This window comes from Alligator mississippiensis, chromosome 5 (assembly GCF_030867095.1).
Source record: "Alligator mississippiensis isolate rAllMis1 chromosome 5, rAllMis1, whole genome shotgun sequence".
Taxonomy (NCBI): domain Eukaryota; kingdom Metazoa; phylum Chordata; order Crocodylia; family Alligatoridae; genus Alligator; species Alligator mississippiensis.
In genome coordinates this window covers 54,607,186-54,678,964 of record NC_081828.1, presented here as the reverse complement: position 1 = coordinate 54,678,964, position 71,779 = coordinate 54,607,186, and the positions used below count along the sequence as shown (strand labels likewise).

General features: G+C 44.2%; 2 protein-coding genes across 3 annotated transcripts; one reads left to right on the top strand and one right to left on the bottom strand.

The window, feature by feature from the left end:
- Positions 1-2,629: 2,629 nt before the first annotated feature.
- Positions 2,630-6,661, top strand: ARPC5 (actin related protein 2/3 complex subunit 5). Its single transcript, XM_059728387.1, has 4 exons — positions 2,630-2,917; positions 3,485-3,556; positions 4,595-4,771; positions 5,354-6,661. The coding sequence occupies exons 1-4, from the start codon at positions 2,774-2,776 to the stop codon at positions 5,414-5,416; spliced, it is 456 nt and encodes a 151-aa protein (XP_059584370.1). The 5' UTR covers positions 2,630-2,773; the 3' UTR covers positions 5,417-6,661.
- A 33,857-nt stretch (positions 6,662-40,518) lies between these two features.
- TSEN15 (tRNA splicing endonuclease subunit 15) lies at positions 40,519-57,484 on the bottom strand. 2 transcript variants are annotated; one of them, XM_019500308.2, is made up of 4 exons: positions 57,354-57,484; positions 54,180-54,261; positions 52,993-53,128; positions 40,519-41,287 (listed from the first exon to the last, which is right to left on the bottom strand). In XM_019500308.2, the coding sequence occupies exons 1-4, from the start codon at positions 57,450-57,452 to the stop codon at positions 41,083-41,085; spliced, it is 522 nt and encodes a 173-aa protein (XP_019355853.1). In that variant the 5' UTR covers positions 57,453-57,484; the 3' UTR covers positions 40,519-41,082. The 2 variants fall into 2 exon arrangements, with proteins under 2 accessions (XP_019355853.1, XP_059584369.1); XM_059728386.1 differs by lacking the exon at positions 57,354-57,484 and adding an exon at positions 57,175-57,297.
- Between the last annotated feature and the right edge of the window lie 14,295 nt (positions 57,485-71,779).

Here is a 71,779-nt window from a genome sequence, read left to right as displayed (position 1 = left end):
AACACTTCCCCAGTCCCACTTTCCCACTCTTGGCCAGTTGAGAACCTTTCCCCATCTTAGCATTTGTCTGATACTGCATACTCTTCAGTTACTTTTTAGGAGTCCCTCACTCCCAGATGGGTGGAAATCCTTATAATCCCTGTCTACTTCAACACTCTTCATTCCACTAGCTGGCTTCTGCCATGACAATGGCTTATGGAGCTAGCTGGCCCCTTCCTATTTCTCAAAATGAAGCAAGAGAGAAGAAAAACACAGGGCAGATGGGAGGGGTGGCAAACGTGAAAAGAAATCTCCACCTTTGTATTTTAAGCCAGAGAAACACAGAACAGAACAAACTCTGGAAAGAAGTAGTCAAGATTCTTATTCCCAGGCTTCTGAATAACTGGGTGGTGCTTTCCCCAATTTACCTCCAGGAGCCCCATGTGGCAATGATATATGAGGGAGGAGCTGGCTTAGCTGGCTGTGGAACACTAGAAGTCACCATTACTTGCATCAGAGATGAAGATCTCTTCAAAAAAGGGGGCAGCCTGCACTCCTAGACATGTTTAGACAAAGGCCTTGCATTTTACAGGCAAACTTGGACTGAAAAGAGCCCTTAAAAAGCATATTTATAGGGTAACCACCAGAAACTGTTCACTAATCAGAATGCTACACTGTCTGAGGGGTACTGCCACACCAGAAATTAGGCAAACATTCCCTTGTAGCTTTCATTAGTCATAACACCCCAAAGCAAAAATGATTGCAAATAAACAAAAATTTGACTTCCTTCTCTAAGCTGGGAGATGTGCAAAGAGTAAACACAATAAATGTATAAATTACATGAATTAGAAAAAATGCTCTAATTGTCATGAATCTCTTCTGCAAATAGATGTGGATTTTTGTTCTTTAAACTCAATAGCATCTCTTTAATCATATTGTAAATCACCATGAAGAAAATGTTGAAGACAGCTCACTTTCTGGCTGGAAAGTTTTGGAATATTTAAAGTCAGGGACAGAGCTCTGATAAGGGTTGGAGAAACGGAGCATGATTTCCCTGACACTCTCTGCAAATGAAGCACCGAGCTTCCTTGAACGTTGTATGTTCCTGCACAAATTCTTGGCTGGGCAATGAATGTACTGCAGGCTTCCCACCACTGGGTGGGTGGGGCTTGGCCCAGTGGCAGGGCATGGGCGACACTGGGCCACTCCCAGGGCAGGTGCTGGGCAGATCAGCTCATCCAGGGATGCGTGTGGGTGCTCCCATCACTAAAGCCCCCCCAGCACAGCCCTGGATGGGCCGACTGGCACAGCACTGCATGCATCCCACGGGCAGGGGACAAGGCGGGGGAAGAGAGGGGCACATTAGATGGCAGGGGCAGTGATATGCCTGTGCCCTGCCCCACCTGCTAGTACCTCTCGCTCTGGATCCGCAGCCCCTGCTGGTGCCCGCCCTGCACTTCAGACCACAGCCCCCTCCCACCCCAGCCCTGCTGGTGCCCCACACTCCCAACGCGCAGCCACCTCTGCCCTGCACATGATGAGTACCCCTGAAACTTTTATAGGTTTTTTTTATACTTTGGGAACAGCTGTATGTTTTGAAAAAGTATTTTATCTAACCAAGGGCATAGAGTAGGTTGTTTAGGCTGGGGGAGATCGCTTGTTGCCTAGTTGCTTAATTGCTGGCCTTGCTAGAGGGAAAGCCATATCAGCAAGGTCCCTGAGGGGTTGGAAAGGGGGGTTACTGGCTGAGCTTGCTGAATAACAGGTGCCACATCAGCAAATTACACTGTCACGAAGGCAAGTTCAAACTGACTAGGGAAGGGTCTGTAGCTAGGGTGAAGTGCGCATGGACTAAAAGGGGCAACCTATAGTAACTGCATAGCGTGTAAGGCTAGAAGAGGCTATATAAGGCTAATGCCCACTCGGGTGGGTGTGCTTGCTTTGCGAACGATTGCCAAGCACCACTTTCTGCGCAGAAATAAAGATTAAGTTGGATCCTTCACCCCTGTGTGTTTATTGGCACAAGTGCACCGGGCACGAACTCACTGTCCTTTGGGGACAACACACAGACTGGGGGGGGGGCACATGCCCCTGGGCCTCTGCTGGGGTGTGTGCAGCAGCAGGAGCCCCCACCACGCGCCATGATGAGTATCCCGGCTGCATCCCTCACATCACTCAGCCAGGCCAGGGCCCCCCTCACCCCTGCCCCACTCCCTCCCTCCATCAGCTCCCCACCCCTCCCCCATGAAGTGGCCTGCTGGGTGGGGGTATGGCAGGCAGATCCTGGGTTGCCCCTTTACTTCAAAAAGTGATCTTCACCCTAAAAAGGGTGTAGACCACTCACGTAGCGATGTAAAAGCGGCTGCTGAGACGCCCGCTAACCGGCGCCCCCCAGGTCTTCCCCACAGGGGACTCGGCTGACGACCTCCCGCTTTGCCAGAGCTCCCTCCTGCGCGCCCCGCACGGCGGCCAGAGCTCAGGGGGCGGGACGAGGCTAGACCCCACCCCATGGTTTCGCCTCAGGCGCGGGAGGGGCGGGGCGGGGCCGGGCCTGGCACCGCCCAACCGCCAACGGCCCTCGAACCCCGACGGTTCCGGGACAAGGCCTTCTCTTTGCGCACGCGCACCGAAGGAGCTGGAGGCAGAGGAGGGCGCATCGCTACAGCGCGTGCGCGGAAGTGCGAGGCGGAAGCGGCGGCAGGAAGTGGCGGCGCGGGACGCCGGCACCGCCCTGCAGGAACGGAGCGAGCGGCGCAGCCGCGACAGGGCTCGGGGCAGGGGCCAGGGCAGGGCGATGGCGAAGAACACGGTGTCGTCGGCGCGGTTCCGCCGCGTGGACGTGGACGAGTACGACGAGAACAAGTTCGTGGACGAGGAGGACGGCGGCGACGGCCAGGCCGGGCCGGACGAGGGCGAGGTGGACTCGTGCCTGCGACAATATCCTTCGGCGCCCGGCAAGGAGCCGCGGGCCTGGCGGGGGCAGGGAGGGGGCGCGCTTCGCGGGGGCGGGGTCGTGCGCGGTCCTCGCCTTTTATGGGGAAAACGGCTGCAAGGGGCGGGGCCGCGGCCCTCGGCTCCTCCCCCGTCTCCATGGCGATGGAGGTGGCGTGGCCCTGCCGGAAGTGGGGGTTTAGCCACAGAGCCGCCTCTGCCTCCCCTCCCCCCCTCCCTATGGCCCTGAGGGGAGCTGGTGCCAGTGTAGGGCGCAGAGGAACACACCAGCCTTGGTGCTCGCTGCCCTTTGGGCAGACGGCCCTACCGAGGCTCCTAGAAATTTCCAGATGCCCAAGTCTTGAGTGTAGCAGCAATGGGCCAGCCCCTCAGCTCCCAGAAGCTGTGTCCGCTGGCTGCCTCACCGGAAGCCCCCATAACCTCCCCTGCGCTTGATGCCGCCTCAGAGATCCTCCAGCGGAGGGTTGTGCGGGGAGCAGGTTATTCATGCCTTGGGGTCAACTGCTGCTTTCCAGGTGCTTGTTTCCCCTCTTTGCCTTAACCTGTGTTCACAGGGAACATGATGGCTGCACTGCAGGCTGCGCTGAAAAACCCGCCCATCAACACCAAGAGCCAGGCAGTGAAGGTGAAGCAGGAAACAGCCATTCACCCTCATGCTTGCTTGTGAATCCTCACCCTAATGCTCTAATACCTCCCCCACCGTCCATCTCCCTCCCTCCCTCCTCTCTCTCTGTGCATGTACAGCTTATTTACATGCTGCCCTCTTAGCTAAGCTATTTTCTGCAAGCCTAATCTTACCAAAGAGTAGTACAAATTGATCGGCCGCTGCATATAGTCAACAACTCTCCCTTCCAGTGTAGACTGCAAATGTCAGCACTCCCACATTGGACAGTGCTTTGAATATATCATATGCTCCTACTGTTTGGCTGCCAAAAGGCTCCCCAAAGCAAATTGAGTGGATAGTGATCCCTTGCAGATACCTAATGCAAAGGCGACAGATGTGCGGTAGGTATAGAAATCATTCAGATTATACCACTGCCCACTGCTCTGTTTAAAGTAGACGTCTACTCCTCTGTCATTTTAAATTGGAGTTCATTGGCTGTACCAGATTCCCCAATCAATTGAAAAGGAATTTTTTCCCCTCACAGTCAGCCATGTGAATTTATGAAAGACTTGAGAATACAGACATTACCACAAAGATGACCTCACAGGCAGTTTTGTAGCCTCAGCAAACAGAAGCAGAACTTGAAGAACAGACAGAAAACCCAGAAGAAGACAAACCTGTTGCTGTCTTCACTTGGTTTGTTTTGAGACTGGATCCATAATAACATTTTTGGCTTTCTTATAATCAACTGATAAGACCAAGTTTAAGTAACTTGAGTACTCTTAAAGCTAAATTTGTATTACTTATCTTTAGGTTCATTTAGAATTGTAGATATGTGGCAAAGCCAGCTGAGCTAATGTTCTTCTGTTGTATGTATCTGTTATATAGTATGATTCGCAGCTTTGTGTTTCAGCTGTCTTAAATGCGTTTTTCAGTAGTTGAAAATGGAATGTTGTACCTCCTGGTTTGAAGAGATCTTTAACATTTGGGCACATGCCATATGAGTATGGATGGGTTTGGCTCCCAGTAGTGACCTTTTTTTCCTTCACTTCTTTACAGGATCGGGCAGAAAGCATTGTCTTGAAGGTGCTCATCTCTTTCAAAGCCAACGATATTGAGAAGGCAGTACAGTCTCTAGACAAGAATGGAGTCGACCTGCTAATGAAATACATCTACAAGGGCTTTGAAAGCCCCTCTGACAACAGCAGTGCAGTGTTGTTGCAGTGGCATGAAAAGGTATGTTTATAGGAGAAGAGTCCTGGTGGTCTGGTAATTCACATTAGTGGACACCCTTGTATCTAGGACTTGGTCTTTTTGTTGAGGCCAATAACAACCACTGTTTCTTCCTCCTGAAATACTACTGTCTGTATGACATCAGGAAAGACAAGGTTCTACTTGGAAAAGTGTGAATCATACACAAACGTACTACATATCTTTGAATATAGCCTTTAGAGCTGATGTTTGATGGCATTCAATGAGACTATGAAGGTGATGAAGTAGTCAACCGTAAAGATTAAAGCAGAAGGTTTAAATGGGAATGGAATGCAGAAGTTTTGACGCCCCTCCTCCACCACTGGCTCTTAAAGAAATAAGAGCTTGCAAAAGCAAGCTCTCTTTTATCAGTGCAACTTCCCCATCTGTAAAATAAATGTAGTAATACTTCTATATTTCACAGTGCTGCTAGTTTAGTGTTCCTAAAAGCACTTGAAGATGCTGAGAGGAAATGCGCTGTGAAAGTTCCAAATACTTTTAGCAGTTAATTGTTCCAGTTTGAGTTTACCTTGGCTCTTATTTAGTGTTATTTCTCTATTTTTTCAGGCTCTTGCTGCTGGAGGTGTAGGGTCCATTGTCCGTGTCTTGACTGCCAGAAAAACGGTTTAAGTCCAGCAACAAGTGGCTGTCTGCTATTGGTGTGGGAAATGCTGGTACAAAGACCAAAAGAACCAAATGTTGTCGCTGCCCTGTGGGTAGCATCTGTCTCTCTCAGCTTGCCTTCTTGCTGCTGCTTTCATATCTGACAAAATACGCATATCTCATTTCCTTTTGTTAACCTTTGGATAGTATAGAGGTGCAATTTAATTTCTAATGGGAATATTTGGTACTTGGAAACATTTCAGTGGCATCACATACAGTATATACACATGGATAATTATACACAATTTTTGTGTATGATGGTTTGAATTCATGTAAATAATGGTGGCAGATTTTTTACCGGACTTTCCATGCAGAGGCGGAGGGACTCAAGGCAGTGTATTAATTCTCTAGCTAGCCCCACAGTGTTTTGATGTAATATAGATATATATTTGACAAGTTGACAGCTATTATTAAAGGTAACTGGATCATTCTCTTGGTCGACTTCTGAGCTCTACAGCAGTGAGTTGTGTAGAAGTAGGGAGGCTGTGTCTTCCCTCAGAACCTGATTATTCATTCAGTAAGTTGATTTTTTTTTTTTTTTTTTCCTTTCTCGTAAGAACTTCACATCTATGGGGTTTGTTTGGTTTTTTTGCTTTCTTTGTGATCAGCCAGGTGCTGATCAGAGAGAGCAAGTCATAACAGTTAAAGAATTGTCTAGATCATTGGAGATAAAGGTTCATTTTCACTGGGTCCTAATTTAGTAATCTTATTTTGGGAGCAGAGCAGATGTAGATACGGGCAAGTAATAAATGCCCTTGGCAACAAGCTGAAAGAGAAACAATTATGTAAAATGCAGCACAGTTGCTGCCTTTGGACACCAACGCACATTTCTCAAAATTGCCAGTGTGGCCCTTGTAAAATGTCTTGATCAGTATTTTTCCCCAGGTACCTGGGACCTAGAAAATACCAGTAGGTTCACATTCCATCATATAGCTTAGTACATTGTGTTAACTAACAGATAAACCAAGTGAAGTCCCAAGAGAGACAAGTTCTTTTTAATTAAAAATGTTCATAAAGTCTGGTGTATCCCAGACCGCAGATCACCCTGAATGTGTGTAACAAAAACTGAAATGCACCAGTGTTCTACATTCACATTTTACACCTGTTCAGTTGTGTAAAATTGTAAGGAACTTGTGAAGACCTTTGCTGTTTTTGATACTTGCTTTTTTTTGTAAAATGATAAAAGATCAGAAAATAAATTGTTGCTGTTGACATCTGAATTTTGTTTTCTGATTCCAGCATGGTACCTGTCAGGGTTTTCCCCCACAAGGTAGCTACTTGCATATACAATTAATAGGTTGACCCCTGGATTTTATCATAACAGCCTTAACTATTCTAACTATATCAAGATATTTAAACATAAAGAACATTCTAGACCAAGGAAATATATTTTTGAAAGGGAAGAACTTATATTATGATTTAAGTTTCTGTCTTAATGAGAGTGCTAAGAGGGGCTATTTAAATTCATTTCCTTCACACACATGCCACATTTAAAAAAAGAGAGTCAAAAATTGGCAATGGCTTAAATTCTTATTTTCTTTAGCCATCATAACATTTTCCTCTTCGTGCGCATAAGTTTTTAAAAAAGTACTGACAGTTCTTTTAGTTGTGATCTTACTAATGTTCCGTTTTCTTGCCATTCTATCACTGATAACTTTTAAATACCATCACACTTATCCCTCATTTGCTCAGTGGAGGGGAAGAAAAGGGTTTAAGTGATTAATGATGCCCACAGGAGCCTTTTTTCTGGAAAGAGAGAGGTACTTAGCATTTTGACCAGTGTAAATTGACTTCGAGGATTAGATACCAAAAAATCACTGCTTTGAAAAATCAGAACTATGATCATGAGTGTACATGGAATCATAGGGAAAGAGGCCATGAGAGGTCACCTAGTTCATCTCCCTGTCCTAGGGCAGAATCAGCTACTTCTACCATTTCTGACATGCTTGTTTGTGCACTTGTAAGCTTCCAATGATACTGTAATCTCTTTATAGCTCCTTACAGTGCTTAACTATTTATTGAGTTGGGTTTTTTTTCTGATGTCTATCCTAAATCCTCCATGTTGCAATTTAAGCCAATTATTTCCCCACAAACTAGGACAACAGTTTACAGCCTTCCTCTTTCACCTTTTACACACTTGAAGATTTGTATCAGTTTCTTTTCTCTGCAGTAAACTACACCCATTTCATTTACATTTTTTCTCAAAGTTAAGTTTAAGTTTTCTTGACTTCTGATGTTCCTCTCCTCTAAACTCTCCAGGTAGTACACATCTTTCTTGAAGTGCAGTAACTTGACCAAACTATTAGACACAGTATTGCAGCTTGGGCCTGACCAGTGCTATGTAAAATGGAAGGATTATTTCACATAGCTACCATAATACTTCTGTTTATACATTCCACTATAGTGTTGGAGTTTTTTCACAGCGGTATAACATTATAGACTAGTGTTCAGTTGACAATATACTTCGACACCTAGAACAGATTGCATTTTATTAGTAGATGTTAAGAATCACGAACCAAAAAGATGACAACGCCATAAGGGAAATACAGAGCACCCGAGCAAGGGACTAACATAAGAGGGATGGGGGTGAGGAAGGGAATGCAACTAGGTTACAGAAAATACAGTGTTGGTCAACTAGGTCCAGGGGCGGTAGAAGGAAAGGGAGAGGAGTTAATCAAGTTTGCTCCCACACACTGTAATTACAGTGTGTTGGAGCAGTCTCCGTGCTTGTGCACAGGCACCTTCTAATGTGAGGTACTAAATAAATATGCATTATGCTGCCCTAATGCACACTAGCGAAAGCTCGTGTGCTTTTTTAGTGATGTTTAATGTATGGTAGCCTAGTTTTACTGCATATTAGCAAGGATTTTGACGTGGTGCTCTAATGTGCAGTAAAATAAGCTACTGTACATTAAAGTGCATGTGTATATGTACATGGCCGCCAGGCAGGGCTGGAGCTGCTACCCAGCTGGACGATCTGTGCATATACACAGACCGACTGAAAAGGACTGTGACATAATCTTTTTTGTAGCTGCTGGTTGCTCCCCAGTGAATTCACAGTTGTTGAATAGCTACTCATTAATGCTTCACTGGCACTGAAAACAGTGTAGGGGCTATGGGAATATGGCATCTTTCCTCAGCAGCCAATTGAGAAATCCTTTATGGAGAGGGAGTGGCAATTAGGAATGGCATTTTTCTGCCTTATTCTTTCTAGAGTGTAGGGGCTTCCTAGCAAGACTGTTTTTAACATTTTAAGATCCTGTTTTGTAACATAATATAGAAACAGATATATTTGATTCAATGAGGTAAATGATGCCTTTATGCTGGATTACAATTTCAACTGAGTTTTTCTACTAATACTAAAGCAAATAATTAAGGTAAGTTTTTTCCAGTATTAAATGGCCCTGTATAGCCTAAGTATATATGAGGCAGTCTTTCCTGCAATGACCCTTCACTACAACGCATTGTCAATTTTAGATTGGGCATGTGGAAGAAGCATGTTCCTTTCTGCTTTTTCTTCTGTCTATAATTATTTCATAACTATCCATGACCCAATTCTTTTGTGTGCACCAACATTTCTTGGGTAGAAGCAAATGCCTGGAAGGGGACAGTGTTGTGTTATAGATCAGGTGTTCAGAATGATTATTTTCTTCAATCTCTGTCAAAAATGGTTTTTCAAAGCTGAAATATTACAAAACATTTTAAAAGATGGATGACTGAAGGGCTGGTTTAGTAAAGCAGGCTGTGCATTTTCAAAAGCAGAGCCAGTAGGAAATGAAACTGCTGCTACTTAAATTTTTAATCATGGGTGAGAATAGTTAACACAGCTGGGAGGTATGGAGCTAGTTGTTCTCTCTCTCCATCAATTATTCAGTGATGGCAAGCTTGGTGTAAACTGCCATATGGGGATGAACTGATAAATTTGGTCTTGAAATGCAAAAGCCCCTCTTTCAAACACAAAACTCTCATTATCCCATCTCTTTCTCTCTCACTTCCATTTTTTTCTGTCTTCTTGTGTTTCAGACACTTGTTGACAAGAAAACATGTTCAATATAAAGATAGGTAATACAATCACCGTAAACACAATTTAAGAATACTGTGGCTTTTAACCTTAATATAAATTGTTTAATCACCATAAAATAGCAAACTGGTAACAAGTAACAATAAGGATACTAAGCTTAAAAGCCACAGTGTTAATAGCCTTAATATAAATATGCTAATAGACTGTATGTAGAGTGTGCATATAATAGGCAACAAAATAATTGGCTTTTGGTTCTAAAGTCTATGTTGTTACTGGGAGCAAGAGAGTGAAAAGGCCTAGGCACTGGCACAGCACATCTACACTACAGGTGCATACAGGTGTAACTGTATCAGGTCAAAAAAAAAAGGCCAAATACATGGTATAGATGAAAACTAAGACCACAAAGCAAAATGTGCCTTTAAATTGTTCTATGGTTCAGGTAATACTCTTGTCACTAAGCTAGGGATGATCATGTACCAGTAGGAGGAATATACACCAGGATATATCCCCCTACTGCTGTGTCACCTCTCCTAGCTCAGGATTAAGAGCAACAGAAACTCAGATTTCTTTATATATGAATCATGTGAAGCAGGATGAAACAAAAGGTGCTCCTCACTAGATCTATCTCCTCCCAGTAACAACTGCATCTCTGGGGATGAATTTAGGCTTGTCACAAAGTTACTTGCTTCCAAAGAGCATTGTGCCTAGAGTGATGATTTTTAGTATATTTAAAGCTGATCAGAAACATGTTACTATATTCATTTTTTGATCATAGGCTCTATATGCTTGCAGATCTCTTTTAGAAGACTTATTTTCTTGAATTCCAGAGCTGTAGCATATCGTTAGTGCTTCCAGACATCTATTATTTGAAATATAGACTTAACATGAATAAATAAATCCCTATACCTCTACAAACTGTACTATTAGAGTTCTAACTATGGGAGACCATTTTTAAAAGGGGCCACTCTCCCTTTTCCATTCCCCCTCCTCTCCCTCTTTTACCACTACTTGCATCTTTTCCTTAAGTCTTACAGAATCTAAAAACCTAGGCTGGAAGGGTGCTTTGTAGGGGTGTGCAAAGCGGGCCCCACTTGATTCGGATTCAGCCCGAATCCGGGACAGTGATTTGATTTGTTGATTCAGATCACTGTCCCTAATTCGATTCAGCCAAATCCAAATCTGAAGATTCGATGCTGATTCTCCTTGCCCCCAACAACTCATGGTTAGTTGTCTTCCTCCTCACCACAGGAGGACAAGGGCTCTTTGCTGGTCAACTGGCTCAGGAACAGGTCCGTGTCTCTCATCCATTGTCTCGCAGGTAAGTTCAAAGACTCCTCCGAGTCTTTACATGTAGGAACTGAAAATAGTTCCTTCCATTCACCCCTGCCAGGGCACGCTGTATGTGTAGCTGGCTTCTTCCCTACTGGGCTTCCTCTTCCGGATGCCCCCTCCGTAGAGGCCAGGTGCATCTTTATGACATTCTCTGGTGCATGCCCTACTAGCTGGAGTCGGCATCCACTGATAAAGTGTGGCGGCAATGGCACTGGGATTTCCAAAGACCGTGCTGCCAATATGCCCACAGATGAGCCCTAGGGTTGTAGCTCTCCCAATGCTTCCAGGCCACTTGCTGTCTTGGCGGCTTGCATCTCACCACCACACACTTGTATGGGATAGTTTAGATAGGGATGATTTGACCTTGACCAGGGTGTTAGAGTAGATGGCTTCCTGAGGTCCCTTCCAGCGCTGCGTTTTTGATGATTCAATGACTTCACAGTTTTCTGCACACCACTTGTTCTGTTGTTCTACTGTTCTTACAAAAAGGTTTTTTTTCTCTGAGACTTAATTGCTACAATGTTGTATTGTGTCCTGCCCCCATGGCAGGGGAGAACAAGAATTTTCCTTCATTTCTATGGCGGCCTTCAAATATTTTTGAAAATTGCAGTCATGACTCCCTGCCATCCCATCTCCTTTTCTCCCAACTGAACTCACCTAGATCTCAATCTCTTCTCATGTGGCTTGTTTCAAGCCCTTTTATCATCGTTGTTACTTGCCCCTGGATCTTCTCCAGTTTGTCTTAAAATACATAGCTCAGAACTGCACACAATAAAGGCATGGTCTCTGTCCTCAGGATCTTATGTAGGCAAAGATTTACAGTGGGTGTGTCTACATGAGATGCTTTACTGCACAGTAGACTGTACAATAAAGCATCACTATTTAACCATGCACTAGGCTACTGCACAGTAAAATAGGCGAAGGCACAGTTAATCTACTACCTGAAAATACAGGTAGTATTAACTGTGCATTAGCTACTGCACAGTAGTGCATGTGTAGATCCTGACCGGGAGCAATTTGCTCCCAGTCAGCCTAGGCAGCAGGGGGCCCACTGCTGCCTGGCTAAGCCCCATATGGTACCCCATATGCCCAGCTAAACCCCATTGGGACTGTCCTGATCCCCATATAGCCAGGAGAACTGTTCCAGCAATTGGGACTGCTGCATCCCAGCCAGGTGAGGATCAGGTTGAGACCTGAGCACCATGTAGTGAGGAGAGGCGCCCCCACCTGATGGGGACAGCCATGTGGGGACCAGGAGGGTCCCAATCCTCATGTGGCCAGGAGAGGCATCCCCACCAAGTGGAGATGCCTCTCCCAGCTACATGGGGATTAGGTCCAATCCCCATGTGGTTGAGATGCAGTAGTCTCAGCTGCTGGGACAGCTCTACCCCCCCCCCCAAGTGGCAATTCGTACCAGGCCCCAGCCCCCTGCCAGCCCCAGGATGGCACCTGGGGGAGCCTGGACCTCCCCTTGGCTGCTACAATGGGGCAGAGCAGGGCAGGGGAGCAGGAAAATCCCTAGTCTCAACTGCTCTGGTTGAGAGCAGATTTTCTCCCAAACTGGCGCATGTGTAGACACTTTTCCGGGGGACAGTTTGCTGCGCCTTTTTTAATGGCAGTAAATTTACTATATATGAATTGCATGTGTAGATATGCCCACAGGTGCTTAAGGTGGGAAATTCTATTTAATCTATAGGACTATTAGGGCACCTATACATGTGACAGACCTCTCCTCCAATGCATGCTAATTAGCACACATTGGAGCAAACTCAGTTAATTGAGTCTGCTGCAAGTCTGCTGGAGTGTGCTAATTAGCATGCTCTGGCTGCCTCCATGTCATGTGTATTGAGTGTCCTTGCACTTCAGAATGGTAGCAGGGGTGCTTTAACTAAAGCTCATTGAACAAGCTTTACTTAAAGTGCCCCCACCGCCATTTTAAAGAGTGGGATGCTGAATACTTGTGATGCTGCAGGTGCTTTAACTAGAGCAGGTTTCCAAGCCTCTAATTAAAGCTGTCCCCCTCCATCCTGTAGCACATGTGCCTTTAATATTTAATTATGATGACTTGGAGGAATCTGAGTTTTCCAGGCACGTAATTGGGGTGAGATTCTGAAGACCCTGTTATGCACAGCCAGTTGAAACTGGACAAGGAGTCAAGCAGATCTGTTGCAAGCTTTTAAAGCAGTGAGTGGTTGTGGAAGAGCACAGTGTGTGACTCAATTAGTTCTTTCTACTGAGGAGAAGCCTCAGTAGAAAGAAGACTACCAAAGTAGACTACCAAACATGAGCCAGCTAAGAAAGGCTTGGTGCAAAGCCAGTTTTATGCCAAAGGAGAGCAAAGTCTTGAGACCCTGATAAGACTGAACAAAACCCAGTACTACATGAGTATTTTTAAATGACCGCAATCTTTTATTCCATTTTTTTTTCTGCTTTATTTGCCACAATTGCCTGTATGAGAATCTCTGTATTCAGTTCTCTGAAGTGTTCTCCTTTTACCCCTAAAAGTAAAATACTTGTAAGGCTTTTCATGAAAGATGTTAGAAGTAACCAGATATTTTGGGACCTTTATAAACCCAAAGATTAGCCATGTGTGTTGTGTTGATCTATATTTCAGGGCTATATTAACCTAACAAATTGCATGCTAATAGAAGGGGATGCTACATAAAATTCTGTTGTTATAGTTACTGTCCTGGCAGAAAGCTGTCACATGAAAGGTACAATTGGCTTTGTTAAGTAAGGGGAAAGTAACTGGCTCATGGACAGATGCCTCAGGGCACTGACAGAAGTGACATTTGTCATGTGATAGGTCCCCTGAAAGTGATCTACAGCCATGCCATGACACAAACACAGCTGCAGAGTGCTTTAAAAGTGGCCAGTCACATGACAAATTAACCCTCATCACATGAGGGATCAGAGGAAGGCACTCCACTTTGCAATGCCTTAGGGAACTTCTGTTCCCTAGGATTAATTTGTGTTGTAAATGGGGCTGGGCTGCATTATCCCAGCCCTGCCCCTGTACCATAGAATCCAAGTGCTTCACAGTCTTTAATATAGTTCCTCACAACATACCTGTGAGAGAGGGAAATGCTATTTTTCCCACTCTACAGACAGACCTGAGGTAGAACAACTCAAGTATGTCCATGTGAGCTGCAGTTATGCTTTTCTGCAGTAGTATGGACATACCCTGTGACTTGCCCAAGATCTCACAGGAGGTTTGTAGAGGAGCTGGAAATTCATCACAGGTTCTCCAAGTCAAAGGCCAGCAACCTACCCTCAGATTCATCCTTCCTCTCCAGCTCTTCACTGGTATTAAAAAGCTATGGAGGGCCTAAGGCCTTTTAATAATAAACCTGATGGGAAAGTTGACTGAAGTTCTGTCTTCCTGGTAGCTACAATACTGGGAATTAACTACTAGAAAAAGACCATTGTGGTAAGCAGAGCACTGTATCCATGGCAACTTCGCTTTAGGCTTTTAACAAATAAAAAGACCATGGTTTATTTCTTTATAGTTAGTTTTGTTTTATGTAATGTGTGTTACATTTGCATACATTAATTTATGGGTTTTTTTAATGACTGAAGTAGGTGTTGTTTCCAGGCTGGTAACCAAACAGTCACAGAGAGGGCCTTAGTGTTAGTGGTGGTTTTTAATTCAGCTGTTTTTTGTAAGACACAATGCAATCTCTTTCACTGCTTAAATCTGCTTTATGTATGCTGTGCATACCCTCTAGAAAAGCCTCATCCAGCTTCCATTGAAGATCCTGGGATTCTTTCCAGTCAATTTCAATGAGAGTTAGAACAAGCCCTTTCTGTGCATCTTGCTTATGCGCAAGCTATCTGAATTTGAAGATGCATTGTCCAGTTTCTTGAGTGTAGGCCAAATGCTAGCATCACCTGAGTTCTTCTCCCAGCTGTAATACTCATTATCGCTTTCCATAGGCAAGTCTCTGGCTCTCTATAAAAACAGGGATGCTGTTTTCCCATCTGTTAAATGAGGATGTTGTGAGCATTAATTAGCTAATGCCTGCAATACACTTTGAACGTGAACAAATTATACACAGGCTAAGCATTCTCATAATAATTAGGGCAGTTCCATTTTTGCAGTAACGTAACTATCAGGGACACCTGGGGACTTTGACTGAACAACTACCTGACATGAGATAATTATAGGCAACCATCAATCCAATGGTGTACACATAAGGGGTCTATGGCCATTAAACAAAGACCATCACTGAGTATGCCTAGGCAAGCAGGAAAAAAAACTGATTGAAAGAATAATGGAAACTGCTTGCATCCAGTGAGCAGCTGCACATGCATTTGGGTGTGTGTGGTGCGTGTGTTATATAGTTACAATGTCATGTTTGGGCTAACCCCATGTAGCCTGGTATCTCTGAATGTAATGGGTGCTGAAAGGGAAATACAATTAGGAGTCCTGGGATGAAATTAAGCAAAAAGAAGTGAGGGAGCTCCATCACCTGGAACGCTTGAAACTCAACAGAACAGAGCCATATCTCATATGTACCATATGGAACAGCTATGTAGTAAACTGTAGTTAGTAAACTGTAATTAATCCTTGTGAAATGAACCTGAGTATTTGAATATGCTTTGCCTCTTGCAGGCCAGTAAAGAGCATAAACTAGTCCAGGCAGTTGCAAACCATTTTCCTCTGTCCATGCTAGGCTACCATTTCCCTCTTTATAATGTCCTTATATATAAAAAAGGAAACTTGGTTTGAGGACTGCAGATGCTGTTGCTTGGAGAATACCAGCCACAAGCCTGAATAACATAAATAACAGGAACTGGTCAAAAAACCCAAGACTGTTTTGGTTCAGCTATACTTTAGATCAATGAAAAAGTTGTATAGTTTTAAATTGGTGGTGCACAATCTGTCAGAGTTTGGGAGCCACTACTTTAGCTACTGATGGGAAGATTGCTTTCTTTCTGTTTTTTTCAGTATTTGTGGTATATGGAGGAATAAACATTTTCCTAGTTTACCATTCTGAGCATAAGAATGTACTGCTGTTTGCTACCAAATGGGAGCCTGTCATTAATTCTTACAAATTGTACTGCTGTTGCATTAGGTTCTGCTTTACTGCGACAATGGGAGCAGTTATAAAGTTAAACAATTTTATTATAAGCAGAGCTGGTAGCGGTGCCTGTAATTAATGTTGCTTGACACTACTATGAGAGCCCGTTTTCTCTAGCTTATAAAGTTGCCGTGCCTCCAACCACTGGGTTGAAATTTTCCATGCCAGGTGCCTGCCTCAGGCTGAATTTTTGGGAATGTTCAGCTACAAAGACCCAGTCGTTTCTGAGAGTGTAATTAAGGGAAAATAACCTTTTGGCCAATGTGGAATTCTTACAAGAGTTGGGCTGAAGTGCTATTTCCTCCATGTTTGGAAAAAGAGTATCAAGGATGTGACACTGGCTGTTCCCATAAAATTCCCCCAGATTGGAGCAGGCTATGATTCTTTTTTAAATATTTCAGTTGCCCATGCTCAGTGGAGCCTGATTAGAGAGCAGCAACTAAGCGCTCAGAATATTGTATTTGCACCAAGCATGCCCCCTTTCTTTGGGTTACAGGGACTGAGTAGAACATTTCTGGCAATTGTGCCACGTGACTGGCAAGGGCCCCTCTGGAGTAAGCTACAAGAACTGGGAGCAGTGAGATGGTCTCCTCTGTGTTCTCAGTGGTTCCCCTGCCAGGGGCAGATCTGGGGGAAGGAAGGGAGGTTGATGGCTCCTGCTCCCCTGAAAGTTTAAAATAAACTGCCTGGCAAGGATAACTGTATTTATTATATGCAGGCAGAACTAAGGGTGTCAATTAACTTCATAGCTTCATTATTATTATCCATGTGGTTCCTGCTAATCTCTTCACCCTGTGGGTGTCAACATGCCTAAATATTCCACTAATCAAGCTATACTTTATTCTACAATTATCTGTGTGTTATGTACTGTTTCCCTGCTCAACCCCCAGCATATCCAATGACAATGTGCTGCTACCTAGGGACCTGCACTGGGTGGATTTGTTCTTGGGGGATTCACATCCACAACAAATCAGAGACAGGAAGGGGAGGGGGCAGGCTGAGCTAAGCAGCGGCAGAGCAGGAAGAGGCAGGAGGTAGCTGAAAACGTGAGGAGAAGAGGTAAGTTACCGCAGTAACATTTTCTTGGGCTATTCATTGCAGCAGATTGTAGTGGCTTTGTGAAGCTGAACCAGTGGCACAACCAGGGAGGCATAAAGCCAAGCATGGGCAGATCTAGAGGGGTTGGTCTCCCAAGGTTGGGCACTGCAAGCAGCTCAAGTGAGTCCTTCCCCTCCACCTGCCAACCTCAACTGTTTCCGTATGTTGACAGTGGAAGCCAGCTACGGGCACACTGTAAGGAGGAGGGTAGTGAAGCTGGGGTGGGGGAAGGGATAGTCACTGCCCTGCTCCATCATCATAGACCACTCGCATAATAATTGACTTAAATCATCAGACTGCTAAAGCCACTTGCTTACCTGTTTTTAACCAAGCTACCTTAAGAGCAAGCAGTTTTCTTGGAATGTGATAATTAGTTCCCTTAGTTTTTTTTCCCTTAAGGATAGTCCCCACTAGGCCTGTGCAAAATTTTGCCGGCAGTTTTGTTTTGATGCTGTTTCGACTCATTTCGAGCTCAAAACAGCAACATCGAAATGAAACAGAGCTTTGAAGCAGCCTCAAAACAAAACGAGGCAAGTCAAAATGTTTCAAAATTTTCAAAACATTTCGAGTTTCGAAGCTCAAGCTGGGCTTGCCTGCAGGGAAACAGAAACTAAAGTAAGGAGAGGGAGGGGGAAGAAGGTTGGGAAAGGAGGGGGAAGGAGTGCTCTCATTATTGACTGTGTAACTAGCCATTGACTGTCATCCTTCCCTGAGGTCTCTTCCAATCCCAGTGCTCTGGGGGAGGGATGGAAAAACTGCATAAAAAGCAGCATTGTTTGAACTACCCTGCTTTCTGCCTTGGTGTCAGTTGAGTGAGGGTGCATCTTAACACACACAGAGTGTCACCCACCCATGTCACAAGTTTTGCCTGTCAGCAGCTAGAGGTGCAGGGCCCCAGAACCCAGACTCCCCCTGCATCTATCTCCTTGACAGCTGGCAGGCTTTGTGGCCACAGCAGGGCCTAGCAGGCCCTGCAGTTTTCACTCCCCTTTGCCCCAAGACAGATACAGTCCCACAAGCTCCAAGAAAATGTCACAAGTTTTGCCTGTCAGCAGCTATAGGTACAGGACCCCAGAACCCCTGCACCTATCTCCTTGAAAGCTGGCAGGCTTCATGGCCTCAGCAGGGGCTAGCAGGCCTGCAGTGTTCACCCTGCTGCACCTTAACACACAATGTCACCCATGTTGCAAGTCAGCAGCTTGAGGTGCAGTTTCCCCAAAGCCCCTGCACCTATCTCCTTGGAAGCTGGCAGGCTTTGTGGCCTCAACAGGGGCCAGCAAGCCTGCAGTTTTGACCCTGCTGTGGCTTAGCACATACACATCACATGAGGTTTTTGCTTTTAAGACTTTGAGGTGTAGTTTCCCTGGAACCCCTGTGCCTATATCCTTGAAACATAGCAGGCTTCATGCCCTCAGAAGGGGCTACCTGCAAGTTTCATCCAAATCAGGCCAGAAAAGACAAAGTCAAAGATTCCCCATTATAGCCTATGGACAAAACGTCAAAACAGCAAAACTGTTTCAACAAAATGAAATGGAACAGCAATTTCTAATCAAAATGAAATTCAAAATGAAATGCTGTTCCATCAAAATGTTGAAACGCAAGTCGAAATGGAACGGTGCCATTTCGCACAGCCCTAGTCCCCACCTAGAGAGCCCCATGTGACATTGTATTAAGCAGAGTGGACAAATATGGACAAGACACAATTCCTGTTAGGTGAATGACTAGTTGGCTGAATAACCACAAGGAAAGGGTAATTATAAATGGATCAATGTCAGAATAGGATGGGATTTTAAGTAGGGCTTTATAGGGGTCTGTTGCTTTTAACATTTTATTAATTACTTGGATGCGTGAATAGAGAGATTACTAATCAAGCATGCTGATAACAAGCATTTTGGAGGATAGGAGTAGAACTGAAAAAGATCTTAATAAATTAGAGAACTATAGACACCAAAAAGTTCAATAAAGACCAATGCAAGGTGCTACACCTAAGGAATTAAAAAGTACAGATACAGGATGGGGATAACTGGCTTTTCAGTAATGTTGCTAAGAAGGAACCAGGGGTTATGCTAAAGGACAAATTCAACATGTGTTAGCTATTTGATGCTATTGCCAAAGAAAGCAAATATAATTTTGGGCTGTGATAATAGAAGCACTGTATGCCTGCATTATAGACTGGGGATAGTACCACTCTACTCTGAGCTAGCTAGGCCTCAGCTGAGGTACTGTCTTTGTTGACCTGTGGAGTCATGCCAACTCTCAGGATCTCAATATTGCGCTGTTAGACAGGAGGGTGTGACACAATTGCACATATACAAACACACAAATCAATTAGGTGCATACACACACACACACACTACCAACTCAGGCACGTATACATCCAAACCAGCCTAGGCACATGCATACCTATCACCAATTCAAGCACATACACATTATACACACCAAAAATTAGACAACAATCAGTTGTCAGTACCTACACACTCTGTACACATACAAGGATCACTAATTCATATGTTATGCACACAATGACAGATATGTATATTCACCAATTCAGACACATATCACCCACCTACACATACACACAGGAGAGTTCCTAACTTGGATGGTACAGTATGTATGTGTGTGCTTGAGTTATCTGGGATATTTGCGTTGTCCCCAAAGGACAGTGAGTTTGTGTCCGGTGCGCTTGTGCCAATAAACACACAGGGGTGGAGGATCCAACTTAATCTTTATTTCTGCGCAGAAAGTGGTGCTTGGCAATCATTCGCAAAGCAAGCACCCACACTCCGGTGGGCATCTGCCTTATATAGCTACGTAACAGGTTAAACTTGCTGATGTGATGAAATGTATAGCAAGCCCAGCAAGTAACCCCCCTTCCAGCTCCCCCCCAAGTAACCTCCCTTCCAGCTCCGTAACTTTGTTGATACAGCTTTCCTTCTAGCGAGGCCAGCAATTAAACAACTAAGGAATAAGCAATCTCCCCCAGCCTAAACAACCTACTCTATGCCCTTGGTTAGATAAAATACTTTTTCAAAACATACAAACTGTTCCTGAAGTAAAAAAAATGCATAGTGAAAGTTCAGGGGTGCTCATCACTTGGGGGAAGATTAAGGAGAGAGAGAGTTAAAGCGTAGGGGGTGAAAGTTGCTGGAACCAGGATTAGAACCAGTAGACTAGAAAGAAGCTGGCTGAGGAACTGAAGCTTAGGGTTACTTGAGGTCAAGTGGCCCCAGGGTTACTCAAGGTCACTGTTGCAAGGGAAAAAACCCAGTGGCAAGGAGGAGACAGCCAGGAAAGAAACTGAGGCAGAAACCTGGGAGCTCAGGGGAAAAGGCAGAGGGGACAAGGCAATAACAGTGGCAGAGATCAGGAGAAAAGGCAGTGGAGACAAAGCAATAGCAGTGGCAGAGATCCAGGGAAAAGGCAATAACAGTGGCAGAGATCGGGGAAAAAGGCAGTGGGGATAAGACAGTGGCAAATAAACAGAGGGGGGTTGCAGGCAGAGAGGAGCTCAGGATAGGTGTTGGAGGTGGCGGTAAGCCAGAAGCAGGAGAAGGAGAAATGAGACAGAAGTTAGAGGGGCGAGGAGCAGAGATTGGAGCAGGGCCAGAATCATAGTAAAGCAAAACCCAACTCAGGGGTCCAAAGAACAGTTTTATTAAGCATACAACACACTACACAGCCCCATTAAGTTATTGGTTTTCACACACACACACACACACACACACACTGGCAGCAGGAGAAAGAGACTCAGTGGAAGGGTTAGAGTCCAGGTAGGAAAGAGAAGCAGAGTCCAAGTCCTTGGTTGAAGATGGGGTGGGGGGTGATAGCTACCTATCCAGGCTGGAAAGGGGTCCTTGTCCAGCAGGTGTTGTCCAGAGCGGGGTTGCCAGCAGGGCCTCTGGGTGGATAGGTGGTGTGGCGTGGTGCTGGTCCAGATAAAGAGGGCATCCCAAGGAGTCAGTCTTCACTACCCCTTTTATGGGGCAGACTACCTCTGATCTCCTATGGGGAGGGTCAGTCCAGGCAAGGTCAGTCCTGTTCCAGAGGGCTCCAGGTGTTCTTACTGAGCATATGCAGCCTTGGCACAATGGTGGGTTGCCTCATCTTTTGTTTCTTGAATGCTGAGGGTGGTTCCAAGGGCTGGGTCCTTGGTCCAGGTATTGGTGTTGATGGTTCAGTTATTCAGAGAGAGCTATTTTTAGACCTACTGCCATTGTCTCTCAAGCACCCTCATTCATCCCCATTCATTTAGGAACCAAGATAGGAGGGGTAGGTGTGAGTCATGGGTTACACAACTGGGCATGGGGAACAAGATGGAGACTTGACAAACAAAATGGAAACTTGACATGACTTACACTAACTTACATATGTAGGCCTAAATCATATAGTATAAATAAAACAGTAATATAGAACAGTAAAAATTAATATAAACATAATAATTATACAATATAAAGGAGAAAAAACAAAACAAATACAACTTGCTACCAAAATAAAATGCTGAAGCTTCCTATGTCTTAGCTTACTTATACTTATCTATAGGGAATAGAGAGGGAGAGACAAAGTCAGAAATGGTTGGGGAAGGGGAGGGAATGCATTTTAAAATTAAAAAAAAAGAAAAACTGGGGGTTTTGCTACATCTTCAGTTCTAGTCACCACCTTTTTAAGAGAAACAGGAGAAGAGTCAAGCAACAAAGATGATAAAGTGGCTGAAGATAAGCCATATTGAGGAAAGGTTAAGAGAACTAAATACGTTTAGTTTGGCCATAGGTGTTTTTGTTTTTTTCCAAATATTTGAAAGGCTACAATAAAGAAAAGAAAGAACAACTGTTCTCCCCTGCTACCTAAGACAGGGCATGAAGCAATGGGGTTAAACTGTAGCAAAGTGGATTTAGATTAAGTCACTGCCCAACTGTAACAGTAGATGGTGGAACAAGCTGCAAAGGGAAGTTGTGGAATCACATTCATTGGAGGCTTCGACGAAGAGGTTGGATGAGCAACTAGCTGGAATGGTTTAGAAATCCTGCACCCAGATGTAGAGTTGGATGGATGATGCTTGAACTCCCTCCTTCTGGCCCTATTCTCTAACACACTTTAAAGCACTTTTGTGTCTCTGGCATCCATTTTAATAAATGGTACCTTTGAATTACAGAGGACATACCATTGTTTCACAACAGGTATAGAGACCTGTGGGCTTTGGGAATTCTGTCAGATCACAAGGCATATTTCAGTCAGTCATCATCAGAGAGAAATCCAGATATTCAGCTCCAATGGGTATATAACTTAAGGAATAAGGCAGTAGATTCTTATCCTGTGTGAGTTTATCATGTAGAATTTCCTTCCCGGTTTTCATTTCAACATAATCTTTGGGGAAACACTACTCGCTTATGCAATATGTTACATTTCTGCCATAAATAACAATTACCAGTGTGAATAAACAGAACTTTATTTTTATTTAATTCTATGAAAAGTGACAGAAGGGAAGCACATATTGATTATTTCCTGTTCCTGATGGTAGAAATCTTACTCTAAAAGCCATACTGGCACAAATCATGTGAGGACCTAGTCAGGGAACTTCTGGTGGGACTGTACGTGTTCAAATCAGCAGTTCCAGATGCTCTCCACCCCAGAGTGCTGAGGCAATTGGCAGAGGTCATTGTGGGACCCCTGGCACAGCTTTATGAGCACTCATGGTGCTCTGACAAGGTGCCAAAGGACTGGAAAAGGACCAATGTGGTTCCCATTTTCAAAAAAGGGAGGAAGGAAGACCCAGGAAACTACAGGCCCGTTAGTCTTACTTCAGTCACGGGGAAGCTCTCTGAGAAAATTATCCAGGACCACATCTGTGTAGGACCAGCAGGGGAGATTATGCTTAGGGGCAACCAACATGGGTTCATTAAAGGCAGGTCCTGTCAGACCAACCTGGTGGCCTTCTATGACCAGGTCACAAAATCCTTGGATACAGGTGTCACGGTGGATGTAGTCTTTCTGTACTTTAGAAAGGCCTTCAACACTCTCTCTCAACCCATTCTCATTTAAAAATTAGGTGACTGTGGCGTCGATGCCTACACAGTCAGATGGATCGCAAATTGGCTGGAGGGCCACACCCAGAGAGTGGTGGTGGACGGGTCATTTTTGACATGGAGCGATGTGGGCAGTGGGGTTCCCCAGGGCTCGGTCCTCACGCCCGCAGGGATCCTGCACTCTTCAATATCTTCATCAGCGACTTGGACGAGGGGGTGAAAAGCACCTTTTTCAAATTCATGGATGACACTAAGATGTGGAGAGAAGCGGGCACGGTGGAGGAGAGGGACAGGCTGCAACTAGATCTAGACAGGTTACAGGGGTGGGCAGATGAGAACAGGATGGGATTCAATACTGACAAGTGCAAGGTACTGCACCTAGGGAGGAAGAACCAGCAGCATACCTACAGGCTGGGAACTCCCTTTTCATCAGCACAGAGGCAGAAAACGATCTTGGAGTCTATAATGATCCCTTTCTGCCTCTGTGATCCTAGCCACCCTGACAGTGAAGTAGTGCCTCCTGATCTCTAGCCTGAATCTGCTCTCAGTCAACTTATGGCTGTTATTCCTCGTTACTCCAGGTAGTGCTTGGGGGAACAGGGACTCTCCCGTTGCCTGCTGGTCCCCCTTGGCCAGTTTGTAGACAGCCACCAGATCCCCTCTCAGCCTTCTCTTGTGGAGGATGAACAGGTTCAGGTCCCATAGCCTCTGCTCGTAGGGCCTGCCCTGCTGCCCCCTGATCATGCAAGTGGCCCTCCTCTATGTGACATTGGTCAGGCCACAGTTGGAGTACTGTGTCCAGTTCTGGGCGCCGCACTTCAGGAGGGATGTGGACAGCATCGAGAGGGTCCAGAGGAGGACCACTCGCATGATCAGGGGGCAGCAAGGCAGACCCTACGAGCAGAGGCTACGGGACCCGAACCTGTTCTGCTTCCACAAGAGAAGACTGAGATGGGATCTGGTGGCTGTCTACAAACTGGCCAAGGGGGACCAGCAGGCAATGAGAGAGTCCCTGTTCCCCCAAGCACTACCTGGAGTAACGAGGAATAACGGCCATAAGTTGACTAAGAGCAGATTCAGGCTAGACATCAGGAGGCGCTACTTCACTGTCAGGGCGGCTAGGATCTGGAACCAACTTCCAAGGGAAGTGGTGCTCGCTCCTACCCTGGCAGTCTTCTAAAGGAGGCTAGATAATCACCTAGCCGGAGTCATTTGATCCCAGCATTCTTTCCTGCCCATGGCAGGCGGGTTGGACTTGATGACCTGCTCAGGTCCCTTCCGACCCTACCAACTATGAAACTATGTTCTGCAGGTGAAACTGGATGCCTCTTTAAAGACATTTACAATTATATTATTTTGCAACTGGCTTTATGAGTTCTAAAATCCTGCCTGTACTTATTTTTCTTTTTAGACTTAAAAATGTTGCAAGAGTCTATGTTATCCCTCATGTTCCAAGAAATCTTCATCTGCATTAAATCACCAAAGCCTTGTGCATCCCAAGGAGTCCAGACCTAGTTCATTTAATCTTTCTTTCTATCAAAACTGTGTGACATAATATTCTATTTCCTTGCATAGTGCTCCTCCAAGGTATACACAGTGCTCTAAAGGGAGGGAAGAGTATCTTTTTCAATAAGCTCTTTGACTGGTATAATATTTTTTTAGATGAGCTCAAACTCAAACCTGGATCTGAACACACTGAAATGTAGAATTTATGGACATAGGACCCAGAACCAAATATAAATTTAGCAAATGGCATGCATGTGATCATATGTGTATGTACATGTGTGTGTATATATGTACACTTTACACTTTACATTTAACCTTAATATGTACACTGAACTTTAAAGAACTCAGTCTACATTTGTTTTTTTGAGACTTCAACTTATCTGTAACAACAGTATAACATGCTTTGATAGAATCTACCTTCTTTCTTTAATACTTCCCACAGTAGCAAGCTGTTTCTCTGTTCCCAGAGTCTCCAGATGGAACTGAAGCCTTTAGAGAATGCCTTTTTATTTGTTTGTTTATTTTTAGATATTCTCTCACACTTCTTTCCTAATCAGCTCTTTACAGTGCCTTGCCATTTAACAAATATTGTCTTTTTAAATTTTCTTTGCTCTTATTTTAGGCCCATATTCTGAATGCATCTGCATCAGATTGTGTGTCACTTACTGATGTCAGTGTTGAAGTTTATCTGAGATTTTCAGAATCTCATTATGATTCCCAGGATTATTTGCAAATATGCAGTTTTTTTGGTCAGTATCATTGTCTCAGTTGCATGCATGCTAGGGACAACCATTACAAATAAACTGGTTTAAGTGGTCAGAAACTGGCTTAAACCTGTAACAGAACAGAAGTTCAGTGCACATAAATCAGTTTGAAAATGGCTGAAACTGCTTTAAGATAAACCTGGTTGAATGTAATATCAGACTTAACTGATTTGGGTCAAACCATTTTATGCAATGTCTGTCCCATTCCCCTTCCTGGTTTAAGTTAAACTAGAGTCCCCCAGCATCTCAGATGCTTTGCAGCCCTGAGCTAGGCTGGGCTCTCTGCTCCAGAGAACAGGGCTGGCCTCACGCCTCTGCTCCCTAGCTGGAGCTCCAGTGGAGACTGCAGGCATAGCAGGGTCTGCCTGGCTTCCCCCTGCCCCACCCTCGCCTCACCACTCCCTGTTCAAGCAGGGATCCCCCTCCCCACCTCCCATCTCCCACAGCACAGACCCCAGCCATACGGATCCTAGTCAGCATTTGGTATACTAGCTAATGCTGAAAGGTGTTTGCGTGTGTGTGTATCTGATTTCACTGGGACAGGACAAAGGCAGACAGGACAGTGTCCACTTAGGGCTTTTTGGAGCTAATCAATAGGTCAACTGGTAATGTCCCTCTGTTCCTTCCTTGGAAAAACCTGTTTAAGAGCTTGAACTAATGAGAGAGGCTTTTGTTTTCTTGATGGGCTGATAAACGCTGTGTTATCACCTCCCTGATGGCTTGCTCACCTGTCAGGTTTTCTACAGACAGTGTGAAGAAGCAGGAAGAGGGAGATTGAAAGGCTCAGTATCATCAACAGATGCATGCACTGCATACCGCCCCCGCTTTGCCTCAGATCGCTAGCTGAGGGCTGTGGTCTGGCAACACTCCTGCCCCTTGAGTAGCAAGTGGGGAAAACCCTGGGACTGTGCAGGCCAGGGTGGGGATTTCCACCTTTTCCTAATCAGAGCATCCTGCCAGGGCCTGGCCATGTCCCACCTCAGCTCAGCATCATGAAAGGGAAGGAAGGGCTGCTCTAGCAACCCCCAGCTTCTAGCCTTATGCACTGTAGGCATATACCTGCATTTCTTCAGTCCAGAGGGAATGTCTGTACACTTGAAAATTGGTTCAGCCTAGGCAGATTAGACTAACCTGCAAATATTGAATCATTTCAGGCTCAGGCTTTTTGAATGTCTGTCCCTAGCCATGTGTGTAAAACCAACTCCAAGAATGATTACTTAAGCAAATATGGGTTTTTTTCCTAACTGGATAGTGGTTACCATTAAAATAAACCAATCTAATATGTTTCCCATTTATATATGGGGGGTTTTCTCCATTTCTTATTGATATTTTAGGCTCTTTGTTTTTTAAAACTTGTATAACCCCATATCTTTGAAAGATGGGTCAAAAAGAGCTAGTGCTTAACAGAGATGAATTAAAAAAGAGGTGAAACTTTTATTGCAGTATTTGGGAAAGATTGGAGCTAGGGCATCAGGGCCACCTCTGATCTACACATATGATCTATTTGCATTATCCATTGTATAAAAGTGATAATGATTCTACAGCTAAAGTGTGAAGTTTCATTTTCATTAGAAACTCAACCCTCAGAAGGAGTCTTCCTGAAGTTTTACATAAGGGATATTATAGAGGTCATTGGTAGATTGGAAAAAGTGGATTGAGTGTCATGGAAAAATGGGCCTTTCCACAGCATTTCCTACTTCCAGTCTCTCCAAAAACAGAGCAAGAACATCCTCATCATAATATTCATTCAGTGCTTAGCATCTGGTTCCAGTTGTAACCTGAAAGTGCAAAGTACACAAGAAACTATAAATGTAAAAATGTTTTCCATCCTTATTTGAACCTCAGAACTGTGGTTCAGTTAATCTTTACTCTCTCTCTCCCTCTCTCTCTCTCTCACTCTCTCTAACTCAATAAACATAGCTATATGAAGAAGAACAGGTCTAATAGAAGAGAGAGATGTATCTCAGAGTAGCCAATAGCCAGAGGTGAAGTTTGGAATGAAATTTTGGCCTTACTGAACTAAACAGTCAAACACCAATTAATTTTAATTGTGTTATTTGCAAAAATAAACATAATTGCTTATAAATATCCATCTTCCCTGCATACTGCACCTTCTCCTTTCCACTGTATGTCATCTAGCTTAGGAAAGACTGACATTTGTAAGTACTGACTTGGCACTGATTCATGCACCTGCTTGATTTTAGGGCCTCAAGGATCCATGACTCTAACATGCCTACATGTGGATCTTTAACTTCTTGGTTTATTTCTCTCCTGTCCATTGTTCGCTGTACACTTACTAACGCAAACCTCTTGCTGTTCAGAGTAAGTGAGGAAACCTGCTTGTTATAACAGGGCCACATTTCTTCTCCTCTACCAGGTGCAGAATGTAGCACCTCTCTGTCAGCTTCTGCCAATGCTCGAGAACTGCCAGTAATACCTCTGCTAGCATTCTGAATGGCTATTCTGTATATTCAGGGACAAAGACATTGTGCCATCCTTGCCTAGTGTCTTACCTTCTGCCAAATGTCCCTTCTGTAATAGCAATTGCCATGGACTTGAAGTATTCCCAGGTAGTTGCTTATTGGTGCTACAGAAGTCAGGAGCAAGTCCTAATCCCTCAAAGCACCTGCACAAACTGTTGTGTTTATTTGGGTCCTGCCAGGCTGTCATTCCTGGCTGATTCTACCGAACAGAAGTCTAAAGTGATATTGTAACTTGGGGAATCCATAATGTCTTTCTAGCCTGTGGTCTTCTCAGGCTAGCTTCAGTCCATTTCACTGCATATTTTCCATTAGCTACCAGTGTTTCAGTCTTTTGTGGATACCGGCTGGATTTCAAGTTAACTATAGAATAACAGATGTGGTACATGTTAAATTTTAAACTGTTAGAATTATTGACACAACTAGTAGGTCTAACTCTGGTAAAGGTCTTTTCCACTTAGTGGGTTCCTTAACATTGGTCTCATCTAGGTACAACATGTTAGTTATTTTCTGTTGTAAAACTGGCAGATAGTATACTGAAAGATTTTTTTTTGTTCACTAAGCATGTGTTTTGCTGTTCAAACCATTCTCCCCTTATAAATAACCATGGTTATTAATCTGTTCTCTTCATCACATCATCCACTGTGTTTTATTAGAAGCTCTGACCACTTTGCAAAGGCAGCCTAATAGCTAGCTGCTTTTGTCATGAAAACAACAGACAAGCATTCTCTGTCTTGCTTAATTTTGTTCTGGCAAATTGACCTTCATTTCAAACTAGTTCCATTGGGGAGGGTTGTTCTTTTATTATTATTAATATTATTATTATTATTATTCTTGCACGCAGATGCTGCTAATTTGAAGGAAACTGTCCATCTATGAATAGTGAAGGGGAGTTGGTTTACAGTGTGCAAGGCCAACAGTCCCAAATATCACATCATACTGATGGGAATAGGACAGACTTTTTTTTGGCATTCCAGAATATTATAGTTACTGAATAGTTGTGGTAATATATGAACTGCTACATGTCAGTGCCATCTGTGCTAATGTTGAAATAATCCCAGACATTTTATGTTAAAAATACATGTTTAAATCAATCTCTCTGTTTTCTGTGCTATTGTTTTGCAACATTATCCAGTAACTGTTAAACTGTTTTATTTTAAAAAAAACAACCCAAAAACCTCTTCTTGGGGGAAAAGGAAAGAAACATTGTTTTATTTTTGTTTTCTTTTTTTCAAGTAGGCTCCACCTATTTAAATGCTATAAAGGACATAAATATTCCAACTGCAAAATGTTCATTTGAGTGATGATAATGTTTAGAAAGTATTTTGTTGGGGGGAAGGACGAAGAATGTGTGTGTGCACAGACTTTTTTTCCTCCAAAGAATTTCAGAAGGATTGTAGGACTGGTGACAGTTCCACAAATCTTGCCTGAGTTTGAAAAGGGCAGTGATTTGGGGTAGAGCAGCTAATGGGGAGCAAACGGGGAAACTGAGGTAGCAGGGGAGCACTCCAGAGATGGAGGAGGCAATTTGGGGTTTAGGGGGCAATTTGGGGAGCAGAGGGAGCAGCATCCTGGCAGCTCCACACTGTTGACTCCCCTCCTCACATCCTGACTGCCCCCTTACTCCTTCCTCATGCTTCCCTCCCCAATCACCCTATCCCTGCCCAACTGTTGCCCAGATATTCCTAGCTGTCAGTCCAAGGTTATAGAGTGCTGGATGATAGCTAGTCCACCTTGGAGCAATGCCTCCTTGGATACTGGAGGGCTTCAAATTAGTGGTTTTATCTCAGGTGAACATCCACAAGTTAACTGGAACTAGGTAACACAGCTCAAAGTTAATCCTCACCCAAAGTGGTGTAATTTTAAAATTACTAAAGGGCACTTAGCACTTGTTAACATGCCTTATGTGCGATCATTCCAGTTTTAAGTGCTCTTAAGGTGTCTAACTGTAATGTGTAATCTCACTCAGAGTCAGAGTTTCCCCATGGTATTGAAGGATGATGTAGCCTGCAGCCTGCCTATACCTTTCTGATTCTGCTGCTTGGTTTCCTCTGACTTGAAACAAAAAGTCTGTACACTGAAAACTGAGTTGAGAGCACCGGGCCCACCTTCTCCCCACCCTCAGGCCTGGTCCTCCCTCACATCGGGCCCGGGCCCACTCCTCCCCTCCCCCTGATCCTGCTGTGAGGAAGTGGGGAATGGGCCTGGACCCCAAGCAGCAGGAGGAAAGGGGGGAGCAGGCCCAGATGGTGGGTGGGGTGGGGCAGGGCACAGGGCTCCCCCTGCCCCCTGTCATTCTTGATGGGAAATTGGCTAGTGTTTTATGACAGTTTATGTGTGTGTGTATAGCTAATTGTCTAAGAAGCTTTCCTAGGAAAATGTACAGTTTTGTTTAGAAAGTGTTATATTTCTAGCTTTCATGGCTAAGAAGCTACAGTTTCAAATATGATCTGAATCAGCACTAGTTTGGAGTAAATGTTCAGAAACACTGGGCAAAAATTAATCTTTGGTCTGAATCTACTCTTGTTAATGAAGCAACACAAAAATAGGTTTGGCTCAGTAGGTTTAAAACCTAAAATATTCTCATCATCTTCATTTGGAGAGAATGAACTTCGTAGTTAATGATACTGTTGTTGATCAGTGAGCATTTCCAGTATTTTGTAACTGTGGATATAGCAACATACTTAACTGAAAATACCTACCATTATTTTTTGTACCTTCCTAATTTCATAGATTCATAGATTCATAGATGTTAGGGTCGGAAGGGACCTCAATAGATCATCAAGTCCGACCCCCTGCATAAGCAGGAAAGAGTGCTGGGTCTAGATGACCCCAGCTAGATACTCGTCTAACCTCCTCTTGAAGACCCCCAGGGTAGGGGAGAGCACCACCTCCCTTGGGAGCCCGTTCCAGACCTAATTTGATGTCATTCTGTCCATTTCATGAATTTGAATGAACATTCTGAGTGGGATAACATTTTAGATCAAGCATGATTGCTTCCTAAAAATACAAAAGCCAAATATTTATTGGCTAGCTACATCATAGATGTAGGTGAGGTGTGAGGTTTTTGAAACCGCTCTCTGGTTACTTTCAATTTTTCTCCCCAGGCTATTTGGTATAAGTAAGAACTTTCAGTTAAATACATGTATGAGTGTAGCAATCTTACTACAAAGTGGAAAGATTCTGGGTAACAAAGGGAGAGATGCATTACATTCATGTTATAGCTAAAGCACACTATAATGTAGGGGTAGGCAACCTTTTTCAGCTGTGGGCTGGAATGACCCATGCTGGGTTAGATGTGGGCAGACACTACAATGCAGTGGCTCCTGGTGCTTGTCCCTACAGAAGCACAGGAAGAGTGTCCACAGCTAAAGTCCACCACCGAAGTCTCATGGCTGCAGGCCAGATCTAGCCAAAGAGCAGTAGGTTGTCGTCCATCCTGTCTCCCCACCCCACCCCCAAGATCCTCCCCTATAATACATTACTTTAAAAAATATTTATATTGTGGTGGGGAAATGGTTTAAGGAAGAAGCATAAAATTAATCCATTCCTTGCTACTATAACAAAAAGTAGTGAGGCCCCTAAATAAGCATCCAACACAATTCACATAATAGAGATATGCTGACACCAGACCCAGAATTTGGCCTGAATACTTGTACAAACCTCTTACTTGCAGCATATAAATGGCTCTTCTTTTGAAAAATAAATAAATAAATGGGAAAACAGACCAGTTTTTGGAGAGAGAAAAAACCACTGCACTGGCTATTTTGGTTAAAGGATACCACAGTATCAACCATATGCAAACAGCAGAAGTGAAATGTGTTTTCTGAATAAAAGAATCTTTTGTGGAGTTTAGCTGTAATGCTTGGCAAGGCTGCCATTTCTTCACACTCTGCATCCTTCACTGAGGCGCTGGGATGGAAAAATCTGCCTGGGAGAGGAGTCCAAAACCTGCCCAGTCAGGGGACCATAAATATTACAAAAGATGTATTTTGCATTTTCTAGTAAATGAAGAAGTTTGAGGAATTCAGTCCCCCGAACCTTCTGCTATTCAGCCTAAATAAGTCACGTCACACTATTAATAACCACAGTCTGGTCAAGGCTTCTGAGAATATAAAATCACATCCTCTCTGAGTCCATTATTTAAGGTTCAGCAGCAATAGAAAGTTGTCACCAACCCAATTACTCCATAAAATGGGTGATGGTAAAACAGTGATGTCAGTCTAACCCTCAGTGGACAAGAACACCTCATTTGTCATAGAGAAGTCAAGAGCTAAGAGGCTGTAGACTCCAATCTTCCCTCTCCGTGTCAAAGGTAGTCCTGGCTGATTAGGTACAAGGCATGTTAGCAAAGCAGGAAGTGGGATGTTTGCTTTGCTGCACATATTCTGTTAATGAACAAGGGACTTTCAGCCCAGATCCATAAATATTTTTAGTTACTGAACTCCTACTTAGGCTGCAGCCTTCTTTTGAAATCAATAGGAGTTAGATACCTAAAGATTTTTGTGGATCTAGCCTTACTTTCCAGGGCTGTCATTTTAGCAAGTTTCAGGAGCACAACTTCACCTTTAATTACACCCTTCATAGATTTGTAAGGGACCAATAGTCAATTAACCTCATGTCTTGCATAATACAATGAGATCATAGAATTTCACCTAGTGAGTCACCACCTTGTTGGATTAGGAGACAACCCTCTCACCTACAGAGGTGACCATGGTCTGGCCATAGCTCCTGAGACCGTTCAGCTTCAGTCAGAGCAAGAAGGAGGGGCTGTAACTTATAACTTTCTAATTCAAACACATTTCGTCTTTAATTCTCAAAACTATAAATTAATATCTATTTATTATCAACAGGCACTGTAATTTTACAGCTGCATTCCAAAAATTATAGAATGAAGGAAGCAAACAAACACCTGAAACATTTATACTGTTGGCCTCATTTAGTATTTATATTGGAGATTCTAACAAACCAGACTGAAAGTGGATTTTTACAAAAAAGACATTTCCTACATGAAGCAGCTCTTACACTCTATTATCTGAAAGCGCCCTCTGCTGTACCTATAGGGTCAATCTGATTTCATAGAGTAGTAGTCCTATGCAGTTTGATAACAGTGAGTTCTTCCACTGAAAATCTCAGTGGTTGTGTTGCTTTCTCTGTTGTAGATGGTTTCGCATTAGAACCAAGCCTCTAAAAGTTAACATATTGATTGACTTTCTACTCTTGGGTCATTTGCCTTTTGTACAAGACAAGAGCAAACCATGTTAAGGCTAGGATTTGTTAGTGGTGCCTAAGCCCTTTGAACTTCTGTGGGCAGTGACATTGATACAAGGGAATCCTGGTGTTATAAGCACCTGGAGACCGAGAGAATAGGAAATGAAAGCATCATAGATGTGTGTCCACTCCCAGAGCTGGAATGAGTTTTCCAGTGGAAGAAGGGAATAGAGGGAGCGTAATAAGGAAAGGCAGGGCACTGCAGCGTTCACCTGGGCACTTGGCAGATAAAATGACAAGAGTTGCAGTATTGGAGCACCTGCAGTACTACAGCTTCTTCCCATGGCAGCAGCCAATTACCTAGGTGAAAGCTGCAGTGGTGAATCTCCAGCATTATCGTGGGAAGGAGCTTGGTACCCTAGATGCTTGGATGCCGCTGCAGGAATACGCCATGGTGCCAGGCTTTATCCGAAGTTCCTGCTGGGGCTCCAGTACCATTTGGTTCTCACCTGGGTGCTTGGACACCATTGTAGAAAGTTCCCCCAACCCAGCCAGTTAGTGTAAATGTCTGCAGGCTGGATCACCTGCCTCTCTGGGCCAGATCCAGCCCACAGGAAATATGTTTGACACCCCTGGTTTAGATGAAAATACAGTAAGATGGGTGCACAACTGGTTACAAACTATATTCAAAGAATAGTTATTAATGGCTCTCAATCAAAGTGAGTGGACATACCAAGTGGGATCCACACAGCTCTGTCCTGGATCAACTACTATTTAATTATGAGAGAAAGCTTAGATGATGAGAGAGAGTACGCTTAGAAAAACTGCAGAAGACACGAAGCTGGTAGGAGCTTTATGCGCTCTTAGGAAGATAGGATCAATTCCAAAATGATCTTTTAAAATTGGAGAAGTGATCTGAAATTAAGAATATTAAATTCAATAAAGACATGTGCAAAGTATTACTCCTAGGAAGGAAATTCACATATACAACATATGGAATCAGTGGTTGCAAAACTGCAGAAGAGGATCAGAGGATTTTAGTGGACCACAAACTGTATGCAAGTTAATAGGAGTGGATTTATTGAGGAGTACAGTGCGGCAGTTACACTCTCCTTTGATTCCTGGTCCACCCAGATTTTAAAACCCACTGCCTAGCAGTGGCAGCTGCTTTCACATTCAGGCAGCAGTGAAGGAATCAATTGACTAGCTGGTACTGGTAATATAGCTCATACTTCACAGTCTTGCAGGCTGTTTATTAACTCTTGCTAAAAATATTCATGTGGGTATACAAATAATGTTTAGTGAGGCATTGTCAAGATGCTCAGGAAGGCTAGCTTTTGTTTTATGTATCTGAAAAAAAATGCACATTTAATTCTAAAGAAACAATAACCTTTGATTATTTTTGCCTAGTTTGTTTATACATAATATATGATAAAACAAATTAGCACATATTCCAAAAATTATATGTTTTTGCTTCAAACTTAAACTAGTATATTAGTAAAGCTTCTTGTTTCTTTTTAACTGGAGGAAAATATGTATTGTGTTATGTGATAATGCACTGCACCATCCACACACACCTTTTCAAAATCCTAGATCCACCCATATGAGTTAACAGTGGGATCGTGTTGTGAATATCATTCTGGGATGTATTAACAGGAGTTACTCTAACTGTAGTCTCAATAGCACAGACTATTCAGTCCTGTTTTGGACATGATACTATAAGAAAGATGCCTTTAAAATTGGAGAGATTATAGAGAAGAACAACAAAAGTGCTAAGAAGTTTGAAAAATGAGACTCATGGTAAAAGGTAGAAAATTGGATTAAATTAGTCCAGAAAAGAGAAGACTAAGAGGGGCCATTACATTCTTCACATACATAAAAAGTTGTTATAGTATGTGATCAGTGGGTGGTGATCAGTTTTTTTCCAATAATAATAATATTTTCCACGTCTACTGACGACAAGAAGCTTATTGGCTCAATTTGCAACACAGGAGAATTGGGTTAGATATTAGGGAACACTTTCTAACCATATTACAGTTGCATTTATATAGACAGTTATATCAAATGTGTTAGTCTAAGTACCTTAAACATTCAGTAGCTGAGTAAAGGACATTGTGCAAATCCATGAAGGAACCAGATTGTCCCTGTTCAGTTATGGCCTGCATCTTCTATCTAGTCACTGCTCTAATAGGTAGAATGAAAGAGGGCTCACTTAAATTTATTTGCAACACCTCTGACATGACTGATTTTTAGGTAGGGATGAGGTGGAAGGTCAAAACCCAGGGGATGAAATGTTGGACCTGTCACAAGAACTGCTTAAAATTTATTCTTGCCACCTGCAGATGACATTAAAATTCCTTAGAGGAACTCTCTAAATGGGGTGCCCTGAGGAACCAGATTCCCCTCTATGCGGCATTGGTCAGACCACAGTTGGAGTACTGCATCCAATTTTGGGTGCCATACTTCAAGGAGGATGTTGATAGACTCGAGAGTGTCCAGAGGAGGGCCGCTTGTATGGTTAGGGGCTTACAGGACAAGCCCTATGAGGAGAGACTGAGGGACCTGGACCTCTTCACCCTCCGCAAGAGAAGGCCGAGAGGTGATCTTGTGGTCACATACAAATTCATTAGGGGGACGCAGCAAGGGATTGGAGATGCTCTGCTCACCAGGGCGCCTCTTGGGGTAACCTGGAATAATGGTCACAAACTGACAGACAGCAGATTTAGGCTAGATATCAGGAAACATTTCTTCACGGTAAGGGTGGCCAAAATTTGGAATGGGCTTCCAAGGGAGGTGGTGCTCTCCCCTGCCTTGGGGGTCTTTAAGAGAAGGCTGGATAGGCATCTGGCTGGGGTCATCTGACCCCACACTCTTTCCTGCCTAGGCAGGGGGTTGGACCCGACGATCTGTTGAGGTCCCTTCCAACCTTAGCATCTATGGATAGATGGCATTTTTAGTGTCTGAGCATTGGTTGGTCAGGTTGTTTCTTGTCTTACCTCAGCAAGGCCTTGATAAGCTGTTCCTTCAAAGTTAAGGTATCAAGGAGTGTCAAACCTCTCTGGACCTGTTCATGATGCACCTACTAATGCACAACAGAGTGCAGTTAGCTCTGCTAATTACTTCATCTTGGAGTCAACAACGACTCTGAGGTCTGTGTAATCATCTATGGCACAGCTGTTCAATTTGTTTATGAGAATAGGATGGGATACCATGTTGAAGTCCAAGTACATGACATCTACCTCGACTCCTACGTCTAAGCATTTAGTTACCTGGTCATAGAAAGAAACACGGCTAGTCAGGCAGGATCTACCTGCTATGAACCCGTGCTGGTTGCCCTTCAGATTGATATTACCTGCACTCCTACAAATATGATCCTTGACAATTTTTTCCAATGGTTTTTCCAAGGATAGAGGTGAGATTAACCAGTCTAATGCTGCTTTGGCCTTCCTGATTCCCTGCAAGTGCAAGCCAAGGAGGTATACTCCTCCTTGGTAGCTACCCCCTGCTTCCACAGCCTGTGTGCCCCTTTTTTGCCCCTAGGCTTTCCTGGATTTCCCTGTTTAGCCAAGAGCGCTTCTTGGCCCCTTTGCCCCCTTTTCTACACAGTGGGATTGCTTCCTTGCGAAACAACCATGCTTCCTGGACTCCCCCATTTTCTCAATGCTCTTGAGCTTTAATGCCCCACTAACTAATCTCCTAAGCACACTGAAGTCAGCGTTTCTGAAGTCTAGTATTTCTGTCCTGCTGGTTACTTTTCCCACCCTTTGCCAGGTAGTGAATTCAGTCAATTGATGGTAAATATCCCCTAGGTTACCTTGTACCTGCAGATCCTTCACCAGGTCATCCCCTGTAGCCAGCACCAAGTCCAGCAAGGCTTTCCCCCTAGTGGGATCATATACCTCCTGCATTAGGTGGAGGTCCTGTATGCAGGTTAAGAACCTACGTGAATGGTTAGTTCTGGCTGACTGATCCTCCCAGCAGATGTCAGGGTAGTTTGGGTCACCCATGACAACTGTATCTCTTGGCCTCTGAGAGCTGCCCAGAGAATATGTTATATGCTTACAGCATGTTTGCTAAAGTGTAAAGATTTAGTCATTTCAAGGGGTGGAGTTGACATGCTAAATCCTCACGTTTTTGCCTGCTCAGTATTTAGCAAGGAAGCTTGTGGTAGTTGTTCACTTTAGGCACCTTATTGGCCACATCTAGCCATCCAACCACTAGAACAGTGTTTTCACATAAATATCCGTATCCAAGACAGCTGCATTGCAAATGCATCGAACATACATGGAACTTTGGGAGATGAAGCTGAAAATTCCAGGCAGAATCTGCCACTCTGAACAAATCCAAGCCTATAGTTATATTAATGGACATACATACCATTACAACGAGAAATTTCCAAAAACAAATTTTCTCTGCTATTCTACAAGTAGGTCATGTGGAGGGTTAAAAACTCTGAATAGATGCATCCCTCTGATGTGAACAATGGATTGATACAGTAATCCCAGTGGAAAAGTATACTTTTGCTCCAAGTCTAGAGCATTTACTCTGTTAATTAAAAATGGTCATGTAAACCAATTAAGTTGTACTTGGCAAATAAAGCTGCTTTTTAAGAAACCAAGATGAAGACTATAAAATTATCTTGACATCTATGAAAGGTGAGTTTGAAAAGTTGCCAAAACTAGAGGTCCCTGTTCAGTTCATCATGCAACCACAGATATTCTCAGAAATACTTTTAAGGCACAGGAAATGGCATGACATTTCTAAGCCTCCACATATCAACTATGAATTTTGAAGAGTTTAAAGTATCAATGATTAGGTCCTCAACTGCTGTCAGTTGGCACAGTTCCATAAACAGTCTTTTTTTTCTATGTTTGTCCAGTGCCTGGTACAATGGGATCAGGCTCCGTGAGTGAGATTTCAGCGTACTGCCATAGTGCTAATACCCGAGACATCTGTGGAACTAAAGCAGCTGTGGGTTTGGTGTTAGGTTTTTTCTAAGCGTTGTCTATTCTTTGTTTGCTATTAGCACATACAGGATGGAATGAGAAGCACACAATTTTCTTCAGACTTAGAAATGTGGAGCTAGCCCTAGTCTGATGTCTCTGTGTTATTACCCCTCAGTAGGATACACCACAATAATACACATACATTAGACACCATGACCAAGGAGGAAGAGTTTGGCTAGGGATACACAAACAAGCTACTACAAAGTATGAGAAAGTGTGAATTTACAGCATCTGAGCTACTCTGTGGCAAACCTTCTTAAGGTGCACCTTCTTAAGTTACCTGGACACACTTTAAGCAATTTCACATCCTAGTTTACCTAAAAATAAACCTGTTAATGTGCCCTTGCTCCTTGTTTTTCCAAGGCAATTTTGGAAGTGAGGAGAGTTTATAGTAGATAATTGAAGGCTTCTTTTCTATGTTATTTTTTTCTTCCTTTTATTGTTTTTAGCTATAGGCAGAAAGTCAAACTAGAGTGTTAGTTTTGCAGCAAACTACAAACTACAATAATTTCTCTGAAAGCAAGAAAAAGGCAAGAACTGGCAGCTGCAGTACAAGTATAAATTCAGCATTATATAGAGTATGTCACAACTTCTTTACACAAAAAAACAGAACTTTTTCCAATACATACCCACACTCGAATTTAACTGCTTATACAAGGACAATTTAGCTGGTGGTATGTAGCCAAGTGAAGTGTGAGATTTACTTTATGGACTAAACAGTATATGAAATATGGGTACAGCAAGTCAGAATACAGAGCTACTTTTTAATGCAGCTTCAGACCAAAAACAATTGCTTTTTTCTCCATGAGCAGAGCAAGTTTAGAAAGAGATAATTCTTCCAAATTCTTTCCATTTCTCCGTGACCAAATCCCATACAAATGGAATCCTACATGCTGCATGTAAGTGACACATGATTTTGTAATACTAAGCATTTTGAGTCAAAACTTGAAAAAACGCAACACATCCTATAATCCCTACAGTGCTTTGTGTTTTGGTCTGCTACCCAAAAAAGATTAGGGCGCTTGCCAACATGATCCCAGTCCATCATCCAGATTCAATTTAAAATAGGTAGAAGGTTAATAGCAGAGAAACAAAACCTTAAGATGGTGGCTACATATACCCTGAAGCTGGATGTAAACTAGTAAAGTTTTGGTGTCAACAGAACTGAATGCATTTCCATTACATGAGAATCAGGCCTGAGAAACTTCAATAATACTACAAATAGGAGGGGGACATCAACAAATACTTATTTCCAGTCTTTCCAGTTAAAGCCAAAGATTACTTTGAAGATTGTGAAATTCTAAGATAGAGGTTGCTTAGATAGGCAGGTATTTCTAGCTACATTTGACAGATGAGGAAAGAGAGATGCAAAATACTAATGCCAGTGTATAAATCAATTTTTAGAAAAGGAATTGTGTGCTTTAATCAATTTAGTCCCACAGACTTCAACAGGACTTGCATACAGTCCCACAGACTTCAATAGGGCTTGTGTACATGTTTGTACTTTACTGAATTGGGGACTTAAGTACATTATCCAAGGTTACATAGGAAGTCCCTGGCAAAGAAAATGTTACAAACACTGGTGCTGTTAGTGTCCTGTGCTCTTCCTGTTAAACCATGCTTTCCCCCTAGAGAAAGCCACACTCAAAATGTTATAACCAGAAAGTCACCATGTATTTCCAGTCATCCATCTTGTGAAGACTACGGTTTAATTAGCTTTCTGTTGCCAGCCTGGTCTTGGATCCTCTCCCACTCGAGAGAAAATGTTCTTGCACTTCAAATTTTTCATGGGTGGTCTCTGGCCACAGTAGAATTGTTGCAGAATTTCTAGGTGTAGTGTACAAAACATTTCAGAGCTATGGCACTAGAATTCCCAGGTAAGGTTAAACATAAAAACTTACTGTGTGTAGGTATAGAAAACTTCCCAGAGAAGGTAGTGCAAACAACTTCAACTTTGTTTCCCTTAGTCTACATCTAGGTAAAGCACTGTTCAGCAACTACCTTAACCAGAAAAGGCAAAACTGGAGGGAGATATGGATTAAAGCCAGGATTCAGGCCTGTGTATTTTGTACAGCACCAAACTCAAGGGGGGAATACATGGTCCTTCCCCTAGGGAGCTAAAGGTTCAATTATACTAAAAATAATCTGCCCCATGCAGAGATCAGAGATGTTTTCCTACGTTCCACAGTTTGCTGGTCTGCCAGTTATTGGTTTCTGGGTTATCAAAGGAAAGTATTGTTTTCATCTTCAACAAGACTTTAAAAAGTAACACGGATATCAAAGTTAACTGGCTAACTCTTTTTATAGATAAAGAAGTTGAAACATGGAGCACAAGATTCATTCAACCAGACATTGATCCTCTCGTAACAATAGGTCCTATGTGGCTGTATGTCTGGGACAAGATATCTCTGTACGTGGATAGTATCAAAACTGTACTTGGCCAATTATACCACAGTCCCTGGACACATACTTTTGTTTGTATAAATTACAGTTTAGCAGCTGGCTGCCCTCAGATCCAGGAGTTGCAAGAACAGAACATAAAAAAGGTTTAAACTGCAGATCACATCTTTCTTTAATAGTTACACTTGCCTTTAATTCTGTTTTGCTCCAGATACAGTAGCAAGGACCTAAGAAGTTGAGCAGTGTACAAAAAGCAGGTCCAATATAATTAAACGTTCTTGGTAACTTAAAGACAAACAGATACATAGCTGAGTATTTTGTTTTTAAAGTAACTGTTCACTCTAAACAGGTTACTTTTTTTTGGTTCAAGATTTATCTTTAAAACTTATACTGTAGATTTTACCATATCTACTTTTTACATTACCGCAAGCAAATATATATGAGGAAACAATGTTTGGAAACTTTGGCTTCTCCCAAAAAAGGTTATTTGAGAAGAATAAGCTGTCCTCTTTAAAATACTGGCTCCTGAAACATTTTAAATACCATTTTATAACAGCATATGCTGCAGAAACCTTACTTCTCTCCTCAGCAAGTGAAGATTTGTAATGCAGATGGTGAATTCAATAGTGCTCTCTCATTTACATGTTCAGAAACTTATATTTGTTTAGATTGGAAAATAATGGTCCAAGAAACAGTTCATTTCTGTCTTAATCATTTGAAAAGCTTCTTTCTTTTCTTTCTCCACTGTTTATTATCCTTGTCTTCAGTATCATCAGGAGGGTCTGGCATTATGAAACCATCAGTCAGTTTATAATACACTATTGTGGAATCCGATTCAACTATGGCCAGGATGACAGACAGTGGTGAATCTGGTTTATCTAGCTGAGCACATGCTTTCTTCATGATCTCTCTTATCCTGACAGAAGAGAAAGAGAAAAAAGAGAGTCAAGGAGCAATCTAGTCATACATTTAAAAACAGCAAACCCAAAAGATGCAACACCACCTCTTTCTCAGGGCTTATGTAACAGCAAATCATGAACATTTATTTCCAATGGATCTTTTGTCTGTTAAAGGATGTTCCTACAGGTACACACCAGTGATGATATTACTTAGTAACCAATTCATTTTACCATTCAAACCTTTTGGTATCATTAGATTAGCTGACACCCCTTCTGTTGTAAACCACATAAAAAACAAAACCAAAAAAACCCCAATCCAGCCACCTGCCTTTGGTACATATGAATGTCATCATTAATATTTATAGGACAAGATAAGAGGTTTTAGCTTACTGACACTCTTATGTTAATAATCATTGGCTCCTACACATGTGGGGAGCCTGCTCTGACGTGCTGAAAATCCAGTGCATCAGAGCGGACTCAGTTAATCAAGTCTGCTGGAGCATGGAAATTCATGCGCTCTGGCAGCCCCGTGTGTCACGTGCATCAGCATCACCTCGCATCTTCACGCTGAAAAACTGGCAGCAGGGTGCTTTGAACTAAAACACGTCTGATGAGCTTTAGTTCAAAGTGCTCCGTTGTCATTTTTACAGCATGGGGACACATGGTGATGCTGATACATGTGATGTGCGGGTGCTTTTAATTAGTGCAGCTCGCTAATTAAAGCGCCTGGCACCGCATCCAGGAGCATGTGTAAAAATGCCCTATATTTCTGGAGTTAAAAGAAATTCATTTCCTTTCTTAAATGCTAAAGAAAAATTAGAAGATGTTAACTTTTAGCTAAAAATTCTCCAATTGCACAGACTGCTGCAGGGAATGGATTCATTTTGACATTTCCAGTTACACCACCCAGGGATATATCAGTCGATTACATTCCTATCTTAATCATCTCTACTTCTAGAGGTGCTGATACATTTGTCCCATATTGGATCAGCACTAATCTAAGGAAAAATGACTGTACCGGCAATCAGCTTTTTTTGGCTGATGTGGCCGATAATGCCACCGATAAATGCCCTGTGCAGCGCAGCATGCAGCTGGCCAGGAGCACAACCCAGCAGAAGGGAGAGCAGCCAGGTCTAGCTTGTAAGTCTGTTGTGAGGGAAGGAGTATTGGGGGGGGGGGGGGGACGACAAATTGAGGTCCCAGCATGAGAGAGGGAGTGAGGTTGGGGGAGGTGCTGCCCAGCCAGGGCAGAGCAGGGCACAACTCCCACCACTGCACACGCTCCAGGAGGGCATGGGGGGCACGTGCCATGCAGATCTGCATGTGGGGTGAGGGCAGGCTGCCACTGTGGGCTGGGATGGCGCTGGGCTCTCCTGACGGGGGTTGGGTCAAGCTGCGGCAGCGCTGGGATGGGGCTATGGGTGGGGGGGCCTGCAGCCACCCCAAAATTCACTGTAGCTCCCTCCCTCAGCACAGCTGCTGCCCACCCCAAGTACAACCCCCCTGCTGGGAAGAGCCCAGCTCCATTCCAGCCCCAGCCTGCAGTGGCAGCCTACCCTCACCCTGCATGCAGACCCAGAGGGCACACAACCCCCCATGCCCTCCCAGGGCATGTGCAGCAGCGGGATCCACCCACCCTCCAGACAAGCTGTTCACAGCTCCATCCCATGCTCCGCTCCAGCTGTGCAGCACCTACCCCTGTCCCTGCCCCCCCCCCACTCCCTCCCTTACCACACGGTCCTTTATCTGCACCTCCCTCCTTGCCCCTACCCCAACAGACTTACCAGCTGGACACTGTTCTCCAAATGCCCAGCTGCATATTGGCAACCAGATCAGTATCAGCTGGTATGGCTCATTAAAAAATTGGCCATCAGTATCAACCCAAAAGATTGCTATTGGTACACCCCTATATACTACTATGGGTTTTTAAGAGACCATTTGTCCTGACCTATATACGGTACAAACACATATTCACATAGCCCTCCTCTGCTTCCCCCTACAGGGTGTGTACATATGTGGGGAAAGGAAGCAGAGGAGGGCATTAGCATAATTTGATGTATGCCCCAGTTAAACACAGGGACAGGCAAATTCTAGCCCATGAGCCACATCGGGCCTGCAGTGACTCCATTTCCCAGCAGCCCCCACATGTGTTGCGGCAGCTGGTTTCCATGAAGACTCCAGGGGCAGTGGGGCCGTGGCAGCACCGGGCCAAGGTTTCCATGGAAACTGTCACCAGCAGCACTAGCAGGGCATGCAGCTGGATGGGGAGTTGCTCTGGGGCTGGGATCTTGCGTCAGTGACGGTGTGGTCTGGAGCTGGAGCAGAGCTGTGATCCACTGCCTGTATACCCTGGGCAGGGATGTGCAAGATCCCAGCCCCAGAACAGGTCTTCTTCTGCAACCCTTCATTAAAAAATTAGAGGATCAAAGATAAATTAAATGGGATGTGGTAGAGGATAATGCAGCACTGCAGACCTCTCCAGGCTGCTCGGGACATGACCCTTTCAGTGATGTAATAACAGTCTCAGAATTTGAACCCAGCTGTAGGACTGCAGTCAGACTTTGTGGGGTTGAAGTGGAGGTGGGTGGTTTGGAGTGGGTGCACTGGAGTGGGGGTGGGTGGTTTGGAGCCCCTCTGAGATGAGGGACTCCAATCCGCTCTAGCACTGGCTGGGCAAACCCCTGCCTGAGCTCCCTCCTCTTCCTTCTGCCCCCCCTCCCACCATGCAGACAGCACCAGGGACAGGGCTGGGCTGCATCACCCCAGCCACTTGAGCAAACAGAAGTTAATGAAGGCGCTTCACTCTGGAGCACCTTCATCTGAACTCTCATATAGCGAGGGTTAATTTGTCATGTGATCGGGGACTTCTAAAGCTCTCTGCAACTGTGCACTTCTGTCAGGACATGACCGTAGAGCACTTTCAAGGGGCTGATCATGTGACAAATGAAACTTCTGTCTGCACTCCCAATTACGCTATTAATAGGGCCTGCTTCAAAATGAGGTTTCTCTTCAGAGGCTTGCATACCATGAAACTAGAGTCACAATGGCACCCTCTAGTGACAGCATCTAATATAGTCAAAACCATAAATTATGATTACTATTTTGGACAGCAGTATGGCATTGTTGTAATAAGTGCCACTTTTCAATAGATTAGTAAATACAATCTTTTAAAATGAAGTATACGTTTATGATAGCAGAATTACAGCATTTCTCTTTGCCATGTCAAAAATGGAACTGTACAGTACAATATATAATTAACTCAGTGCCTCAGGCTCCAGAATAGCCCTGTTCATCCAGAGGTTCAGGCTGCCTAGAAGTTCAGGGACAGATATCCTACACATGCCACCTTCAAGGGATTCATGCCAACAACTGCTTACTAAAACTGAAAGGCAGCTACATCCCCAAGAGAGCCTAGAGAACAATCAAGTATTTGTGCTGCTGGAAGCACAGTGGGAAGTCTGCTGAGCTAAAATATTCTGCAAGCATTTTCCCCCATTTTCTGAAGAAAAGTCATTGAATGTTAAAAAACAGAAGCAGCTAAGGTTTTGGGTTTCACCAGAAACAGATCTTGATCTTCAGCAGAGGCAATGGGGCACAAAAATGCAGAGACAGGTAAGCTAGGGGGAATTAAGCTCTGCAGGAAGTGAGAAAATAAAAGAAACTCACTTTTCTGAATTATTGGAATATTCCCAGAGCAAGTGGCATTTTACTTCTTCTTTCTAATGAAAAAAAAACCTTTCCCCATCTCTTAGATTTTTTTGCATTTTACCTCATCCATCCATGCCTGCAATTTTGCAGGGCAGATCCTGCTTCCAGCAAAGCCAGTGTGATCACAACTGGGCTCTGAATTTGTAAACAAAACCCTACCAACCACATAGGCCATCCAACTTGCAGGAGGTGAAATGGATTTCATCAAAAAGGCATTCATCATGGCAAATCCCAAAGAGATGGAGCCTTTTTGAAGCTCATGAAAGAGGCACTGCTGTACAAATCTACAATCTGTAACAGTTGGCCTTTCTGAAGCCCTTTCCAGCACAAGAGCTTAAAGGGCTTTATAAATAATGAATTAAGACTAATAACTGCAAAGTAGGTATTCTAGCCATTTTACAGAAGAGACAACTGAAGCAGTGAAATTACTTAGCTTAACTGTCAAATGGGATGTCTGTAGCCAAGGCAGAAGCGCTACCCAGAACTGTGAAAGAGGCTAAACACAAGTCAAGGGCTTATTAGGCAGGATATTTTAAGTAGAAACTGGAAAGTGCTAGTATTATTGTACAAAGGCATTAGTAAGACCCAATTTAGAATACTGTATACCACTCTGGTCACTCGTAATTACAAAGAAGAAGAATTTAAACTAGAACAGATACAAAAAGGGTTGCTAGACAGAGAAGCAGAGAATCTGTCTTACAAAAAGAAAAATGGAATCTGGCTTGTTTAGCTTAGGAAAACAAAGATTGCAAGGGTAGGATTATTTTTTTAGAAATACAGTTGCAAGGTGAATATACCAGGAAGGGAGAAGAGCTATTAACCTACAAGAAAAAGAAAACAAGATCTAATAGCTACATGCTGGTCACAAAGAGTGAAACTGGAAGTTAGAAGGTGGTTTCTAATAAGCAAAACGAGTTAACTTGTGAACAGACTAGTGGTGGCAAGGAACCCAAACTGTTTCAAGACGGAGCCTGACACGTTTATGGAAGGGATAGAATAATGATTGGGTTATTCTTAGATCAAGGAGCAGTGACCATGTCTACACAAGATGCTGACTGTGTAGTTGTTACTGTACAGCCATTTAGTACTTTTATATACAAGTACTAAATGACTGTGTAGTAACTGGAGTTACTGCACAATAGCAACGCCAAACAGCTTTAGGTGATGCTGGCTGTGCAGTAACTTGTTACTACTGTGCAGCAGCGTCGCATCAGGCTTCATGCTACATGATGCTACTGCACAGTAATAATGAGCTACTGCGTAGTCAACTTCTCATGTAGGCATGGCCAGTAGGTATGACAGAAATACCAAATATTTGGATGGGTTTAATGGGGTTGAAAGAAAAATCTCTGTGCGAATGATTTCTGGCTATCCCATGCTTCAGAGCTTCTGCTACACTCCTGTAGAGGCTAAAAGATTCTTTTTCATCCCTCACCAAGCACTTGACACAGGCTAAAACATGCAAGTGCTCCTAAAAAGCACTTAGAAACTACTCAGGGTCCTGGCTGAAGGGTCTTGCTCATGTACTCAAGGGAAAACTGACTACTAAACTTGGGGGAGAGGGAAAAATTCCCCTCTCCCCCAAGTCAGCCACATAAAAATACTCCAAGAGATCTTTGCCATTCTTTGTATTGCAGGGCATGGCCTTTTATTACATTAAAATACATTCGAATGAACCTAACAAATTCCTTGCCATTGCAACGACCAAGGCCTTGACAGCTCCCTTGTGTGCCACAGATCAAAAGCAGGGGAACACCTGGCTTTTTTTCTTCCCTTAGGACACTTTATGGCTGTGATGCAGGAATGGACAGAGAGGCTGATCTTGTGGAGCGCTTTGGATAATTAGTTGCCTGCAAATGCAGAGGCAGTTCCCATCCAGTCCTATGTTTCTTTTTTGATTTCCACTCTCACTGAGCCATATCCTTACTAAACAATTTACTCAAGGCAACCACTCTGGCTGCAACCCCATCCTTCATACATAGTTACTGCTATGAAGCAAAGTGGGGAAAAAAGGTATTAACATTCCTGTAAAGTTTACTGGTGTTAAAAGTGGCAGCTAAAAATCACCGTCAAGATTAGAGGAAAACATTTCCACAATTTAGTTTCTGTATGTGACAGCAGTTTTTATTCGGGGAAAAACAGTGACAGAAGGTGCAAGCCATCAATTTCACCTGTTACGAGTATTTTACAGGATAGGCAAAGGTGGCAGTGAAGTCGAGTACTAGTGGGAAATTCATGTCGTTCACTCAGTAGCATAACTAAAGGGGGGGCAATTTGGGCAGCAGCCCCAGGCACCGCCTTTGTAGGGGGCCTCAAAAGCAGCCATTGCTGCAGCGAAACTCAATTGTACCAAAGAATTCAGCAGAGCAGGAACCAGCGCTGCCCTGGGCATGGAGCTGTGCTGCTACGCCTCTGCATTCACTTATGGCAAATACAAGTAGCCAATACTAATCACTTTATTTTAATGAACTTCTTGAAGGCTCTTAGGTACCACAATGAGAGGTATGATCCTGAAAAGTAAGGGCAGGGTCTAGAACCAATTTTAAAGAGAATTAGATTTCAAGTCAATACATCCATTCAAAGAGGGAGAGGGGCTCTTTTTGGGGTGGGGTAGGAAAACATGATGGAAAGAAGCAGTTCAGTAAAAGCAGATGGACTCCAGGCATCTTTAAAAAATGCACTGGTTTCCTGCCCAAATCATATTTAGTTAAATTTTCAAAAGAGCAAACTGGCCAAGCAGGAATCAGGATATGGGCAGTGACTGTAACAAGATAGAAAGAGGAAGACAAAACAATTTATTGTAGTGAAATTCCCTGTGCAAAAGCCTCTAATAAACAGAGGAAATACTGAATGCTCTAAGCAGTTCATATGTTGAAATGATAGCCAAAATGAGCTATTACCTTTCTTAACAAGAAAGCTGAAGGCTTTGAATTTGTCTTTTATAGCTCGATGAAAATTCACCAAAAGCTTGACTAGACTGAACAGTTCCCTCCTCTTCATGCATGAGAAGATGCAATTCAAGGCTGGTGATTTAATGGAAGTTGGTTTCTGTACACACATGAATTAGTGCTTTATCTGACTTGTACAGAAGACACAGGTTGCTTGCTTGTAAAAACCAAGTCTCCACAATATTACAGAGGCAACAGAGCAGCCTAGCCTGAAAACAAATACTTTAAATATTGCTCTCAAATCAGATTTTGACCCAAAGTGTGGTATGCTGGGGGGGAAGGGCAGAATTGTTATCCTTTAAATCCGAGGCCCAATGCCCTTCATCTCAATTTTGAGGAAAATGAGGCAGGAGGAAAAAGTTACATTTTTAATATAAGAATAGGTGCCACCCTGTTTTTGAGGTGTGTCAGAATTATGGTTGTGAAGAGAACTCAAGGTAAAATGAACTAGAGAAATTATAGTATTCATAAATAGTGGAGGTGTAGAAAATAGTGGAGGAAATGATGACTGATCATTCTGAATGTGAATACCCACACTTACAATTCAAAGGGGCCTGCACCTCAGTATTCATAAATATAACTAAGCAAAACTGTTTACGTATCAGTCGACAAAAACTTTCCCCAGTTACAAATTCACAGATGTTTTAAAAAAAAAAATGAAAAAGTCTGGCATTCCTTTTTCTTCCCAAATTTTATGAAAACAAACTGTTCCAATTTATGACTGAACATTTCTGCATATATTCTTTCATGGGGAAACTATTTTTAAGCAAATGAGTTCTTCCCAGTCTGCTTGAAGTGTAAGTATTGAAGAACTGGGAATTTTATTTTTCAAATTTGCAGAGTAATCAGATAGGGCCTAGGAAAAAGTGATGCCCTCCCATATCAGTAACACAAATAACATTCTCTAAGCCAGTCATTTTCAATCTGTGATCCACGGATCCCTGGGGGTGCACAGGCTATGTCTCAGGCATATGTTTTTTTCTCGTTTTTAAATGGGGGGAGTGCAGATGGAGGCCCCCGTGGTGATGGAGGGAGTGGAGCTGGGGCATGGGATGGAGCCACGAGCACCTCATCCGGGGGACACAGGGGGGAGGGGGATGGCAGCTCACACTGCTACATGCCCTCCAGAAGGGCATGAGGGGGTGTCCCCAGATCAGCATGCAGGGCGAGGGCAGGCTGCCACTGTGGGCTGGGGCCGGAGGCACCAGGCTCTTCCCAGCTGGGTTTGGGCCGGGCTGAGCTTGGGGGGGTGGCAATGGTGCTGAGACATGGCTATGGTGGGTGGGGTGGGGGGAGGGGCACAGCCACCCCAAAATTTGTCATAGCCCCCTCAAACCCCTCTCCCAGCACTGCCACCACCTGCTCTGAGCGCAGCCTAGCCCAACATCCCTGCCAGGAACAGCCAAGTGCTGCCCCAGCCCACAACGGCTTAGTCCCGTGCCCTGCCCCAGCCCCACTCCCTTCCCCACCACAGGGACCTGTATTTGCCCCTCCCATGCCCCTTCCCTCACAACAGATCGACCAGCTGGACCCAGCCGCTCTGCACGCTGCCGGGCTGTGCTCCTGGCTGCCCACGTGCTGTGCTGTGACTGCGCGCATCCATGCAGCATTTATCGGTGGCATTATTAATCACATCAGTTTTGCTTACCCCCTACGACCTTTTTAAGTACCCCTAGAGGTACACGTACCCTCGGTTGACAACCACTGATCTAAAGGGTCCGGGAAAGATGACTACGATCAATCTGTATGCGAGTACCCACACTTACAATTCAAAGGGGTCTCCACCTCCATTTGAAATTTTTTAGGAGTCTCTAAATAAAGAAAAGTTTGAAAACCACTGCTCTAAGCAAATACCTGCTCTGACAAACCTGCCCTGGCAACGACCTTTTAATTCTACAGAAGCTAAAAAAAAAAAGAATGAAAAGCTTTTTAAAAGCTCACTGAAATCCTGTGTACACTTGTAGGCATGCTTCATTTTGTTTGTAAGAGCAATGTCATTGACTGGAAAGGGTTTGCCTGTGCTTAAGAAGCTTTGCCAATCCGGGAACTTAATTCTGAAACACTGACAATTAGACACAGACATAGTTGCCTGGCTGCATTAATTGACAGACAACAAGCAGAGCCAAGGAACTAGGTGGCCAAGATAAATGGATTCCTCTTACAGGGCATAAACAAGGAGGAATGACTATTTAATTCAGCAGGGATCAAAAAAATAGTTTGCCAGGATGTGGAAAGCCTCCATTTGGTTGGGGAAAGGGATGATGACACGAGAAAAATAAAATAAAATAATGAAACAGAATCTTGTTCTCAAGGTGTTCACATAGGTCCCATTTTAAGCACACAGGCAGTGGAGTGGGCACATCCTCTGCCTATAGAGCCCAAAGCTGCTTGTCATTTTATGTAGTAAAATCAACTATAGGATTGTAGTCAGCATGGGCCAGACCCTGCTTCCACTGAGGTCAGGAAGTGTTTTGCAAGACATTAGTATGAGGAGTACTGGGCTTCGTGCAGGTAGGGTGGGGTGCCCTGCCTATGTGGAGCTGCTTGCTGGATTGAGGCCTCGGACTATAAGCAGGACTGCTTTTCCTTCTGAAATTGTCTGAATTAATCTGATGAGCTCAGTAGCATGAGGAAAAAATTGAAATCAATTACCACATTTCAAAACCAAGGTTCAAGGTGATTCAAGAAATTGTTGTAAAAAAGCTATACCCCGATCCCTCTCATTTTTCTTAGCAATTCCTACTGCACTTTCAATACAGTCCCTTCAAAGACTTGCTTCCCAGACAAGAAAGAATCCGCATTCCCTGCCTAGTCATCTGGAGAAGCAGAGCTGGCAGATCTCTAAAGCTGTTTTGAGAGGAAAAAATCACGACCTGAACAGCTCCTACCTGCTCTAAGACCTGGTGCTTACTAGCTAAGTAAGTAAATACTGTCTGTTTGGTAACTTCTTCTGTACTGAGCTCATTGTTTCCAAGTCAGGTGTAGTAAAAACTACAGATGCTGCATTTCAAACCCTGATTTCACCCTTTAAAACAACATAATTTGAATTTACAGAAGCTCCTTTGTCCTTTCCCATCCAGTAAAATGAAATGCAGAAAGAAAAAAAAAAAGCAAGCGCATTTTGCTCAAAAGAAAAGCATTGCTTCTCAAAGAGCAAATGCTTTTCTTGCCATGAGCTAACTGTGAAGTGGTATTGTATATTTGTAGGAAATGACAATAGGTACTTGTGACCAGCAGCAAGCTTGAAATTTTAGTAGAAAAATGGGCCATTGTCAGGAGGAGGAACAGGGTTGGGGAAAAAGAGTCAGAGATACTGCACTTCCCACCTACTTTAAAAATGCGTTTTAGAAATAGCCTGTATATGTGATGCATGACTTGGGGGCTATTTACAGTATAATGATTTCTCTAGACCAGTAGATCTCAAGTTTTATATAACTGAGGCATCCCTCCCATAACTTCAATATAACTTCCCATAACTTCTGTGAACTGAGCTGCATCCCATTTCAAAAACGAATTTATTATAGTACTTACATGTTTGAAGAGGGGCAGGGAAGGAGAAGGAGCAGCTAACAGGGAAATGCCAGCACTGCAGTGAGTTGGGGGAAGAGGAAGAGTGGCTGGAAAGGAAGACTGTGGCCCTCATCTTGCTTATCTCCTCTCTTCCAGCAGCACCCCACTGAGGCTGTCATAGCACCTTGGTTGAGAATTACTGCTGTACCTTTTGCATAATATATATCCCACCAAGAAAACTGACACTGAGCTGCATTATGCACATCATCAGATGGGAAGGGGCAGGCCTTCCCATCAGCAGGCATTCATGAAATTTCAACATAGGTATGTTTGGGAATGAGCTTTGTGCCCTTTTTATGGTGACCTTTGAGGCACCAGTCATGGTATACTGGAGGCACAGAATCATACATTCAATTGTACCAATACATTGAACATACTATTTTCCTATTGGGTATAAACAAATACAAAGTTTTAATGAACTCATCTACCAGTTGAAAACTGTATTAGCCAGAACATATTTTAATGACAACATAGCTGATATATTTACTCTGCAGCAAGGACTGGTCACAAACTGTACTTTTAGTCAATGTAATTCATTCACTCTGCCACTCAAACACATATCCTTCCAGTAATGGATTCCATCCACGCTGATGCCAGAAACAGAGCAAACAGTACCACCACAGTACAAACAAATTCAAACTCCATGAATGTAAAGCCCAATGAAAAACCAGAAGATAGGATGCAAGTTTGTGCAGCACTTCCCAGATATATGCATGTTAAAACAAGAACTGCTGGCATCCACCCAACACCAGAGTGGAAACCTTGATTCTCTGATGGAAAACCACCACACTCAAGTAAACCAAAAAAGGCATGTGTATAAGTAAGTTCACTGAGACTAGCTAACATCCCTCTCTGCTAGTTTTCCCTTCCCTCCAAAAGAAAAAAATATTGTGTATCATTTTCCAAACCCCAAATCTTGAATAGCAAAATACCTTTCTCTAAGCGAGAGAGAAAAAATGAAGGATTTTTTCTTATGACTGTATCTGACAAAAATAACCCCAACCGAGTGAGAATAAATATTTATTTTAGGTACTTTAGAAGTACTAACTTTTCTGTATAAATCCCTTGAGAGGCAATTCTTACCACATTACAGAGGAGAAAAAATGACACACAGAAGGTAAAAGGAGTCAATGGCAAAGATCCTTTGTTCAAATCCTGCCTCGCAAACACACATCACTGGGTGTGTTTATTGTTAATTAAATTTTATTTAAAATTTGCATGTGCTTCCAAAGTTTATGAACACAGACTCTTCATCCTATATTGGAAATCATAAACCAGGGGTGGGTAAGTCTTAAGAAAAAAAAAAATCTATGAAATGTTCCAAATACTAGAAGGAATTCTGCTCGCATTAGAATTTGTTCTCTCTCTGCAATTTAAAAAAAAAAATGTTTCTTTCAGACCTTAATCTGAGTTGCCAGCCGCCCTTTCACTATTCCCTCCCTCCATTTTATCTTACTACTATACCAGCATGAAGTATCTGGTAATCACCTTCTCACCTCTCATGGCTGAATGACATGTGGACAGGTGTGGGCACCACCACTTGGAAGCTCTCAGTTTCTCTCTCGCGTCCCTGGAGACATACTAGCTGCAACTCTCCTAATCCAAAGCATGTCACCTCTGGCCAATTTCTCCCTTGAAGTGTCCATTATTGAAAAGAGAGAATAAAAACATAGGTCTCACTCGGTTTGCATTGTTGAGACTAAAGCTAACTTCCCACTGTCTTTTTATATTTTACTCGTCTGAAAAATACTTCTCCCAAGATTTTTTTTCCCGTTCAGCTTTAAGTTATCAATTTATGAATAATACATCTGCAAAGTGACTGACAGTCATTAAAGGCCAGATCCTCAACTCATTTCATTCCAAATGCCCAGCACTGGACTGCTGGGCCACCTTCGGCAAGACACTTCCCCTTTCTATACCTCCATTTCCCTCCTTCCTTTCATTTTTATTTATTTACATGGTAAGTTCTTTAGGGCACAGGATGTCTCCAATAATGTACCCAAAGAGCACCTAGCACAAACTGACATCAATCATAGTTGAGGGCTACAGTTACCACTGTAATGCAAAGAATAAACTTTCCACCCCAGGGCACCTAGCACTAGCTATCTCCATGTGCCCCACTGGTAGCTGATCGGCATAACACAGGGTCAGCAATATCTTAGGAGGGGCAGATCGAAATAACAGTTTAGTCTGAGGCGGGTTAGCACTTCCAACCTGGCCACCACTGCTTCTCTGTGCTACTGATGCATGAGTGAGCTGCCAAATGCCCCCACTGCTGAATTGCCTTGTTGCTGAAATGCCATCAACCCCTCTGTAACTGTAAAAAAAAAAAAAGGATACTGGGCTAGATGTCTTGGCCCAGTCTTATGTCTTATGACTTGGCTAACCTCAGATTGTCATATGCTAAGCCAGAGGAGGCCAACCTGCAAGCAGCACAGGTGTAACAAGTGACATGGGCTTCACAGGCTGAATGAAATTGCTTGGCAGCCTGGATCTGGCCCATGGGCCATAGATTGCTGACCCCTGGTGTAACCAACTACTGTCCTTTGCTTAATTTTGGAGGGGATACCCAGGGCATGGGATCTGTACTCTTAGTATGTAGGTTTTAAGAGTCACAATGCATACTGTGTCAGTTTATTGCTCGCATTTCTCATCCCATACTGGCAAAAGTTCACTGATTTACCTTCTAAGAGGTCCAAGTAAACCAAGAAGGCAGCATAGACTTGAGTGCTGTCTGCTACATCCATCGACATCATCTCTGTAAACTGAAACCCGACATGCAACAGTGATGAAGTAGAAGCTCTATATATCTAAAATAAAAGTTTTCCATAAAACCCCCAAATAGGTAACATACATAAACTCTTCCAAAAGAGCATGAGAAAGCATGGACCCTGTTTAAAGTACTACTAAAATTCAGATAGAGAGTAAGTGCCAATGAAAATTGGCCTCTTATAATAATATATTTTTTAAGTTACACTTCTGGTGCACTCACAAAAAAGGAATAAAAGAATCTTGACTGTTCACAGAAGAGAGTTGTGTTTGTGAAGAAAAGTAAAACTCTCAGAACCTATTTCTTCTGTGTTATGTCAACATAAGATGGCCAGTTTATACAACTCAGTGTTTTTGTATGTTAAAAAATTAAAATTAATTCAAAAAGCTGAAAGTCCCAGTGATTTAGAATGGCAAGATTTACAGTTCCAAGCCCTCATAATGCACACAATAATATTCTTTAATAGCTCTGATCACAGAATGAAAACAATGCACAAGATGCACTTAAAGATTTTGGAAAACTTATGACATTAAAATCACATCATTCCATTGAGTATCCCTCCTCAGGAAAAGGCATAACTTTGACAACACCAAGAATTAGTTATCAGAAATGTGTTACTTCTCTAGATCAACTGTTTTAGAGCCATCTAAGACAGAGTTAATATCCTAAAGCAGTGGTTCCCAATCTGTGGTACATGTACCACCAGTGGTACGCAGACAACCTGTGAGGGGTACATGGCAGCAGCAGGCCAGTGCTGCACATTGCAGTGAAGGGCGCAACCTCTGCCTGGCTGTCTGTATCGCCAGCACTCCCTGTATGCACATGCAGCTCTTGCATTCATTGGGCATGGGAGGAAAGCCCCGCGTGCTGGGGCCATCTGCTTTCCCAGCCAGGGCTGCAGGGCACAGGAGGGAAGCCTTCTTCCCGGCACCTTCACCTGGGAAGCGGGGAAGGCAGCCAGCTCCAATGTGCAGAGCTTTCCTCCTATACCTGGCAAGTGCAGGAAGCACTGGCAATACAGACTGTCTGATGGAGGATGCGCTCCTTGCTGCAATGTGCAGCGCTGGCTGGAGTCATGCCCTGCCAAGTACGCTGAGCACCCCCACGTGCTGCTGCACCATGAGGGGGAGGGGGGGAGTGCAGGGGTCCCCCCCTCCCTACATACCCAAACCCTGCCCCCAGAACCCACCACATATACAGAACCCACCACATATACACAACCTCCTAACATAGCCTATGTTCCCCCCACACACAGCCACACACCCTCACAAACCCCAACACACCCTACCATATACACACCCCACACCCCACCTGATGGTACTTAAGGTTGTATCGTTTTAAATTGGTGGTGTGCAATCTGTCAGAGCTTGGGAACTGCTGTCCTAAGGAATTTACAAGTAGAAGGTCTTTAGGATCAGAATGACGTTTAAAAAAATGCCTGCGAATCAACATGCAAATAAATAATATCAAAATAATAATGAAAATTCATTATAAGAACAGGAGGAGAAATGAGGGAGTGGAAAAGAAAGGCACTCTGTACCACTGTGTCTGGCTTGGTTCTATTTAAGTGCTCATCACATAAACTATAGATTGAAATATATTACTGTAATTGACCTATCCTCTCTCCTCTCCCAGGGAAATCCAATCATTGGTTTTCTTTTATTTAGCTGAGTTGCTTCAGTAGAGAGGTAGAGATGGAGAGAGACTAATGGGGTAAAGCTACTGCAGAGCAGCCAGCTTGGATCTGTTAGCTGTCAAAAAAACCCAACAAAAAACATTTCTTCAAGAAATCAAGCAAAAGTCCTCGTGAAATAGGAGGCAACAGCAGGGAAAAAAAAACCACAGCCAGGTTTGGTTTTTAATGAACGGGCTTTTAGCCACCTGAAATACATGGAAGAGGCAAACTCAAGGTAAAATTCACTTTCAAGGTTCTGAATAAGCTGCTGAAGCAGCTTGTGGGTTGCTGTTACTAGGCACGTCTACACATGAGCTTTAATGGGCAGTAGCTTATTTTACTGTGCATTAAAGCATCACATAAAAAACCATGCTATTTCACTAATGCAGTGAAATAGACTACTGTGCATTAAGCATCAACTAAAAATCACACAGGATCATTACTGTGCATCAAGGAAACCTAATGTGCATTTGTTTAGTCTTCAAGGGCATTTGTAGATGAGCTGGGGGGGGGGGTGCTAATTAGCTCAGCTTCAAGAGCTGCACTAATTCAAAGCACTGGAGCATCACCTGCATCAGCATCCTTGCACTGAAAAAAGGCAGCAGAGCACTTTGAACTAGAGCTTGTTGAATGAGCTTTAGTTTAAAGCGCCCTGCAGCCATTTTTCAGTGTGGGGACGCTGATACATGTAACACTGGAGTCTGCTGGAGCAAGGTGATTACCAGGGCCAACCTGTCCTATCTTGTGAAACCTGTGGCCGCAGGGGGCCCCGCAGCCAAGGGGCCCCTGCAGCCATGGACTCTGGTGCCACCCCCTCCTGCTCCGGCTTCTCTGCATCAGGGGGCCCCAAAACTATAACTTGCAGGGGGGCCCAAAAACTATGGGCCGGCCCTGGTGATTACCACACTCCAGCAGACTGCTCCAACACCTAAAATGACAGGGCATCAGAGCAGCCTCCTTGCACATGTATAGGAGTCCTCGGACTGGAGGCACTGCATGTGATGCTCAGTAGGAAAAGCACCTTAATGTCGCACCTTAATGTCCACCTGCTCAGTACAAAACAAAGCGAAGCAAAAAAAACCCCAAAAAACAAAAACCAACCCCAAAACCACCCCTCAAATCCCAGTTTGGGTACAGATAGGTGAGAAACAAAACACCGTTTGTTGCCTCTCTCTTTAAAAGGCAAATCAAACAACATAAAATAAACCCAAACCAAACGTGACTACAAGATACCCGTCGCTCTCGGGCAGAGGGCGGGTGAGCAGCCGGACGGGCGACAGGACGAAGGCGCGAGGAGCACGTGTGGCTGCAGAGCTGCGCTGCGACCGCCCCTGGCCGCATCCAGCTGTGCGGCAGCTGCAGGGGCAAAGCCCCACCGTCCCCGCCCCCGGCCGCCAGAAGGCCCCGCCCACCTTGGGGTGAGTCGCCATCCAGTTGCCACGGGCGCCCCGCTCTTGCCCCGCCGCCGGAGCCCGGCCGCCGCTGCTGCCCTCCTCCTCCTCCCCGTCCATGCCCTCCCACGTGCGCTGCAGCTTCGCTCCGGGCCGCGTCCGTCGCTAAAGCGCTCCCCGCCGGAACAAGCGGCCGCGCGCTGTGGTTCCGCCCTCCCTCTGCGGCCGGTCGCGTCTCTCCGGCCTTCTTCCTCGCTGGTGGCCCCGTGGCTGTGCTGGGGTCGGGGCAATGGCTCTAACTCGGTGTTTCCCATGTGCAGCGCCGCGCACCGAGAGCTACCGGGTCTCCTCGCTGCCCCCGGGAAAGAAGGGAAGCCCCACGGCCCCTGCAGCAGCTGGGAAGGGTGATTGATGTAAGGAGGGAGGGAAGTGGGGACTAGAGGAGACCCTGGCTGGAGGTAGAGGGGTTGAAGATGAAGCAAGGGAAGTTTAAGTTACTAATAGGAAGAACTTTCTCAGCAGGAGGGTAGTAAAGCACCGGAGCAGGCTATCCAGAAAGATGGGGGACTCTCCATCCTTGGAAATTGTTATGGCCCAGCAGGACCAAGCCTTGAGTGGGATGATCTAGTTGGGGCTGGTCCTGCTTTGAGCATGGCCTTAGACTAGATGACCTCCTGAGGTGCCTTCGGGCCCTCATTTTCTATGATATTATGAATAAGAAGGAAAGGAAGGACCAGTAGTTCAGTGAAGCAGGGTTTTAATTATGGGGGTGGGAAATAGAGCAAAGAGTGATATGGTGAAAAAAATAAGGCCAATCAGAAATGTGTTGCTTCTCTAGATCAACCGTTCACTGATCTGGGCAGCAGAAGAGACGGGGAAAGAAGTAGGGGGGAGGGAGAGATGAGGTTGGCAAGAATAACAAGAATAAGCCCTGAAAAGTAGCGTGACAAAACTCAGTCCTAGTGAAAACACCACTGGGAAAGAGGCTAAGCCAGCTAGAGAGAAAGCCTAAAGGCTACTGTGCACTTTAGTTCTTCACATGTAGTTTGTATTGGGTGTTCAGTATCCTTAGCCTTTTAGTGCAGTTATACAGAGCTACAATGAGCTAATGAGTGTTTGGGGGAGTGACAACCTATAAATAAAGGATTTCTGCTTCCCACTACAAAATGGGTTGCACAATCCAGTGTGCAGACTTAGCAGAAATCACCTTCTCTGGCTATCTTGGCACCTCTTTAGTTGAATTTCAAACAGTTATAAAGTCAGATCCCTCCCTGTTATGGATTGCTAAGTGCTTGTATCTGCTAGTATTTAAAAACAAATATAGGCTTCCTAGATTTAGGGAGTAATAGGCAATATATTGCAACTACATTAGATGAAACAATGCAAGGCTCCAGCTGGGGCATTGTGCTCAGTTTTAGTCAGCCTTTCTCGTGAAAAGTTTGGCAGAGACTGAAAAGAGCAGGAGGCAGGCAACTAAAGTGCTTAGAGGATAGACATGGACTGGAATTATTTAGCTTTGCAAAGAGCAAATTAAGGGGAAACTGGTGGAGCTGTTCAAACTTAGCCAGGGCACAGTGAAAAGTTAACAGTGCCATCTTTTACCTTGTCCCAGTATTTGGCAGCAACGGGTTTTATAAATGAAATATATTATAAGCAAGTATTTATTTAATTGGGCAGATAACCAATGTGGATTTCACTGGTGCAGGAGGTCACTGAGGACCAATCCTACACTTGTTCAGGCAATTCTCATTAATTTCATCTAAGAGCATAGCTTTGATATTACACATACAACCAAACTTCTTTGTGACCATAAAAGTGATTAAAGCTCTTCTTTTGGCAGAAAAGAGATGACCGATTTCAAAGCACTTTCTGAGCTATGAGGCCTGTAGAAAAATGCTGGCAACTGTGCCATATTCTGCTGAAGAGAAGAACAAGTGGCTGTGCCTCCAGACCGGCGGAAGAAAAAACTTCATAAGCTCTTGCGTGGTGTATTCTAGGGATCAGTAGATCTAAAATAGGGCTGCTTACAGATGTATCCCCCCCCCCCAAAAAAACACAAACAAACTCAAAACAACCTGGTACTTTAAACTCCATGCATCCCTGTGCCAAGCCCAGTGCACGCCAGAAGAGACATTGTATTAGTTGGACCTGGCTTGTCCAAAGTCTGTATAGATCAGGCACTTCAGAGGGGCTTTTTTTTGTGCTTTTATCTAATAGCTGATTGAATCAGCTTTTAGGTAAAAGCACCAAAAAGCCCTGTTGAAGAACCTGATCTATACAGATGCTGCAAGAGCTGGGTCTAATTAATGTGCTGGTTCTTTCAGTAAAGTGCTCCCCCCAACCCACCAACATCTGTCAGTACCCCATAAGCACGTGAATAAAGGAATTTGCTGAACTAACAGGGACAATGCTTAACCTGCCAGAAACAGTACCTGTAGCCAAACAGGCTCCACATTTTAGAAAGGATGTGGAGAAGTTAGAGAGGGTCCAGAAACAGGCATGAAAAACAGTAAAGGGTTTGGAAGGAAAGTCATATAAGGAGGGGTTGAAAGAGATAGGCTTGCTCTGTTTGCATAAAAGACACTTAAGAGGGGACGTGACAGTTGTCTTCAAATATCTGAAGGGCTACAATGAAGAAGAGAGAAAACACCATTAATGTCTTGCTGCAGAGAGCCAGGACACAAGCCAATGGCTTGTAGTTGCAGCAATGTAGGATTATACTGGATATCAGGACAAATTTCTTCACTATTAGAGCAGTGAGACAGTGGAATTGGCTGCCTAAGGAACTTGTGGAATCTCCATCATTGAAGGTGTTCAAGAAGTTGGATAAGCATCCATCAGAGATGATCCAGAAGTAGCTATTCCTAGACTATTTATGAGTATTTCTCATGCTTCTTGGGCTTGCTGACTGCCACATAGGGCTGGGAAGAAATTTTTTCCTTCCTGTTGCTACAAGTGTTGGGAGGTGGGAGCCACAAGGGGTTGCCTTCCTTAGAAGCGTTGAATGTTGGCTGCAGCCATGGCTGGGAATTTTGACTGGAGTGTGCCGATACTGCTGGGACTGTTGGCTACAAATGTCTAACTCGGGATCCTTAAAATTCTGGTTTATTAGGCAGATTGAAACACTGTAATGAAGTCAAATCATAAACCTTGGGGCTGGTTCCCCCCCCCCGCCACACACACGCACACACACAGTAGCTAGCTACAAGAGTTGGGTATACCTATACCTATCCCACAGGCGCTGGAGTCTGCCATCGATGACCAGTTGAGGCTTCTTCCAGTGTGGTGTTATCCTCTAGAAGGGGGTCGCTGGCTGGTCCTTCTGGCTGGACAGGTCGGGTGCTGGTCAAGTTGGAGACCAATAGGGCATGCCTGAGGGTCACTGCTTTTTATCTGTCCCTGGCAGACTTTGGTGACCCCCAGTTTTCAGGTTTGCCCAATCCAGGGGTCTTTGACCCTCGTGGGACTTCGCCCTCGGTGGCTACTGGATGGCATTGTCAGCCCCAGGGATTGTCCACATGTATGTGCAGGTTTGGGAGTCCATTGATGACTTTTGATTAATTACCGCTGTCATGAATAGGGCTCTGGGAGCGGTTGATCTGGAGATATTCAGCCCCAAAAGTTGGTCCCCCAGGTTGATTAACTCAGACCGGGCCTTCTAGCCCTTGAATACTGAAGTTTAGAGAATTCCCGGTTGCTACATTGTCTCCTATTGATTTCTTCCCTGGGTTGATCTACTGTTTTCGTAGGTGTTAATTGACTCTTGTTACTGAAGCCTGCTACTGTGTTACACGTTCAATCACTGATTCACTAGCTCTTTCAGGAGCCCGCCTGATACTGGGAAGCTGCAGTTTGATTCCTGCCCTTGTTAACATTGTAACAATGTATAACTTATTTCTGAAACAAAACAGGTTGCGTTAAAAGGTGAAGAGTATAAAATGTAAGCTACAAGAATAATGCCATGGCACACAAATAGGTAAAAATACCAAAATACAAGGGGAGATACAAAATACACACATACAAACTTTAAAACACAATTCCTTATCTTATAGTGAAAGAAAGAGGAAGGAAGAAATGGTAGAAGAGAAACATATCCAAAGAGGGGAGAGCAAATGCAGGCAAGAGGAAAAGGGGGCTTTCTGCTACAGGACTAAACCTAGAGGTTCCTGGCTAGAGGGTCTTGCCTATCCACTCAGGAGTAGGGCAATTGCTACATTTAGTTTCAGGAAGGAATTTTACCCCATGGTCAAATTGGTGGATTGTGGGGGTTTTGCTTTCCTCTGTAACAGGGGATGTAGCCAGGGGCAGATCAAGGGGAGGTGTGCTTGCAGCCCCCCTTTGATTCCTGGTACACCCAAAAGCCAATATCCTGGCAGTGGCAGGGGCGTTTCTATTTAGGCAGCAGTGATATAGTCAATTGACTTCATAGATCATCATAATTTGCTTGATTCCTTCTAAACTCTTGATTCCACATGTGTGAATGACCCTTTCCTTTTAAATGGTCTTTAATGGTTCCACAACTCCAGCTTGCCTTCCTTCTTCAGTACTGCTCTCTGTTCACTGATCCTAGTCACATTGCACTCACTTCCTAGCCCCAATGACAGTTTTTAACTCTAGCTAAAAAGATTAATTCCGGTGTGGAAATATAAACTCAGGTGAACATTAGCTCTGGGGTGGAAATCACTTTCAGCATTGGAGGCAGTGTTCAGATGTTCAAGAAGGCTAGATTTTGTTTTATGAATCTAAAAAAAGAGACCTACATTTAACTGATGACTGAAACAAGAGCTTTAGATTAGTTTTGCCTAGTGTTTTGGGGGTTTTTTTATAAATAATATAGGATATAGCAAATTAATGTACATTCCAATATATTCATTTTTTGCTTCCATCTTAAATGGAATGCTATAGCTCTAGGCCTCTACTTATTAGTGAAGTTCTAGTGTCTAGTTTCTTTTTATCAGGAGAACAATGTGTTATGTTATATGTGATGATGAGGCACCACTCCATCTGCACCTCCTTTTGCAAAATCCTAGATCTGCCTAAGGGTGTGGCCCTCTTTGGATTTCTCAAACAGTAGTGTAATTAAGGGTGGGTGAGAGTGGCATCTACCCAGGGTGCCAAGTTATGAGTGGGTGCTGGATTCACTCCTTCAACCCTTACAGAGTCCGCAACCCAGCAGGGCACTTATGCTGAACTCCAAAACAGTCAGGACAGGCAAAGTAGCAGCAGCTCAGCTGGGGCAGCATGGGTAAGACTGCTTCTCCTCAGCCCTCACTCACAGAATCTATGTGCCCTGCACCTGCTCTTGGAACACGTGCCATCCGGCCCCACCTCCCCACTATCAGAACCTGTGTCCTCCTTGCTCTCCCATAGAGTTTGCCCCAGGCACCAAATCTGCTTGTCACAGCACTTCCCTCGAGAATATTTAACAGCTATTTACTGTAAATACATAATAAAGCAAGACAGTAATATGCATCATAGAAGTAGCTGCTGACATAATGAAAGTCTGCATTTTTAGATGCTTGACCCATGCTACGTAACTGGCATTAAAGAAATCAAATTTAGTTTCTTACCAGCATTCCCATGTCACACCCTTTCAATACATTGCTAAACACATTTTATGGTTTTGAGATTAAAGTTATTTTCTACAAAGGATAGCAGGACTATTCCTCCTTTGTATCAGTCAGATGAGTTGTGCAGTGTAGTAGGATGTAAGAGAGAAGAGGAGGAAGAGTATCAGTTCCTGGTTGCTGCTAGAGGTGTGGTATTTGACTTGATAATCTGATTCAAAATGGTAACTCCTGTTTTTAAATGGCATTGACTGCTTTTAACAAAACAAAAAAGCAAGTAATGTGAAAAGTATTTATGCCACATGTGATTTCCATTAACACCAATGAGATTTCTGTAATTAAAATTGTTCTCAATGTCTTGAACACACATTAGATCAGGAATAGGCAACACCCAGCACACATGCTAGAGTGTGGCATGCGAAGGCATTTTGCTTGATGCACGCCTCAGGGCACACAGTGGGGAAGGGGCCAGGGTTGCACTGCCACCACAAGGATTGGGCCCCTCATGGTTCCCCCACCATTCTCCCCTGGCACGCTGACATCTTACAAGTCAAGGTTACAGGTGTTTTTGGCGCTGCCCAAAAATGTTGCCAAACCCTACCTTAGATAGTCTCTTTCCAGTTGGCTCTATTGTAGGAGGGGATGTACACGCAAAAGCAAGGATTGTGGCCTTCTCTTCTATGCTTCCAGGAAGAAATAAACTTCTTTTGGCCCTGAGCAACAGAAGGTTGCTATTGCTTACATTGAGCATTAGCTCAGTTGTGTTGAATCTGTGTTATGGTACAACATCAAGGTCTTACCCACTTTCCTATGCCAGACAGAGGAGCAGGTGTACAACTTCTGCTGTTCCCCTGTACCTGCAGCATAAATGTTGGGAGGCTGCACAAATGCAGATGTGTAAGTAGGAAGCTTGGCATCCTGGGCAGAGCTGCTGTGGAGTGTCTGGGGCAGAGGGGGGAAAGGTGCTGAACACTGGAGAGGGACAGGGCAGAGGTGTATCAAGTGCTGAAGAGCAAGGGTATGAAGTTCTGCAGGATACTTCTGACACCCCCTCTATATTAGTGTCCCTCTAAATCAGTGATTCTTAACCAGATCCTTTCAAGGGTGCCATGGGGTGCCATGTGTCACAACCCAAAGTTGTGATTTTTTGTTTGTGTGTGCTTCGGCATTGCTAAATTATTTTTCCCGCTAAATTGCAGCTTCTTTGCACAGTAGAGTTCTCTGCTGCAGAGGAGAACTCTGGTGCAATGGAGTATTTCCCGCCAGATTTGAAGCTTTCTTTGCAGGGTGCATTTCTCTGCTGCAGAGGAGAGGTGCTCGTTGCAAAGAGTTCCCGCCATTCGTATTATAATTCGAGCCCCATTATTGGCTAGTTCTAAAATATGCATATGTGGCGGCTAGTGATTGGCTTGCTAGCTGTATAAAAAGCTTGAGTGGTTTCCGCCCAAGCTGGAGATCTCTGAGAATCTCAGGAGGATCCTGAGAACCCCGATTCTGAGAATTCCGGGAGAAATCCGAGAGAATTCCGGCAAGGAATCCACGATTACCTCGTGGATTTCTACGTAAATCTCGGACCGAATGGTGGTTTAATCAGCCATCAAGAGCCTCTCCCCATCGCCGATAAATTCCTAGACGTATCCCTTCCTGTATACTAAAGATTTAAACCCAAGCCGGACCCGCGGAGCCTTAACAACTCCGTGGTTGAGGGAACTGAACCGAACCCGCGGAGCTTTAATAACTCCGGGGAAGAGTATTATCGTACGAACCCACGGAGATTCAGCCACTCCGGGGGAACTGAACCCACGGAGCCTTAACAACTCCGGGGGAATTGAATCCATGGAGCTTCGACAACTCCAGGGAAAGAGCTGACTTGTCATAATCCTCCAACAAGGATTCAAGCGGAGCTGCACCTGGAAAGCTGTCCAGCCTACACCACTACCATCTTTGGGTGTAAGTAAATAATCTTTTAATCAACCACTACGCGTTTGTGACTAATTCTAGCTCTCCACCGGTTTTCTCTGACCCCACGTGCCCGGGCTGCTGGCCACAGCCCGCGTGCACAAAGATGGGCCGTGGATCGCCCCCCCCCCCCCGACTCGCACTTGGCGGCGGGATCGGGGCCCGGCCCGCACATGGCGACGAGGATGGGATCAGGAGAAAACACACTAGAGCTAGAGTTGGTTCAGAACTGCCCTTGGCGCGATAACCAACACCAAGTGAAAAGCTTTGAGGAACTGGAGGTGCATATCGCTTACCACCAGGTGGGAGGAACGGGTGAAAGATTTGTGAGCGGACGCCTGTCGCTAAAGGGAGAAGAGGGAATCTCCGAAGACAGAGCCCCGAGAGAGAGGGAAGTGTACTTGCTCCCCGCGGCATTCGGGTGTATAATGAGAGATGAGCGGGTCCTGTTCAAACCCCTCGATACTGTGTCTCTCGCCGAACCCAACCAGGCGGGCGAAACGAACCCGACTTTCACCCGGGAGTGTGCCCGATGCCTACGATATGCTCGGGAGAGTGAAGGACCGGAGCCAATCGGCTGGTTCTCCCCTTGTATGGTAATGCCTAGATTACAGGGTCGCGAGCTTCCATCCGAGCTCCGTGAAGATCTGGAGACGGAGGAACGCACCGCGGATGAAAGAGTGGCCTTGCGGTACAACAAGAGGGGAGAATGTAGTGCAACTTTTCGTACTGTAATGAATCTAATGCACAAGAACTTGAGTTTGAAAGCCCAGCTGCAGATGGCGATCCAAGCGGTCAAAGAAGCGGCTGAGAAAAAGGAGCCTGAAACACCAGTCCAAGATGGCGCCGAGCAAGAGGGAGACTGCGTGGAAGAACCGGAAAAGAAGGGTGGAGCTTCTGAAGAACCCACGAGAGTTCGGTCAGCGACTCCGCCCATCGATGCAGCGTTGTCTCCGGCCACCCCGCCTAGCGACGCAGCGACGCCCCTACCGATCACGCCTTCCTGCCGACGAAGGAGAGAGTCAAGCGGAGGAGTGCATCCGCCCCTCCTGCCTGAAGCAATAACAGCAGCAGTGACTCCCGCGGCAGCAGTTCAGCCTATAACAACATCAACTCCTGAAAAAGCAGCTTGCCCTACAGCCACGGTCAACCAAGCAACTGATGAGCGAGATGTCGTCACCAGTTGCATTCGTACTTGGACAGAATTACAACAGCTATACAAAGAATCTGAGATGGAATCTGATGAAGCTATAATTTCATGACTAGATCTTATGGCCATGGAATTTAAACATGATTAGTGAGACAAGCTTCGTGGAGTAGAGGACATGTCACTGACATCGACATGATAACATGTAATACTCACTGGCCTATTCCACTGCCAGCGCTTGTTGCAGGACTGATTAGTCAAAAGGCCAACGTATGGCATGCAGGACGGCCAGAATATACCGGCGCAGAGCATCTTATGCTAGCAATCATCGGCATCTCGTATTGTGCTTGGAACCCGAGAGCATGTGCACTGGGACTGACATCACTCCAGCGAATAAGACTATGGCCTCACCGTCACTTGCGAGATCCTGGAACCGTTCCACTAACCTCTCACAGTTTAGATAGTTGCCTCGAGATTTATGGGCAAAAGAACATCGTCGTCCTTCGGATTCTGCTCAGTCCAATGGTAAATCAACCCGTAAGTAATCTTCTTTGTCAGTTGCCACAACTGCGTATACTGATGGAGCCAAGATTGTCTCTTGATCGGGACTGTCAACACCCGACTAGACCTCAAGGAAACCAGACGTCGTGGATCCGATCTTCCACCACTGCTACCGAGAACCCTAGAGGAGCGATACATGTTTGGATTTCTCCTACAGCGTTCCGGACTTAATAAGCAGCAGCTTTGGATTTTAGGGGACGCAGGCCAATGGCAGTTGGCTTATGAGTTATGTTTTCATTATTTAGAAGAGCCAGATGATGAATCCTCAACGATTTCATCTAATTGATCCATAAAAATTGTTTAAGTTTGTTGAATAAGATCATTAATCTATTTTTTGAGAGTTTTTTGTTTACAGATCCGAGATTCAGAGTGCGTGGTGAAGAGGAGCCCTAGGAAGGATGACATCACCGAAAGAAATGAGGGCCTGACGTACGACTTCACCGTGGCGCCTACTGAAGCCCTGATCGTGCAGTTTTGTTATGAATCAGATCACGTGTTTGTGTTAATTGTTGTTTCTTGATTGTTATGTAACTTAATCCCAGGGCAGCGAATTTTATGTTTGTTTATTTGTTTGTTTGTTTGCTTGTCTGCTCGTTTGACGATTTACGACAAGGATCTAGATCGCTAGAAGGGTATGGCATAATTTAGCTATGCTCTCAGCAAGGGGGGATGTCACAACCCGTAAGTTGTGATTTTTTGCTTGTGTGTGCTTCGGCATCGCTAAATTATTTTTCCTGCTAAATTGCAGCTTCTTTGCACGGTAGAGTTCTCTGCTGCAGAGGAGAACTCTGGTGCAATGGAGTATTTCCCGCCAGATTTGAAGCTTTCTTTGCAGGGTGCATTTCTCTGCTGCAGAGGAGAGGTGCTCGTTGCAAAGAGTTCCCGCCATTCGTATTATAATTCGAGCCCCATTATTGGCTAGTTCTAAAATATGCATATGTGGCGGCTAGTGATTGGCTTGCTAGCTGTATAAAAAGCTTGAGTGGTTTCCGCCCAAGCTGGAGATCTCTGAGAATCTCAGGAGGATCCTGAGAACCCCGATTCTGAGAATTCCGGGAGAAATCCGAGAGAATTCCGGCAAGGAATCCACGATTACCTCGTGGATTTCTACGTAAATCTCGGACCGAATGGTGGTTTAATCAGCCATCAAGAGCCTCTCCCCATCGCCGATAAATTCCTAGACGTATCCCTTCCTGTATACTAAAGATTTAAACCCAAGCCGGACCCGCGGAGCCTTAACAACTCCGTGGTTGAGGGAACCGAACCAAACCCGCGGAGCTTTAATAACTCCGGGGAAGAGTATTATCGTACGAACCCACGGAGATTCAGCCACTCCGGGGGAACCGAACCCATGGAGCCTTAACAACTCCGGGGGAATTGAATCCATGGAGCTTTGACAACTCCAGGGAAAGAGCTGACTTGTCGTAATCCTCCAACGAGGATTCAAGCGGAGCTGCACCTGGAAAGCTGTCCAGCCTACACCACTACCATCTTTGGGTGTAAGTAAATAATCTTTTAATCAACCACTATGTGTTTGTGACTAATTCTAGCTTGCCACCGGTTTTCTCCGACCCCACATGCCCAGGCTGCTGGCCACAGCCTGCGTGCGCAAAGACAGGCTGCGGATCCCACCCCCCCCGACTCGCACTTGATGGCGGGACTGGGGCCCGGCCCGCACACCATGCAATGTTAGCACTGCTAGGTGTGCAAATATGATTCACATGATAAACCCAGGGTTTCAAATAGGAACCTGTAGCATTAAAAACATGCTGCCCTGTGGTGGTCTTTCTGAGTCCTTTGCAACAAACAAATTTCTCTAATTTTTCTGTAGTCAAAAAATTAAAACTAAGAACCAGAATTTTTCAAGGGGTGCCATGGGTCTATCCATGGTGCCTCAAATCTAAAAAAGGGTGAGAATCACTGCATAAATCATGCAGCCCTAGTTAAGCTTCCATAGTAGGAATTCCTGCTCCCCCTTCTGCCTCCATGAGCCAGACATAGGCCCATACTTGCTGTCTAAAGTTCAGTGGCTCAGTTAATGTGTACTTTGAGATGTCCATGTCAAAATTGGCCTGATCCTCATAATGCTTCTGTATAGAAGTAGTCCTAGTGACCTCAGTGCAGTTTTCCAGGAATGGGTCCATTATTTTTTCATATCCTACAGAGCTACTCCTATTCACTTAATGAATCCAAACATATAAGCAACATGTGGCAAACTAACCATGAAAGAAAAGTCTCATTAATGTATTTCTTAGGAGCACAACTTAAAAAGTGTCATGAACTGCATCCCTGGTGAAGGAATTCCACATTAATAGTTTGGGGAAATGCCTGCAAATTCTGGGCATCTGAAAGTTGTTTACTGAAGTTTGTTGTTCATTATTCCTCTGTCTAAAAATATTAGTCGTTTGATCAGGAAACTGAAACCATATATCGCCTAAGGTGACAGATCTTGCTCCATAAATAATGAACACTATATCCCCTTGGCCTGTAAGATGCATAGCAGTCTAGAAGTAACGAATAAATGGATAATATGTCATTGAAACATTGGTGGATGGCTCATAGATCAATCTTGCAAAGGCATATATTTAAGTGTGTACTGTGATGATGTGGAACCACATGGAGTATTCACTTACAACTGGAGATTAACTGTAGAGTAAGGATTTATCTTGAGAAGGGTGTTAGCACTGCCACTGATTTCTACAGAAACTGAGAGTACTGTATAATGCCCCATTTTGAGATTATGATCTCAACATTTTAATGTAGGGCAGTGATTCTCAACCAGAGTACCATGGCACCCTGGGATGCACTGAAATCCCTTCAAGGCTGCTGTGGGATGTCACATAATGTTATCACTCTTAGGTGTACAAGCATGATTCAAAAGCTAAACCCAGAGATGTAACATAGGAATCCATAGGGTAAAACATGTTTTGACTGGTTGTGGCCTTTCTTAGTTCTTTGCTATAGAAGAATCACTCTCTTATAGTAAAAAAAGCAAGTGAAAAATAAAAGTAGGCATTTTCCAAGAGGCACCTTGTATCTAGAAAATGCTGGGAACCACTGATATATAGAGCTTTTTGTGGCAAAAGGCTAGCTTGGTATGCTGATGGCATACTTACATTCACAGGAACATTACTAATGGGGTGAGGAGAGAGTTCATGAAGTGCAGTTGAATATAGCTGTATTCAGGAATGGGTTTGTGGGGGGGAGGGCAGTGCAGTGGTGTAGTTGCATCCTCCCACCCCTTTGATTTCTGCTCCACACAAAGTTTAACACCTGTGGCTGCCTGGGAGGGGCAGCTATCCAGGTTGTAGCTGCATTGTTCTAGAGCAGGGGTTTTCAATCTTTTTTGGTTGGTGTACCCCCAGCAGCCAGTCCAAGAGCAGGGAGTCCCCCGGCAGCAGATCAACAAGTGGTGGGGGTGTCTCCCGTGGCAAACCTGAAGTGCCAACAGCAGATCCAGAAGCACCGCCGGCGAAACCAGAAGTGCCCCCTGCTTCTCTGTACTGCTGCCACGTACCCCCTGGGGGCTTCCCAAGTACCCCCAGGGGTACACGCACCCCCAGTTGGCAACCCCTGGTCTAGAGGCAAAAGGAATCAGAACTTGTGGTAGAGGTGATATTTTTTATTACACCAACTAGATGTTTGCAAAAAAAAACAAGGCAGCGACATTTGTGTTCAGATAGTGCTGAGAGAGAGTGTTAACTGATTCCATGGCTATCATCTACCTGATTCCTGCTAATCTCTCTCCATTCCACAGGTGTTAATGACCCCTCTCCTTTTTGAGGATCTTGATGTTTCACTATTCAAACAATCTTTTCTTTTACAATCCTGCGACCCTCCTTTGGGTTGTAACTCAGGGTTGGGAACCCCTGATTTAAATGCTCGAGGTGGCTAGATTCTGTTTTATGACTGAATAAGAGCAGAACATTTAACTAGAATGAGAGCAGGACATTTAACTAGAATGAGAGCAGGGCTAAGGACACAATATTGGAGTCCTTGCATACTCATGGAACTATGACATGATTGGAATAACAGAGACTTGGTGGGAGCCTGCATGACTACAGCATGCAATTGTCATGGATGGGTGGAAGGAAATCCAGAAGAGCTGGTTGTACTTAAAAGAAATCTTACTAAGGGCATAGGAACAAACTATCCTGATGTGCAGGAATACTAGCAAGTATGGCAGAAGATTAGCTTGGCTTAGCAGGGAACTCTTCAATGAGCTAAAACATAAAAAGGAAGCTTACCATAAGTGGAAACTTCGACAAACAACTGGAGAGGAGTATAAGAGTATTGCTAGGGCATGCAGGGATGAAATCAGGGAGGCCAAAGCACAACTGGAGTTGCAGCTAGCAAGGGATGCAAAAGATATCAAGAAAGGTTTCTACAAGTATGTCAGCAACAAGAGGAAGGTCAGGGAAAGTGTAGGTCCTTTACTAAATGGGAGAGGCAACCTAGTGACAGATACTGCAGAAAAGACAAAAGTGCTCAACACCTTTTTCACCTGTTTTCATAGGCAAGGTCATCTCCCAGACTACTGAACCCAGCAGCACAGTTTGAGGAGGAGGTGAGCAGCCAACAATAGAAAAAGAACAGGTTATGGACTATTTGGAAAAGCTGGATGTGTACTAAACTATGGGGCCAGGTGTGATGAACACAAGGGTGCTGATGGAATTCACTGATGTGATGTGATTGCAGAGCCACTGGCTATTGTCTTTGAAAACTCATGGTGGTCTGGAAAGATCCTGGATGACTGGAAAAGGGCAAATATAGTGTCCATGTTAAGAAACAGAAGGGGATAGGATCCAGGGAACTACCGACCCGTAAGCCTCACCTCAGAGCCTGGAAAAATGGATCAGGTTCTCAAGGAATCCATTTCTAAGTACTTGAAGAAGAAGGTGATTAGGAACAGTCAGCATGGACTTATCAAGGGTAAGTCGTGCCTGACCAACCCAATTGCCTTCTTTGATGAGATGACTGGCTTTGCGTATGCGGGGAGATCAGTAGATGTGGTATTCCTTGACTTTAGCAAGACTTTTGATACAGTCTCCCACAACAGTCTTGCAAGCCAAGTTGGATCAATGGACTGTAAGGTAGATAGAAAACTGGTTGGATCATCAGGCTCAAAGGGTAGTAGTCAATGCCTCAATGTCTAGTTGGCAGCTGGTATCAAGTAGAATGTCCCAGGATTTGGTCCCAGGACCTGCTTTATT

Coding starts and splice junctions, on each gene's coding strand:
- ARPC5 (XM_059728387.1), top strand. CDS start 2,774: ATGGCGAAGAACACGGTGTCGTCGGCGCGGTTCCGCCGCGTGGACGTG. Junction 2,918..3,484: donor TGGACTCGTGCCTGCGACAA/TATCCTTCGGCG, acceptor CCTGTGTTCACA/GGGAACATGATGGCTGCACT. Junction 4,772..5,353: donor TGTTGCAGTGGCATGAAAAG/GTATGTTTATAG, acceptor CTATTTTTTCAG/GCTCTTGCTGCTGGAGGTGT.
- TSEN15 (XM_059728386.1), bottom strand. CDS start 57,282: ATGCGGCCAGGGGCGGTCGCAGCGCAGCTCTGCAGCCACACGTGCTCC. Junction 53,129..54,179: donor TTACTTGGACCTCTTAGAAG/GTAAATCAGTGA, acceptor GGACACTTCAAG/GGAGAAATTGGCCAGAGGTG. Junction 41,288..52,992: donor ATGTCATTCAGCCATGAGAG/GTGAGAAGGTGA, acceptor CTCTTCTGTCAG/GATAAGAGAGATCATGAAGA.